Raw genomic sequence first — 72,089 nt, 5'->3', positions numbered from 1 at the left:
GGAGATTAGCCCTTTGTCAGATGGACAGATTGCAAAAATTTTCTCCCATTCTGTAGGTTGCCTGTTCACGCTGATGATAGTTGCTTTTGCTGTGGAGAAGCTCTTTAGTTTAATTAGATCCCATTTATCTATTTTGGATTTTGTTGCCATTGCTTTTAGTGTTTTAGCCATGAAGTCTTTGCCCATGCCTATGTCCTGAATGGTATTGCCTAGGTTTTCTTCTAGGGATTTTATGATTTTAGGTCTTATGTTTAAGTCTTTAATCCATCTTGAGTTAATTTTTGTATAAGTTGTAAGGAAGGGGTCCAGTTTCAGTTTTCTGCCTATGGTTAGCCAGTTTTCCCAACACAATTTATTAAATAAGGAATCCTTTCCTCATTGCTTGATTGTGTCAGGTCTGTCAAAGATCAGATGGTTGTAGATGTGTGGCATTATTTCTGAGGCCTCTGTTCTGTTCCATTAGTCTATATATCTGTTTTGGTATCAGTACCATGCTGTTTTCATTACTATAGCCTTGTAGTATAGTTTGAAGTCAGGTAGTGTGACGCCTCCAGCTTTGTTCTTTTTGCTTAGGATTGTCTTGGCTATACAGTGTCTTTTTTGGTTCCATATGAAATTTAAAGTAGTTTTTTTCTAATTCTGTGAATCCTAATACTGTGAAGTCAGTGGTAGCTTGATGAGGATAACATTGAATCTATAAATTCCTTTAGGCAATATGTCAATTTTCATGATATTTATTCTTCCTATTCCTGAGGATGGACTATTCTTCCATTTGTTTGTGTCCTCTCTTATTTCCTTGAGCAGTTGTTTGCAGTTCTCCTTGAAGAGGTCCTTCACATCTCTTATAAGTTGTATCCCTAGGTATTTTATTCTCTTTGTAGCAATTATGAATGAAAGTTCACTACACAGGGAGGGGAACATCACACACCAGGGCCTGTCGGGGGGTTGGGGGCTAGGGGAGGGATAGTATTAGGAGAAATACCTAATGTAGATGACGGGTTGATGGGTGCAGTAAACCACCATGGCACATGTACACCTATGTAACAAACCAGCATGTTCTGCACATGTATCCCGGAACTATATATATATATATATATATATATATATATATATATTTACACACACACATATATATACACACACACATATATATATGAATGAGATTGAACAAATCAAGGAAGAATGTAATTCATGAGCAATATATTTCCTACCTAAAGAACGATTTGATAAATATTTGGTTTCAGCTCCAATATGTAAACATCTTAGAAGTTATTACTCTTATTCTTACAATAAGAAAAAGCTGAACAAGCTAAAAATAAACAAATTTTCTTGGATCTATCAGAAAACTGAGGCCACAGGGCAAACCACCACCCCAAAATCCAGACCAATGGGTGAATCTTGAGAGTCACTGCTGAAATATGTTTATCTGAAGCAGTAGCTGCTGAAGCCAAAAACTGGTAGAAAAAAAATGATAAATTCGTAAATTGCTGGAGGCTGAGTATAGAGTACTATAAGAATGAGAAACAAACAACTAGTGACAGAAGTCTTGAAGGACACACTTTAATGGGATTTATCTCTAGAAAATCCATCAGGTTCTCATGATGAAGATGTGAGAAACAGCCCCTCCTGGCCCTGGCAGGAGGAGAGAGAGCATAGCCCTTTGAAACATGCACAGAGCATTATCCATAACAAAGGCCTCCTCTCCACAAGAAATACTTTACCAGAGCCTTATCCCACCTCATGGAAGGGTGTTATCCTACTCCAGCTCCCTCTAGTCCTCTTTACTCACTAGAAGGAGAAAAAAAGCTAAGAAATACCTGTGAAGTTTGCAGCCTAGGAACACAGAATTACGAAAAGACATATTAATTGCAAGATTGTTGACCAAAAGAATTCTATGAAATATATAAAGAAGTTTCTTCTGAGCCAGTATTAGTGACCATGGCCCAGGGAACAGCCTTATGAGAAAGTGTGTCCAAGGCAATTCAGTTACAGTTTGAGTTTATATATTTTAGGGAGACAGGAATCATAGGTAAAATCATAAATCACCATATGGAAGGTATACATTTGTTCAGCCTAAAGAGGTGGGGTATATTGAAGTGAGGAGGGGGAATGGGAGGAGCACTTACAGGTCAGTGTTAGGTCGTTCTTGCATAGCTGTAAAGAAAGACCTGAGACAGGGTAATATATAAAGAAAAGAGGTTTAATTGGTTCACAACTCTACAGGATATACAGAAAGCATGGTTCTGCCATCTGCTCAAATTCTGGGGAGGCCTGAAGGAGCTTTTACTCACGGTGGAAGATAAAGTGGGAGCAGGCATATCACATGGTGAGAATGGGAACAAGAAAGAGTGTCAGGAGAGGTGCCACATACACTTTGAAAAACAGATATACTGAGAACTCACCCACTATTGCAAGGACAGCACCAAGTCGTGAGGGATCTGCCCCCCAGTGACCCAAACACCTCCCACCAGGCCCCACTTCCAACACTGGGGATTACAATTCAGCATGTGATTTGGCAGGGATATATATTCAAACTATATTATTCTTCCCCTGGCTCTCCAAATTTTATGTCCTCTTCACATTGCAAAAACAATCATGCTTTCCCAATAGTCCCTGAAATTTATTCTTAATTCAATCCTGTGTTAACTCAAAATTCCAAAGTCTCATCTGAGACAAGGCAATTACTTTCCACCTATGAGTTTATAAAATCAAAAACAAGTTATGTACTTCCAAGATACAATGGGGGTATAGGCATTGGGTAAACATTCCTGTTCTAAAAGGAAGAAATCAGCCAAAAGAAAGGGGCTACAGGCCCCATGCAAGTTCAAAACCCATCAGGGAAGCTTGAAAATAATCTTTTATGACTCCGTGTCCCACATTCAGGGCACACTGTTGCAAGGGGTGGGCTCCCAACACCTTGGGCAGCTCCACCCGCTGTGGCTTTGCATGGTTCAACTCTCATGGCTTCTCTCCCAGGTTGGAGTTGAGTGCCTGTGACTTTTCCAGGCACAGCATGCAAGCTGCTGGTGTATCTACCATTCTGGGATACGGAGGATGGTAGCTCTCTTCTTATAGCTCCACTAGGCAGTGCCCCAGTGGGGAATCTGTTTGGGGCCTCCAACTCTCTTCTGCATTGTCCTAGTATAGGTTCTCTGTGAGGGCTCCACCCTGGCAGCAGACTTCTGCCTGGATGTCATGTATCCTCTGAAATCTAGGTGGAGGATGCCACGCCTCCTTTACTCGTGCACTCTGTGAACTTACAGGCTTAACCTACATGGATGCCAGTAAGGCTTATACCTTGTTCCCTCTAGAACAGCAGCCTGAGTTAGCTGGGCCCCTTTGAGCAGAGGCTGGAACCAGAGGTGCAGTGGCCATGATGTGAGGAGCAGCTTCCTAAGGTGTTGCAAGGCAGTGGTGCCCCTGGGTTGATCCTTAAAACATTCAGTCATCCTGGGCCTCTATTGCAAGGGGCTAGTGACCTCAGAGATCTCTGAAATGCCTTCAAGGCCTTTTATTCATTGTCTTGGACATTATCATTCGATTCCCTTTTAGTTATGCAAATCTTTTTAGCAAATGGTTGCTCCACAGCCTCCTTGAATTCCTCTCCCAAAAGAACTCTTTCTTTCTCTGTCACATGATAAGGCTGCACATTTTTCAAATGTTTATGCTCTACTTTCCTTTTAAATACAACTTCCAACTCCAAGTCATTTCTTTGCTCTTGCATCTTAGCATATGTTGTTAGAAGCAGCCAGTTTGCATCTTAAATGTGTTACTGCTTAGAAAGTTCTTCCTCCAGGCTGGGCACAGTGGCTCACGCCTGTAATCCCAGCACTTTGGGAGGCCAAGGCAGGTGGATTAAGAAATCAGGAGTTCAAGACCAGCCTGGCCAACATGTGAAACCCTGTTTTTATTAAAAATATAAAAAATTAGCTGGATGTGGTGGCAGGTGCCTGTAATCCCAGCTACTTAGGAGGCTGAGGTAGGAGAATTACTTGAACCCAGGAGGTAGAGGTTGCAGTGAGCCAAGGTCATGCCATTGCATTCCAGCCTGGAGAACAACAGCAAGACTCTCAAAAAAAAAAAAAAAAAGAAAAAAAGAAAAAAAGAAAAAGAAAGGTCATGTCTCTCAAGTTCAAACTTTCACACATCCATGGGACATGAACAGAATGTAGCCAACTTATTTGCTAGGGCATAACAGGGTGAACTTTGCTCCAGTTTCCAATAAGTCCTTAATTTCCATCTCAGACCTCATCAGCATGGATTTATTGTCCATATCACTATTAGCATTTTGGTCCCAACAATTTAACCAGTGTCTGAGAAGTTCCAAACTTTCCTTCTCTTCCTGTCTTCTTCTGAGCCCTCCAAATTCTTCCTTTCTCTATCTGTTACCCAGTTCCAAAGCTGCTTCCACATTTTCAGGTATCTTTACAGCAATACCCCCACTCCTTGGTACCAGTTTTCTGTGTCAGGCCATTCTTGCATTGCTATAAAGAAATACCTGAGACTGGGTAATTTATGAAGAAAATAATTCTGACTGGCTCACAACTCTGCAGGCTGTACAGAAAGCATGGCGCCAACATCTGCATAGCTTCTGAGAAGGCCTCAGGGAGGTTTGACTTATAGTGGAAGGCAAATCAGGAGCAGTCACATTACATAGCAGGAATGGAAATGACAGCATGGGGTAGGAGGTGTTACACATTTTTTTTTTTTTTTTTGCTGTTGTTGCTGTTGTTTTTTAATATATCTCCTGAGAATTCATTCTCTATTGTATACACAGCACTAAGTCATGAGGGATTTGCCCCCATGACCTAAATAATTCTTACCAGGTCCCATCTCCAACATTGGGGATGAAAATTCAGCATAAGATTTGTCAGGGACATTTATTTAAACTATATCAAGGTCACACGTGGATTTAAATATTTTCTGGTTGCTAATTGGTTGAAAGAGTTAAATTTTGTCTAAGGACTTGGAGTAGAAAGAAATGCTTGAGTAAGATAAGGGGGCTTGTGGAGACCGAGGTTGTTGCTATGTAGATGAAACCTAATAGGTAACAGTCTTCAGAGATAATAGATAGCAAATATCTCCTTTCGGACATTAAAAGGTATGAGACTCAATTTATCTCTCCTAGATCAGAGAAAGAACTGGCTGCATTAATGGAGATTCCCTACTGATGCAAATTTTCCCCATAAAAGATAACTTTGCAGGGCTGTTTCAAAATATGTCAAAAATATATTTTAGGATAAAATATTTTTATTTCCTTGAAGGTCTGCTATCTTTCATGTAATGCTATACATGAGTCAGGTTAGAATTTGGCATCTTATTGCCACAGAGTGTCTGTCAATCTTATGATCTCTATTTTAATGTTAATGCTGGTCATTGTGCCTAAACTCCCAAAGGGATGGGATTTAATGAGACACTTCTGACCTCCCTTCCCATCATAGCCAGGAATTTAGTTTTTCAGTTTTCTCTGGGATCCCCTAGGCCCAGAGAGGATCTCTTTAGTTGCTTGGGGTGGCTTAAGGTTTTATTTTTTGTTTTACAGATTATAGGACATTTCCCTTTTTATATCCCTCACCAGTACAGCAGTGGTTCTCCAGTATGGTAACAGTGGAATACAACTAAAAGAGCTGAACGGTGTACAGACTGTCTCCATGGAGGAGTACTTAGTAAAGTCCAAAGTAATGATGAGAAACAAAAATGCAAAACAAACAAACAACCCCCCCCCCAAAAAAAAAACTCTAGAGGAATTTAAAAGCCTATGTACCCAACTTTCTGTTACCTGATACATCGTGCCCAACTTTCAACAAAAAAATTACAAGGCATGCCTACAGGCAAGAAAGAGCACTATATGAAAAGATAAAACAAGCATCAGAACTCAGATATGAAGAAGATATTGGAATTATGAGATAATGAATTAAAAATAACTGTGATTAATATGTTAAAGACTCTAATAGAAAAAGCAGACAATATGAAAGACTTCATGGTTAATATAAACATAGAGATGGAAATTCTAAGAAATATCTAAAAGGAAAGACTAGAAACCATAATACTATAACAGACTTGAAGATTACTTTTGATGGGCTCAAGACATAAGGACATAAGGCAGGACAAGTGATAAGCGAATCAGTGGACTTGAAGATAAATCAATAGAAACTGCTCAAAACTGAAATTCAACGAAAAAAAATAGAATACACAAAAACAGAACAAACATCCAAGCATATGGAAAAATTTCAAAAGTGTAGCGTTTATATAATGGGAATATTATAAGGAAAGGAAAGAGAAAACAGGGCAGAAGGAGTATTTAAAGTAATAGTGGTTAAGAATTTTCCCAAATTTATGACAGACAACAAAATACTTTTTCAGGAAGCTCAGAGAATGCAAAGCAAGGTAAATAACAAAACAAACAAGGACTAGGCATATCATATTCAAACTGCAGATAACCAAAGACAAAAGAAGAATATTGAAAGAAACTAGAGAAGCACATTACCATAGAGAACTAAGAATAAGAACTATAATAAACTTCAAATCAAAAGCCATGCAAACAATAACAAAGTGAAGTGTCATAATTAAAAGAAAGAAAGAAAACAACCACCTAGAATCCAATATACAGTGACATCACCCTTCATATGTGAAGGAGAAATAAAGACTTTCTGAGACAAGCAAAAACTGGTGGAAGTCATTAACAGCAGACTTGCACTGTGAGAAATGTTAAAGGTAGTTCTTTAGGGAGAATAAAAATAAAACTTGAATCTACATGAAGAAAGGAAGAACATCAAATAAAGAATGTGTGAAGGTAAATAAAATCTTTCATTTTTCTGTTAATTGATCTGGAAGATAACTGATACATAATGACGAAGGGGTTAATTCTAAGAAGATAGAACAATCCTAAGTGTCTATATATCTAGTAACACGGAGAGAAACAATGTGAGGCAAAATTGATAGATGTGAAAGGAGAAACTGACAAACTGCCATAATATTTGGAGACTTTAACACCCCTTGTTCAGTAGTTAATAAATCAAGCAGGCAGAAAATCAATAAGGATATAAATGACCTGAAGAGCATTATCAATCAATATGATCTAATTGACATTTATAGAATATGTTCAACAACAACAAAAATCACGTTCTTTTGAAGTTCACATGGAACATTCATCAAGATAGTGTACATTCTGGGCCTTATAACACACCTCAACACAACCTCAAGTTTAAAAGAATATAAATTATACAACATGATTTTAGAGCACTCAGAATCAATATTGGAATTAAACTTGAAGTCAACAACAGAAAGATACCTGGAAAATTCCCAAATATTTTGTAATTACACAACACACTTCTAAATACTACAAGTCAAGGAAGTCACAAGTGAAATTTAAAAATATTTTAAGCTAAATGAAAATAAAAATACAACTTATCAAAATTTGCAGGATACAGAAAAAGCAGTGCCAATGCAGAGCTGGGAAGTTCTGCTGGTTTTAGGTGGGTTTACCCATGAGTCTGGGATTTGCCTGGAGGTAGGCTAATCTAGACTGGTTTTATCTAGGGGCTTAGCTCTGCTCTACAGGACTCTCTCCTTCCCCTGAGACCTGTGACTATCCTAGGCATTTGTTTTGCCAGGGCTGTCAAAGGTGCAAGAAAGCAAATCCATCCATGGCAGGTACTTCTCAAGCCTCTTGCTTGCATCATATCTGCCTACATCCCATTGGCCCAAGCAAGTCACATGGCCAAAACCAGAATCAAGAGTTAGGAAGTACCTTCCATACATGGATGCAAGTGGGGCTAAAAGGGTGAATATTTCAGAATAATAATCTATTACAATAATACTGCCAACTTCAAATGGTTATTGTAAGTATTGAATTAGGATATTAATTTATGTATTTATGTAAATTCAGCATAGTAGTTGACACATAGTAAAGGCACCATCATTTTTACCTATTTCTATTACTTTATTAGCCTCTGGAAATAAAACATGCATACTTCTTGTCCTCGTAGTGCTTATTAATAAAACAGATATTGCATATGTCAAGATAAGAAATGCCAGGTGTTGTGGGCAATATTTGGGAACACTCTTCAGAATGAAGACTGATCTTGCATACAAGTCTAACAGTACTGGCAATTCAAATTCAAGCCTAAGTAAAATTATAAATACTCCAAATTACAATCTTTACAAATGATAATAAAAAGTCAAATTTTAGTATTAAACTCTTGAATGCCATCAGTTTACTGTATTGCATTAGTCTTTAATCCAATCTTGGTCATTTTGGTCATTTTAAAAATAGTAAAAACCTTGTATGGTTTATAGTTTCCAAGTTAGTTTATAGTTTCAAAGTACAAAATGGCTAAACTTTACTGAACTCTTACCATGGGCCAGGCACAGTTTTAAATATTTGTGCCTATTTAAGACCCACAACATTTTAGGAGATAGTGATCCTATTATTTCTGCTATACAAGGGAAGAAAATCAGGCATAGAAACATTAAATGACTTGGCCAAAGTCACACAATTAGTAAACGGGGTAGTCAAGATTTGAACCCAGCTGGCTCCAAGCTCATGCCTTTAATTCCCATCCCCTTCAATGCTTTCCCATATATCATCCCATTTAACATCACTTTACTCATTCACTTAAAGAATATTAATAGAACACAATAATATTCCATGTACAGAGCCAGGCACTGGAGAATATGCAAAAAAATTCAAGACATAGGGGCTGGTTTGCCATCCAGAAAAGGAAAGAATTTTAAAAGTGTTCCTCAGGCCATTCTAGCATGGCCTAGAGAAATCCATCTTCCCTCCCCAAGTCTTTATTTAATCTACAAGAGAGAAGAGTCTTTTGGGAAACTCCATACACCAGAATTCTCCAGGTTATCAGTAGGATCCCAGGTACAACAGACCTCCATGAATGAGCTTGCTTTCTTATGCCTTTGATCTATATTTCCCTTGAAAAAAAAATTCTTGATTGTTTTCTTTCATATGATTTTAAAAACAAGGAGAAATCCCTTCTTCCTCAACAGCATTATATTCTGTTGTCATATGACAAAGAAACTGTGTCCCTACATCCTCAGTTTTCTATAGAACCAGACACTACAGCTTTTCAATTGGTTTACTAATCATTCTGGCCTTTTCTGTTCATCCTCTGGCTAGGAAACATTCTGAGTTGTTTGCCTTTCATGCACCCACTAGCCTCTCAGCCCCAACTAGTGATGCTTACTTCAAGCTAATACTGCCCAGCCATCCTCCCCTTTGGGTGACCCTCTTCCCTATCTGATAGACGATTTAGGTTAGGAAAAGATGTTATTTTTGGCTCTGCAGGCATCTGAGAGTGGAGGCCAATTGTCAACCTCAAATAGTCTACTTGTTTGGACTTCTCAGCCAGCTCCTCTAATTCTCATGCAAATAGATCCTCAAATCCTGGACCCAATGCTTCCTCACCAGAGCATGGGTTACTGTGAGATGAAGTGTCTGCATGTGTCTCTACTTTTGGAGTCTCGTGTAAGCTAAGGAGATGTGACTTTCATGGAGGAGGGGGTTTATAAAGTTTGCCTCTGATATGGCTTTAAACTAAGAGGCTTATTAACCCAACGTAGTTTGATGCTGTGTAGTCAAAAGTTAAAGCCAAACTGGGACCAAGCAGAAACTAAGCTAAAAGTGAGGTGAAGAGTGCTGAGAATCTGAAGAGTGAGACAATCTCCAAAGAAGGAGGAAGAGCCACATGGGGATTGGTGACTACAGAGCACTGAATTGATGGAGAACAGTGTGTAATGTTCAGACCATGATCATTGAGAAAACCTGGTGCTTGGGTAGTAGTTAGGAGGTCAACTCTAAGGCAGAAGTAGACCAGTTTTGGGATGTAAATGGAACACCAGAAAGGCCAGGGATTTGAAATCTAATAATCCTAGTTTCAAATCCCAGCTTCATCACTGCCTGATACTGAATGTGTTATTTAACTTTCAGGTTTTCATTAATAAATTGGAGATTATTATACCAAGTCCATGAATCGTTTGGAAGATTGAACGAAGATGTGTAATGTACCTAGCTTAATTTTTCACACATAATGAACGTTCAATAAATACAAATTTTCTCTTTCTTTGCTTCCTAGTCTTCTCCCCCTCCCCTAACTGCACCATAATCTTGATTCATCTCTATAAACTGGTTTTGTGTACCTGTCTTAAACTGAGTGATTTTAGGAAGTTCTGATAACCATTTTCAATTCTTTCTAATTAGTTTAAAATTGTGGAATGCTACCTTTGTGCTTGAAATATCACACATTTCTCTAGGAACAATCTGTTCCCATTCTGACAAACTGATAAAGTCTAATTTTCCTTTTGACTAAAGTGAAATGTTCTTTATCCAAAAAGACATGAAGAGTAAGGCAATAAATAAAGTAACTTGGCCTTGAGAAGGTAAAATTTATTCCCTTACCAAAACAAAAAAACAAAACAAAACAAAACAGTGACCACTCAAAACTTAGCATTACATTCTCAGCAAATTCTGAGCAAAACTTAACATTGAATTCATGATTAAAATACAAGCAAATTATTTAAACAAATTCACACAAGCCTGTAATATTAATTCAAAAATTAATGATGCTACATTTCAAAAATGTAAGAGAAATTGCATTATAAGAAACCCTAAGGGCCCAGACAAGTTTTACTGTACTTGCACTTAGAGTATTCCTTGAAATGAAAAAATCATATGGGAAATCTTTTTTTACAGTAATTTTAGAAGTAGTAGTTTTTGTCATACAGGATTTCACCTATAAGGTAAGGAAATTATAATGTACAGAGGTAACTGTCAAACTTTTTAAACCAATAATATGTTTCTTTAAAATAAATTTTATGCAGAAGACCTATATACATAATAAAAAATAGCAATAATGAGAGTGAGAACCTGGAATTTATCTTCTTCAGAAACACATATTCTCTCTCCAATGTCTGACCCCTACAGAGACTCTTAGTCCCCAGCTCCCTCAGAAAGCTCCTAAGGCTTCAGGATCCACAAGATAGTCCCTGTTCTAAAGCACCATCAATCTATTTTTTTTCAAATTGCTTATTGTAACCAATTAATGTGTCATTAAATAAATTTTAATAAACCTCAGCTATATTTTAGCTTTCAGATGAAATTTGATAAGATCACAGTGCTTCTCAACAATTTCTTTTTAAATATTTATTTCAGATATAAATGAATATATATTCCTGGGTATGCTGCATCATAATTTAAAAGGATTTTAGGTCTAGAAGACCACATACTACTTCATGAGGTTGAGAAAACTTCATGAAAATGGTAGCATTTTGGTAAGGCGATTTTTAAATGACAAACTTCCAACTTTAGTAAAATATAATGAAAGTGTATTTAGAAGAAAAGTTATAACTAAACACATGTATAGACCAATCAATGAAGAGTTAGAAGCAAGAATTTTGTTAGTAATAAAAAAGTAGCTGGATATTTTTAGCAGTTTATTTATTTATAACATTGTAAGTTCCGTGCTATTTTTGTATCTATCTAAAAAGTGCTTTAGTTTCAAACCTAAAATTGTTGAATAACTTGGCCTGTCTTTTACACTCTAAGTCCTTTATAAAGAAACATATGTGAAAATATTTCAAATGCTTTAAGTGCAAAAAGTGGGAATAGCAAATAACTTAGTAAATCCATGGAATTGGGTGATGTGTCTTCTCCTCATAACTCTGCAGATGTATTTGTCTTTTAGGTTCCAGTATCATTCCTTTATTAATTTTCAAAGTAATAAACATCCAAAAGAGATCAGTTTCTTTCTAGGTGGAGCACAAAGATATTGTCTTGGTTAGGCTCCTAATTTCTGAGTTACCAATAGAAGTCGCTTGGCTCCTTAAGCTGGACAGTGTTTTCTCAAAATGATTCATCTCATTTCTGAGCAGCTTTTCTTAACATGATTCAAGATGTTATGAAGTCTTCAACAAGCAGCATATTCTGAAGATTTCTTAAAGTATTTCTTCTGCTCAACTGGCTCCACCAAACCCATTATATGACATTGTGACTCGTGAATGATACTGATCAATGTTGAGAAGTAATCTTGTATGGACTGGTTAATGGGCAACTCTTCCTTACCATTGGCCCTAAATTTGAATCGTAGTTGTCTAACAAAACTGATCTGGGAGCTAGTTGAGATAGCATACACATCATTAATGTAACAGGAATCACAGTTGCAATAATTATTAATATTGTAGTGTTTGATTACTATCAGATATAGAATGACCTAGTTCCAATGTATTTTTCATCTCTTCCTATAACCTGTAAAACCAAAGAAAATGACTGAAGTGCATTTCAATAAATTTAAAGGGTTTCCTTTATCTTTTTTTGCCAAGTTTGAGGATGTGCCTGGGAAAAAGAAACACCAGCCAGAGTAGGATCTGTAGCCCATACTTTTTCCAAAGAGGATTTTTGAAGGCTTTGATATTTAAAGGGGAAAAAGTGGGCAGGAGGGGAAAGGGGAAAGAAAAAAGAGATGGAGGGTATGATCACATTGTTATAAGGGTTTGATTAGGCTCACTGAATCCACATGTTGCATGTAAAAAGAGGGGGGTGGAGGAAACAATTATATATTTATCTCGTGCTCAGTACACCTGCACTTTACATAAATCAACATCGACTAGAGGAAGAAGTCAAATATACATTTGGCTCAGGATGGGCAGGGTTGGTGGGGGGACAATTTCTGGTTTTCTCTTCTCCTGTAACCTGAAGATAAGCAGTTTGTATTTTAATACATAGTCAGGGTGAGGGAGGCCACCCGCAAAAACATGTGGCATTCTATATATATATAGATCATATATATATATGTATATCATATGTGTGTGTATGTATATATATATATATCAGTTAAGCAACAAGAGGAAAGTCTGTGTGTGTGTGTGTGTGTGTGTGTGTGTGATTCAGCTTCCACACTTAACTTTTCTCTTTTGGCACAGTGAATTTGGGGTCTGGAGATTTATTTTCCTTTTACAAATCTATCAAATGGAATTCAGCTTTGAATAAAAGAATTCATTCAACAACCATGTATTTACTGTCTACTATATGCAAAACAATACACTAGAGACAGCAGGGTATCCAAACACAAGGAAGGCATCATTGTGGCTTCAAGAATGTTCAAACCTGGCATTGAGGAGGACACAACTTTTAAATCAGCACTAAGAAGAGCAATAGCTAGTACTTATTGAGTAACTTATATGTGCCAGGCAATGTTCTAAAATTTTTTACTTTAGTACTTTCATTTTTGACAACTGTCTTATCATCTCATTTTATGTATGAGAAACTTGCTCAATATCACACAATTATTTAGTAGTGGAGTCTGTATTCAAAGGCAGACAGCTAAGAACCTTCACTTACTTCCAGTGTGTCATGCAGCCTTTCTGATATATGTAAAACATTATGGGGATTTTTAAAATCGTAAAAATACACACTCAACTGCAAAATCACGACTTCTTAAATGAGATGGTTTTGCAAATAAAAGTTGAACTATAATTGATATTTTAACATCTAAACATAGTGATGATGGTAACCAGTGTAGAATGAAAAAGGAAACAAAATCTGGAAGTCAACAGGTAGAGTGAAGAAAATGTTTTTGCTATGATGATTAGAAAGTCAATTAGAACCTGTCTTTCGAGATATTTAACAATGAAGAAAAGATGAAGCTGTTAAAGTTTGTGATAAAGTGGAGGATTTTGTGAGGGCTGGGAGTAGATGGGACTTAAGTGTGGCAGGAAAGAAAAGAAAGTAGTAGATAAGAGACTGGTAAAGATTTAAGGGAGAATAATAACCAGACAAGACTCAGAAGGAGGTAAGAAGCAAGTCAATAAAGAATACACGAAGAGGGGCAAGGAAGAAGGAGTCTTCTTTTTAAGAAATGGCATCGAAGAACAATGTGGTAAATGAGTTAATATAAGTCAGAGGATATAGAAAAAAGCTACTATATTTAAGAACATCTTAAGTTCTGATTTAAGAAGAAAAAGTACTCATAAAAGATATTTCTCAGCTTACTTTCCTTGCATGGTACTTAAATAATGCCTCCAAAATTACTGTTTATTTATTTATTTTTTTGAGATGGAGTTTCTCTCTTGTTATCGAGGCTGGAGTGCAATGGTGCCATCTTGGCTCACCGCAACCTCTGCCTCCCGGGTTCAAGCGATTCTTCTGCCTTAGCCTCCTGAGTAGCCAGGATTACAGGCATGTGCCACCACGCCCAGCTAATTCTGTATTTTTTTTTAGTGGAGATGTCAGCTTCTTCATGTTGGTCAGGCTAGTCTCGAACTCCCAACCTCAGGTGATCCACCTGCCTCGGCCTCCCAAAGTGCTGGGATCATGGTGTGAGCCACTGTGCCTGGCCTGTTTTTTATTTTTATATTTATTCTATGGCAAAAAATGATTAGTGAGGTCAATAGACATTTACCAATTAATTTATTTACCAAATGTTTATTGAGCACATATTGTGTGTCAGATACCATGTTAAGTACCAAGAATATAAAAAAAATAAATAAAATAGATTATCTCTTTCTTCTAGAGCTTTCCTTTTAATGGGAGAAGCAAAGAAACAGATATATGAAGAAGTAATAAGTTTTATGATAGAATAAATCCAAAATGTAATGCAAGGTTATCACTCAAGGAACCTAACATGGTCCAGGAAGACAGAAGTTAGGGAAGACTTCCGGAGGAAGTGGTATTTAAGTAGAGACTAATTTGAGAGTTGACCAGGACGAGAAATAAGCAAAAGTACCAATTAACTGGATCTCAAGTGTCATATAAAATATTTTGAATTCAAAAGTCACAAAAGTGGAAATGTTATATAACTCCAAGGCTTCAACCTTCAAATTTACCCTCTAACATAAAAAAAATTCCTACCTTGTTGTGGTACTATTGAGTTTGATTTAGTTTTTTCCTTCTAAATATATTTCATGGACCTGTGATTTTGGAGGGTCAGGGTTTCTCGGAGCTTCCAGAGACCTTGGTGCAGCAGATATGTTTACAAAGAGCAGAAAGTTTCATCTTTGAGTGCCACAATGTTCACAAGACTGGCGTTTCAGGTAACTATAAAGAGAAGGGTAGCTATAAATGAACAACCATTTGTTTTGGAGACCCACGGTACACGGGATATGTGTTTTCCAAGTCCAAAGACACACCTTGTCATATAGGTAGGACACAGATGGCCTCTAGAGAATTGGCTCAAACTTTACATAAAACTTAGGCATTCTGTTGGTGAGATTTGGAGTTTCATTTAACTTCATTTTTTCATATACTCTTAAGAATACAGTTGCACTGAGTCAGAAAGAACAGATCTGAAGTATTATTTCTTCTGGTATAAAGGTAGAAAGATAACTGGATTTTATATGTAAGTGTGCTTTGGAAGGTGTCTTTAGAGGAAGGAAAATTAATGGTATTCCAGGGAGTTTGTGGGGTTGACTGGTGAGATGACAAGGGTTTTGAGGGATTCTGAGGCTGGATTTATAGCCTGAGACATAGTCACTTGAAAGTAGAGTCTAGAAGCCTTAAGAATTATTTTCTTTCATTTCATCATTTTTCTGATATACCATTCTGAGGTCCAAATCAGTTCAAGTTCCATAGCACCATGTTAACACTGAGCACGTTGACTCATATTTGTTTATCAGTCTCAGCTTTTAGCCTTCACTGAAAATAAAAGTTTTTCCTCCAAAATTGAGGTGGATGGGAAAGGAATAAAAAGAGAGATCAATAAATTTAAATAAGGATTGAATGTAATATTAAGTACAGAATCTTAACAGAATAACCTTGTTCCTAATCTCATTATTGCAATGTGCAAGAATACTTTTCTTAAGTAGAAATAATGTTTATAAGAGGTATGTAGTATTAGAGAAAATTTTTTTGATGTTTCTTCCAAATTAAATAGAAAAATGAAAGTATGCATGTCATAGTAAGATTTACCATAAGCAGCTTTTCTATCCCATTCATCTGAGCATATCATAGGTTAGACAAAGGCCCACATGGAAGAATGATTTATCTCTACTACCTGAGTTTTACACTTACACTTTGATAACTTATGAGAGGCCCAGGCCGTAAATGTCCGCATTCTGAAGCTCACTGATACTCATCCTCACTTATGGATTATTTGGAATTAGAAGAAATACATGATTTCATACGTCTGTAATTTGACTTCTATCCTCTCTATGCTTCTGAACTTTCTCCTGAAAGGTAACTGGTGATCTCATTACTGCCACATCTTTTCCTCCATTCCTATTGTTTTGACGTCATTGTTCCACCTGCTATTTGTGCCTATGCTTCCTCTTGGGAACACCCACCTCCTTCTCCTTTGAGAATCCAGCGCTATCATGATTACACTCTTACATTTTTTAACTCTTTTCTGTCTCCTGGCACTAAACAAATATCTGATGTGTATTATTGTCAATGATTATATCTTATAGTTTTGTCTCACTCTTTTATTAAACATAATCTTATTTGAGTCCCATGAAGGACAGAAGCAACTATCTGCAAGGTATAGAGATGAGGCTAATATAGTTTCAATGTCATAAGGTCAAGGGACTCAGAAATGGTGAGAGACAGGATTGAAATCTAGGACTTCTGACTATTGATTTGGTGTCTTTTTGGCTTGACTGATTATTTCCTTTTCTGGTTTTTAGAATATTCGATTTATATACTTTTCTCCCATCTGAAAAATGAAACTTCCTTTATAAATGTGGTTTGGGTCATACGACAAGATTGGCTTCTTAATCCTCAGTAGGATCTGGATTTTCTAGCTCCTAAATCCTCATATTGTGTTCTGTGGAGTTCATGGTTCATATGTTTTAAGCAAAGGGAAGAACATAAAAAAAAAAAGGAAAAGAAAAAAAAGTCTAAGCAAAAATCTTAGGAGAGATCAAGTCAAGATTTTAGAAAACCAGAGAAACCTGTTTATAAGATGTATAACTTTTCCATATCCTGAGGACATTATCTGTGCTATCACTCTAGAATATTTTAGCCAATACCTTTGCACACTTGCCTAAGTTTGCCTAATGTTTAAAGGCACATACACGTCAAGAGATAATAAAGTTGTGGTTCTCTCTTCTTAATATGATACTAAGTAAGCTATGTGATTAGAGATCATGTAGTTCAAGCCTACATTTTAAAGATGAGAAGTGTCTGATCCAGAGCAGTTAAATAACCTACACAAGATCAGGTAACAATTTATTTTCAGAGTCAAGACTACAGCTTGAATCTAGAATGTATAGTTCAATATTCTTTCTCGTTCCATGTTTTAGTTAAGACTAAAGCTGTTTGCTTGTAAAGTTACATTGATTTGGGATTCTTTCTGGACAGAATGAATTAGAATCCCTGGAAAGGTAAGGCCCAGATATAATCATATATTTTTGAAGCTGACCAAATGATTTAGAAATGCATCCACAGGTGAGAACCAGAGCCCAGTAAATCTTATAATAAAATTTTAATAATTTACACAAATAATCCCTTACAGAGTAAGATGCCCTAGAAGATATAATCTTATTTAAGTGTAATTTTATTGGGGGCTATTTAACTTCAAATATATATTGCAAGTAATAAAGACTTTAATGGCTATTGTTTCATTGCATTCACTAGCAATGTTTTACATCTGTTGGTGGTAGTGATAAACAGAGAAAAACATATTAATCATGAAAAAATTCTTGGAGCTTTTGTGGCACTGCACTTAGTCTTCTACATATTTTACTTCCAGAGTCTGCATAAATTAGGTACTGCTTATTGAATCTTAGACATAGGAAGTAATTCAGGTGTCTTAAAGGAGATTGAAAGACAAGAAGATTTCAAGTTTAAATATCTATTATGTATGTTTTATCCTTTTTCTACATCTGAGAAGAACACTAACATCAGTATTTGTAAAAATCACATAAATCCACATATGATTATGAAATAATCATGTAAGTGATTGACAAGTAAAATGCAAAGTTCCTTGAATTAAATATATGCATTTAAATGGCTGTCTTGTGGTTGCATGAGACATAAAATATTGAATGAATGGCTTTATGAAAGTTAGCATTTTAACTGTTAAATGTTGCTTAAGGAGTAGGAAACATGCAATTATATGCAACTAGGTGTTAGCTAAACATAAAACATGAAAAAGCAGTCCTTTAAGTAGGTATAGCTGCATTCCTAATTCATCATCACTGTGTGTATAAATTACTGCTTTGTGGGTTTGCACAAGTGACTGAAGGGGAGGTTCTTCTATTATTAGGGCACAACTCATGGCAAGTATAATCAGCAGCTTCAGAATCATCTAGGTTCCTAAAATCAAGTACTATCTGGACTTTTAATATTTTGTGATTACTAAGTAATTTTCCAGAGAATTATGTTGATGAAATTCACGAATGGCATTTTTGCTGTGACATTTTTATAATAAAATGGTTTTCATAAACACAATGGACAATAAAAAAGTATAATTAGCAAATGCTTCAGTGATGGAAACTGAAAGATTGGAGAACATGATTTTCTTCTTGAAAAAAGACAACATATAAATTTCTTTTTCAGAAAAAAATAAAAACTATCTGCACAGGAATATGAATGTTCTTTGCAAGTAATCTGAGACTAAAAATCTCCAGAAACACAGATTTTAATTTAAAAAATGACGTTCATATGTATAACAAACTCTGAACTTTAGGTGCACTTAATGCTACAGGTTAAAGCCGTATAATATGATGGCAAAGAGTGTAGATGCTGTAGTCAGGCTTCCTGGTTTGAATCCCACCTCTGCGATTTATGAGCTAAAGAACCTTGGATGAATTTCTTAATCTTTTTTGCTTTAATCTATAAAAATGGAAATAAAAGAGTATTTCATAGGGCTATTTTGAGGAATAAATAAGCAGATATATTTATATTTTATTTTATTTTACTTTTTTGAAACAAGGTCTTACTCTGTTGTCCAGGCTACAGTGTAGTAGTGTAATCATGGTTCACTGTAGCCTTGACCTCCTGGGCTCAAGTGATCCTCCCACCTCAGCCTCCAAGTAGCTGGGACTACAAGCATGTGCTACCTTGCCTGGCTAATTTTTTTTTAATTTTCATTTTTTGTAGAGACAAAGTCTCACTATGTTTCCCAGGCTAGTATCAAACTCCTGAGCTCAAGTAATCCTCCTGCCTCAGCCTCCCAAGTTGCTGAGATTATAGTCATGAGCCACAGCAACTGGCCACCAAATATATTTTGAACCACTTACTGAGTATAAGTATCATGTAGAAATAATTGCTGCTATTATTCTTATTTGTCATATCTTATTTAGATTTAAGAACAAATATCCATTACTTTCATGTTCCTTTCCACCTATAGTTTTGAATCTCAATGAAACTACAAATAGAATAAATTGTATTTTAATGAATCCTCTCATCTAATCAGCTATTGGCTAATCAGTCATCCATTTCAGTCACTCAACACTCAATTGGTATATAAATTTTTAAAGGCATTGGAGTCATTTTTAATTTCAGAAAAACTCTCAAATTATCAAGCTAATCAATAACAAAATGTAATTTAGATTTCAGTAAACTTTAAAACTTTCTTAGTTCTTGTTTTCTTCTACGTCTAATTATAAATTGAAAGAAAAACAAGAGAACTTTTCTTTTTGAGTGCTTAAACCAATTCAATAATGGATTAGTCCAGAGGAAAAATACTTTTAAAAAAACTACGATAAAAGCTATTTAGACGGGCGGATCACGAGGTCAGGAGATCGAGACCATCCTGGCTAACACAGTGAAACCCCGTCTCTACTAAAAAAATACAAAAAACTAGCCGGCCAAGGTGGCGGCGCCTGTAGTCTCAGCTACTCGGGAGGCTGAGGCAGGAGAATGGCGTGAACCCGGGAGGCGGAGCTTGCAGTGAGCTGAGATCCGATCACTGCACTCCAGCCCGGGCGACGGAGCGAGACTCCGTCTCAAAAAAAAAAAAAAAGCTATTTAAGTAAAATAGAGTATTACTACATTCAATATATATTCCTTCCTTTTCTCTATTTTGTCTCTAATTGGACTGTTTTTGGGGTTCAGAATTGTACCTGTCTATGTATCTACGGATATCTCTATAAAAATGCTGTTACAGGCCAGGCATAGTGGCTCACGCCTGTGATCCCAGCCCCTTGGGATGCTGAGGCAGGTGGATCATTTGAGGTCAGGACTTTGAGACCAGCCTAACTTACATGGTGAAATCCTGCCTCTACTAAAAATACAAAATTAGCTGGCTGTCGGGGCGCATGCCTGTAATCCCAGCTACTCTGGAGGCTGAGGCAGGTGAATCACTTGAACCCAGGAGGCGGAGGTTGCAGTGAGCTGAGATCATGCCATTGCAGTCCAATCTGGGCAACAAGAACAAAACTCCGTCTCAAAAAAAAAAAAAAAAAAAAAAATCATAAAAGGCATAAATTTCTCATTTAAATGGAGCTTGCTAAAAATATCCCGTATGGTTAACATGCAATTAAATGTATACTGTCAATTAAAAAATTAGCATCTGCTAGAACAGAATTCATATTTAAAGTCTTTTTTATATTAAATATAACAATTTGATCTTGAACACGTTCCTAAATTTTTCAAGTTCTTAATTGCAAAAAGGCAACCCAATACCATTTTATCTCAGTGGTTTTTGCTAAGGACTAAAAACAACTTAAAACATTTTGTGTTATGTAAAAGCTATTTCACTAAAGTAGCTATGCTCATTTTTTAAGTTAGAAAAGCAGTAATTTCATAATAAACAAGTGCCAGTTATAGTCAGAAGAAACAATAATCTGAGGGAAAGAGGAAGAGATGGAAGAATTGTAACGTGTTCTATGTCCTTGTCTGTTGCTAAATGCTGGTTCTATGGGTAGGGCCCAGGGCTTCATCTGAGTGCAGTCTACAATAAGTTTAATACTGATAATCAGTTTAGGGTCTGTGTGTGTATGTTCCCAGTCTAGGATTTCCTAATTTTTCTCATGAGAGGACTCCCTTTTAATTTAAAAGGATTATTTTTTGCAAGACTCTTCTTCCCCATTTAATGGCGCTTTTATGTTTGTTATATATCAATTTAAAAACACATGCCACAAAGCCTTTATGAATTCAGTTTCAATTTAAAATGAACACACATTACTAATCACAATAGAGACTTAATGTATGTTTAAAATAGTATTTATATATATGTGTGTGTCTTTAGTCTATAGATAATTTGGTTTACCAACCCCTTGGAAAGGAATCCCAGTACGTCTCAAACTGGAAATTGCTGACGTTGCTGACGTATTAAAGTCACTTCCTGATTGGAAAATTCTATATGACCCGGTTAGTTTCTTCCCAAATCATTCTATCTTTAAATAAGCTCTGTGCCTTTAAGAAGAATTATGATTATACCTCATACTATGTATATATATTTAAATGAACAATTAATGAAAATTGTTCCCAATTATTTAAAAAAAAGAAGAAGAAGAATACTATTTTGCGGAGGCAGTGCAAATCCTCCGATGTGTCATGGTGGAGTCATTCTCAAAATCTAATGGCTAGAAAATTGAGTAAACATAGAACTAATAAAGAAAAGATTTCTTCATATCATATAATATCAGCCCACAGAAGAGCACATTGCTGTGGAAAATTTTGAGACAAGCACAAGGAATTTTTTTCACAGTGATGATATCTCATGCTTGCAGGCATTAGTTACAAAGTGAAAAAATTCCTCTTCACATATCAATACCATAGAGGTGACTGTTGTCAATTATTATCAGCATGACCCCATTCTCCCTATCACATCCCCACCATCTTTCTTTTCAGCATAAAACACAACACTATATTTAAAGAAACAAGACATTAATCAGGATTAAAAACTCTTCCTCTCACTCTTTGCAAGTACCTGACAGAAAATGCTCCCAGTTGACATTCCATTCATTTGAATTCTGCTTTCATTCCTCAAAACACTGGCACTATTTTTTCTTTCCAGATCCAATTTGTAGGACAAAAGCCATTATGTAACCATAAAAGTAACTTTTCCTCTTTCTAATTTATGAAACTTGTGATCCCTACCAATGCTCCATAAAACTATAACCCATTTCTAATATCATCTTCCTTGGTTCCATTTCATCTTTTCCAAAAAAAAAAAAAAAAAAAAGCTATTAAGTGAGAAGTCACTCAATGCCTCCTTTCTTGATAGATTTGGAAGCTAGGCTTAGGAACCCAGCCTACCTCTATCCTACTGTTCATTGATTCATTTAACTCACAAATATTGACCAACTACCAAGTACCACCATCCTAAGCATCAACGTTTGCATATAATGGTAGGTATTTTGAGTGAGCACTAACTCTGTACTCGGCACTGTACTAAGCACTTCCATTATTTTCCTATGCACTGGATACTATTATTATCCTTGTTTTACGTAGGAGAAAATTGAGACAGATTAAATAACTTGTCCAGGAATTCACATAGGCAGTTTATATCTTAACCGCTGATAACATGGTGAAGTACTTGTTTCTAACAAAAGCGTTCTGGACATTAAAGGGCCTTAGAGTAAGAGAGAAAAAAGCCAGAAAAAAAAAGGAATAGTAATAATAATTTTTTAAAAAGTAGAAATAAAAAGATAAGGAGTTAACATCCATTAGATTCCATTTTCTATTCAAATATGTATATTTACATGCAAATGAGTACTGCTGAATTGACTCACAGTTCTTAGGTCCTATAGAGGAGTGCAGTGAAAAGGAAGACAATTTACACAGTACAGAGCTGAACATAGGACTTACAAACAAAAAAGTTAAGTAATACAAAGTAGCTTCCCCAGGTGTAAAGTACCGGGTCTAGAATTCTACGAGGCTAGGGAGAAGATAAACCACAAAAGATAAGAGATCACAATGAAAAGAGATCCGTAAGCCTAAGAAGCCCAGGTCCTTGAGGAGAACCATGAATTTGAGCAGGATTTGACTAATTCCCTTAAAAAGTAGCCATTCCCTCAAAGTACAACTCCATCAACATAGGCAGGAAAGTGGGAGTGAGGAAGGCTTAAAGAGTTTTCCAGCCTGGCTGGGGTCAGGCAATTTGCCTGGGGAAATAGTGGGAGCTGAGGTTGAAAAGACTGATGGGCTTCACATTTGTGGCAGGCCTTGTCCAAAAAGCAATGGGAAGTCATTGAAAAGTTTTGTACAGGGGAGCGACAGGATTAAGGCACTATTTAGGAGGAAGTCATATCATAAGCAGTAGCCTGATAAATGGCAAATATGACAGAAGGAAAAAAATAACAGGAGTTTTCTTCACAATGACTAGACTTTGAGGTGATAAATGCCTGAGCCACATTAGAAACAGGGGTGTCAGAAGGAAGGCGCAGATGGGAAAGGCTTTTCTGGGCGGTGGCATTTAAATGCAAGGAGGGCGCCTGAATCACTGACCGACTTCAAGTACCGGAGTTTTCGTGACTGAGGTTAGTAAGTCACACACACAGCTCTCCAAAGGCATGTACGGGGAACGCCAGCCTTGGCTAAAGGACTGATTCAAGTTGTGTCCGTCACCCTGAGCAACCAAAACCACCCACTACAGGGCAGGTGACCCCACAAAGCAAACCAACCCATCTGGTCCACGCTCCCCACCTCCGGGAGGGAGATGGAAAAGTTTCGGGAGTAGTCCCCGACCAATCGGAAGGACATTTTTTCATTCCTCAACCACTACTCTCAGGTGCTCCAGGGAGGGAGGATGACTTCCGGATAGTCCTCCTGTCACTCCTCCCTCGGGCCAATTATGAAACTCCGGGCACTCTTGACCTCACCCCGTTAGGGCCCGGGAGGGGTTCCCTAGTATAAAGTTCGCAGCACTGGACAGTTGAGCTCACTTGCCTGATATTTCCAGTGTCAGAGGGACACGGCCAACGTGTGGCCCCTTCTAGGCTGTCAGCCGCGCTCCAGCCCCTGCAGCGAGCCGGTCTGCTCCTGCCCTGCCCGTGCGCTCCCCGCAGCCGCCCTCCGCCCAGCCCCAGCGCCCGCGCCTGTCGTCGATGCCCGCGGGGAGGAGGATGGAGATGCTCTCTGCCGGAAGGGTCCCTGCGCTGCTGCTCTGCCTGGGTAAGTTCTCCCCCTCTGGCTTCCGGCCGCCCCAAAGAGGAGACAAATAAGGAAGGCTCCCGTGCATTTGTCATTCGACAAGTACGGAGTTGTCTCCAGGTTCAAGTGTGCTCTATTTAAAATTATGTCTTGTTTTGTGAGTCTGTCTTTCCCTATGGTGGGATTGGGGGTGGGGACTGGGAATCGATGTTAAAATGCCTTTTATTGGTGAATTAGTTAATGGCATATATGTTATGCATGGATTGAAATACCTCCTTATTAAGCAAAATAAAAAGTTGTTGAAAAAAACTTTTTTTTTTCTTTTGAAAAGTTGCCAGTCCTAGAAATCTAAAGCCCTGGAAAGCACTGTTAACATTTCATGTCTTGCTCCTTTTTGTTGGAGAGTGGAGAATAGAAACTGGCGTAAGACTTTTTTTTTTTTTTTTTTTTTTTTTTGCGGGGCCGGTGGGGGCGGGGGAAAGCTTTTCCTCCTCTGTCTTGCACTCAGTTTTCTAAAACCTAGCCTGGTTTAGCTTTCCCGGAGGAGCTGGTGTGCGCCAGTGCCAGTTGGCTGAGCTCCAGACGCGAGAAATAAAACGCTGGTCGAGAGTACCTGGAACAGAAGGGCCCTGGGCAGGTCCTGGCGCTTCCCACCGCCCTTCGCCCCTACACCTGCTGCTTCGGTTTTCCCCTGCAGCCTCCCAAGCAGCCTCTGGAGCAAGCGCTCTGCACTTGCTGCTAATTGCACCCCGTAGCCTGTGATGGCTGAGGGTATTTTAATGCCAGTCTTCCTATTTGAGATGATTTAGTTCAAGGGGAAATATTTCCTAAATAGCCTTTCTATTAAAAAAAATTTACTTATTTCTAATTCCTTAAACTTCAGTTCAAGGAATTTGAGAGTTTGAAGTCGTATATGAATATCTTAATAAGAAAATAAAAGTTACCACCAGTCTCATATTCTCCCTGAAGTTGGAATGAGGCTAATTCCCCAGACACTCTGACTCTACCTGTGAAGGATGTGACTGTTAAATTATTATTTTGACACACTTTATCTCAGGGGTTGAGAGATGTAATGAAATGCATATTATGCATAGTTGAAACTTACAAGTCTAAGTCCAGGAACACAAGTGGAAACTAGATATGCGATTTCTGCCAAAACTGAGCTAAGAAAGACTTGCTAGAAGATTCTCAGTAAACAATGTGGCTTTGCTGTCTTTGTTTTGAAAATAATTAAATTAGAAAGGTGACAGTCTTCCTAGAGTTAGAAATTAACCTCGAGGTCAGAAGAACTTAGCACTTATTATTTTCCCCACATGTAAGGTTGCATCAGAACAACGCACATGTCTGTTCGGGGTGTTTTACTGAATATTGTAATTTGAGACAGCAAGAGCCTGTGAATAACCTGGTTACTACCTAGTGTGTGTGTTGTGTGTGTTTTTGTTGTCATGAAAGTGCTTACCTCCTTTATTGCATTACTTAATTATAGTTCATCTATTTCGTCAGCTGCCAAGCCCATTTCCAAATGAGTTAGGTCAGTTTCTGTTTTCCCAGTTTGTTTGGATATTTCTCTGCCACTAGGAAAGTTCCTGTTTCAAGTTCTGTGTTATATCTCTAAACTCTATTCAGTCATGCAGAGCCCATAGCCTTATTTTGGCAAGACCACATGTTATTTCTGAAATTGCCTTCTTTTCCCCAAACAAAAGATTTCTTAAAAATTCTTTTCCCAAATCCTGTCCTCCTCCCCCCAGAAAAAGAGACAGACATTTATTTTAAATTTTAGCATACATATTATAACTGCTTTATGTAGAATTTATATGTAGTTATGACTAGGGAATAAAATTCCAGCCGCCACCCTTAACACATGCAGATGTAAATTGCCACTCACAATCATTTGGTGGTTTTTACATTTTATATGTATTTGATATTGATGTTCTTGTTTTTTTTTGTTTGTTTGTTTGTTTTTTGTTTTTTTTTTGAGACGGAGTCTTGCTCTGTCACCCAGGCTGGAGTGCAGTGGCCGGATCTCAGCTCACTGCAAGCTCCGCCTCCCGGGTTCACGCCATTCTCCTGCCTCAGCCTCCCGAGTAGCTGGGACTACAGGCGCCCGCCACCGCGCCCGGCTAGTTTTTTGTATTTTTTAGTAGAGACGGGGTTTCACCGTGTTAACCAGGATGGTCTCGATCTCCTGACCTCGTGATCCACCCGTCTCGGCCTCCCAAAGTGCTGGGATTACAGGCTTGAGCCACTGCGCCCGGCCTGATGTTCTTGTTTTATAAATTGGGGAACTGTGACCCAAGTTCCCATGGAAAAGTAGTGACAAAGTGAGAGAGTTCACACTTGGGCTTGCCAGCATGTTTGGCCTACTGAACATTAAGTAAAATAGTTGAAATACTGGGTAACATTTTTCTAAATAATCTATAATTTTAGAGCAGAATTGTCTTTTTTAATCTTGTGATTTTTCTAAAGAGAGGAGGAGAAATTTTTATGTTGAATTCTGCAGTTATGTTCAGGGGCTTTCTATTTTACATCAAACATTTCTTTCATTGCCCACATGGGTTTTTGAATATGTTCCTGAATGACATCCCCAAGACAATTTAGTCCTGCTTCATCAATGAGAGAGAAGTAAGCAGAAGAAATATTCTTTTTTGAAAATATGAGAAGCATAAATCTCAATGAGACAATAGGCTTGTCTTTGATCATTTCTGTTGACCCTGAGAATTTATGAGTTACCTGAGTCTTGGCACAATCTGAGATGACAAATCTTGTTCGAAAACATGATGACAGGCCTTTCCTGTCTGGATTTTGACCAGGTACCCTCGCTACCTTCTTCATAGTCTTGCCATGTGAGCAGCTTGGGTAATTTTGGTGTCTGATTCAGCACTAGGACCCTAATCCAGGAGTTGAGGAAGAGAACTAACAGTTACTAAATGCCTACTGGGTGGCAGCCATGTTGTGTATTAGGTACTTTAAACACATCATTACCTTTACTTCTTAAAATAACTGCGTGAGGTAGATCTGATTAGCCCAGTGAACTCAAGTACTTTACAAAGACTCAGAGATAGTAAATGGCCAGGTCCCTCTGTGATAATGAGGAAAGAGCCAGTGAGACTCAGGGCTAGCAGGAGCATAATAAACATAGCAGATTCTAATGGAGAAATTCCAGAGCAGCCTGCGGCTGCTCCAGGGCTCAGACCCTCTCGTACGCACAGCACATGTACAAATGGGATTTCTGACTCTGTGCAAAATAAGGCAAATAAAACGTGACTATTCTCTTAAGCTGTGCTAAAATATGTTGAATTTTTACTTAATGCTCATAATTTTTAATCAACACAGTTCCTAAGATATGATTTTTATTATAAAGCAGTCATTGAAGTCAGTTGACTGGGGTCCTTATTTTTATATTTTCCAAGATTTACATTAAGTAAAGCAATAAAGAGGGTAACTTATGTCTGTTTTTATTCCTTGTATTCTTTGTATATTATTGTGAATTGAATATAGCATCGATAAGGGATCAACTTGGAATCTATAGCCCATTCCGGTTAACTGTGAGAACATAAATGTATTTTCTTGGTTTTAAAAAAATAACAATACTCATATAGTCACTTTGGAGAAACTGAATTTGAATGTTTTCTGTCTACTTTTGCAAAAGATTCTCCCATTTCCTGGTTAATGTTCACGTGAAAGATGCAAATGTCAAGTAAGAAATCCTCTTCAAAGAGAATGTAAATTAAGGCGGGGTTTCCTCATCTGTCAGTCTTTACTTTGAGTGTAGGCCTATACAAATCATCTAATTAATATGGCTGTGACTGCTACTGGGAACATTCCATTGGGAGACAATGAGAACGCTTCCCAATGGTGTAATAGAAAAGATCCTCAGGGAGGAGTAGTCTGACAGCCATTGCCTTGACATGGCAATTCTGGAACCTTTGGAAAAATGAAGTAATGCGACATACTCAGTGTCCTCTGGAGATGCAGTTTACGTAAGATCAGGTGTTTAGTTATAGGGCACATAAAGGTTGAGTGGCCTTCTAGGTTAAAGTAATGATTTAACTTACTAAGATACTATTTATATGATGATTTGATAATTGTCCAGAAAAAAATGGATTTTTAAATATATCTCATAAGATTCTTAATATACATGTTTATCCTACATCTCTTTTTAAAAAAATTTCAATAGCATTTGGAGTACAAGTGGTTTTATTTTACATGGGTGAATTATACAGTGGTGAATTCTGAGATTTTAGTGCACCTATCACCTGAGTCGTGTACATTGTACCTAATGTGTATTTTTTTTAATCCCTAGCCCACCTCCCACCCTTCCCCTTCTGAGTCTCTAAAGTCCATTATATCACTCTGTATGCCTTTGTGTACTCATTGTTTACCTCCTATGTATAAGTGAGAACATACGGTTTTTGGTTTTCCACTCCTGTGTTACTTCACTTGGAATAATGACCTCTAGCTCCATCCAATTTGCTGCAAAAGACATTATTTCATTCCTTTTAATGGCTGAGTAGTATTCCATAGATATATGGATGTATTCCATGGAGATATATGTAACATTCAGAAAGAAAAATGTTGAACCTTAATCTCTTAGGTTAAAAATCCTCTATTTTAAATTTGAGGCATGAAAGTGATTGATGTGTGCACACACACACGCATCTTTATGTATGTAAATTGTATAGTTTTAAATTAAGAGGCATAGTGTATAGTGTATAAAACACAGATTTCATGTGCCATTTTTTTTATTTCATACTTTCAGAAAGAGTGATTTATCTCTGAGCCTCAGTTTTCTCTTCCCAGAAAAAGGGTTATCTGCAATAACCTTGTACGTAGATTTATTGGATAAGATGATACATGAATTCATAGACAGCACTTTTATATTAATTCATAGAAAGCACTTTTAAAATTAATGCTGTCATCATCAAAATGGTTTCTTACAATAAAAAGCCTTAGTTCTTACAATAAAAAGCCTTAGTTCTTAGGATGCCTTTTTAGCCCAGAAAGTTATTATTGTTCCCGTTTTACAAATAAGGAAACAGAAGTTACACAGCATGTAAGGCTTTAGGTTTGAATATGCTGTACCCTTTACTATCGATGCCTTCAAGTCACTCTTTACTTTTGGTGAAAGTACTCATTCTTTAAGATTGGAAAAGGAGTCACTTCCTTAGGCACTTCTCTGATAAGCCCTGACCCTCCTCCATTGCCCCTTTCCCATTCCTTTTGTCCTATGATCCTGTCACACCACATGCCACACTATTAGTGTATAACTCTGTCCCTCCTTGATGGTGCTATAGTCATCTTTTATCATTTCTATTGTGATAGGCTTATAATAAACACAATAAATGTTTGTTAGATGGATAATTGCATTGATACTTTATTCGGAGTTATCACCACTATGTTATAGACTCAATTAGCTGTACTTTAAAAACGTTTCTGATGAAGTCTAATAAGTTTTCTTCCCTCTCTTTCACATTTTTATCTCTTTTTATAGTCTGTATTAACTGAAGATATTCAAGTGTGTGTGTGTGTGTCTGTGTGTGTGTGTGTGTGTGTGTGTGTGAGAGAGAGAGGGGGAGAGAGAGAGAGAGAGAGAGAGGGGTTACCGAGCCATGATATGACTGAATAAAGTGGCAGTGATTGACTCCCAGTGGCAGAAAGAGAAGCATTGTTTTAGAAATTAAAGAAACCTTAGAGAAATCTAATCCGAACTTCATTTCACCCTCTACTCCACCTCACTCCTTGTTCTCTCGTTTTCAGAGATAAGGAAACTCAGTTGCAGGGAAACAAAGTAAGTATGTGAGCTAGAACTGGATTCCATTTCTCATGAGACTAATGCAGGGTTTTTCAACCTTGTCTCAGTTGACATTAGGGACTAAATAATTCTTTGTTGCGGGGGCGCTGTCCTATGTATTGCAGGGTGTTTAGCAGCAACCCTGGTCTCTACCCACTAGATGTCAGTAGCATCCCCTAGTTGTGACAACCAACATAGTCTCCAGACATTACCATATGGTGGCAATGGTTCCCAGGAGCAATTTTGCCAACCAGGGATACAATTTTGCCAACCCTGGTTGGCAATTTTGCTCCCGGTTGAGAACCGACAACATAAAATGTACTTTTTTTTTTTTTTTATTGCTGTTACACATTGCCACCCATAATTCACAGTTTGGACAATTAGTGCTTGAGTTACCAAGACATAATTAATTTTAATGATAATCTGGATACAAATATAAAGCCCATTCTCAGGTTTAAAAAATCAGCTTGGCAATATTTATTGCTGATTTTAGCACCATTCACATCTAATAATGATGAGTCTTATTTACAATGGAATCATGAATACGTTCTCTGATTATTCCTTTGATAACCATCCTCTACCTCCTTTTACAGCTCTACTCTCTTAGCTCTCAGCACACTTAATTTTCTCTTTTCTCTAATTTCTTTTTCTCTTTTCTTGGCCACTTCTATCTGCTCTCTACTACCTGTTTCTCAAAGGTCTGTTATTTTCCATTCTATACTATTTTCCTTAGAACATTTAAATGACTTCCATTCCTTTAAAGGTAGTATCTCCTCATTTGACTTTCAAATAGACTTCTCCTAATCTCCAAATACATTCTTATTTCTTCCCAACAACACAGAAATATAAATAGGCAACACCTACAGATAAACATTAAATTCAAATGTGTTCACTCCCTTCGTGCCTTCATGTCCAAACGCCACCAAAAGTCTGCTGTCCTACCTATGTCTCCTCCTTTTTTAATGGTAGCATTCTCTGTTTTTCTTTTTTTTTTTTTCTGACAAGAAACTTGGCATCATCTATAAATTCTCTCCTTTCCTTACCACCCTTAGGGGTCCAACTCCTTTCAGTCTATTTAGGGCAAGAACAATGTCTTTTGTATCAATTTTCTTTCCAGTATTTTGTTCAATATCTTGCATGTAGACAATTCTCAATATGTATTTATTGAGTAAATATTATTTGACAAATGTAGTTACTAAAAGCAAGGATGGTAAGCTGCCCTCCTTTTTGATTACTGGATTGTAACTAAGCCCATCCCACCCGGCCATCATGCTATGGAGGCATACGTGGCTCTCACTGAAGTCAAGGTCACCAATGTCAACTCAAACTATATTTTCATAAACTATACGATCTGAAAGTAGAATTCCTCAGCAGCCTTCAGTGTGTGAGTTGTATTATGTCGGTTCTCTGAATAAAAAGTAATTAACTTCGAGTCTTTTGAAATCATCTTTAATGTATTCCCTTTCTCTTTTTTTGTGTGTGCTCACTGGTTAAAACTTTATCCTTGCAGATTCATGTTTGGCCATAGGCATCTACAGAGAAAACAATGTAGTCAATATGTTTCTCAAAATGCCATTAAATATCCAAGCTTCATGCTACAATGTGGCCATAATGAAAATAAGGCAAATTGCAGACACTTATAGTCCAAACTGTTGCTCCTTTAGAGATTTTTCTTTTGGAGTAATAATGTAAGAATAATTTAAATTGGATTTGTAGGAGTAGAAGCGAGAAGCCAGATGGAAGGGAGTCAAGGTAGAAAGGTTATAAAAAAGCTCTTCTTATGTAAGATTGTCTTGAGGAAAAAAATATGTTTCCAACAGAAAATTTGAAATAATACTCTATATATGAAGGTTTGGCTTTTAGGGGATGCAAGTCCCACCTTTAGAGATTTTAGTCACAAAATTCAAAACACTCAGATAATTTGAATTGACTTTTTTTTTTTTTTTGAAACAGAGTCTCACTCTGTTGCCAGGCTGGAGTGCAGTGGTGCGATCTCAGCTCACTGCAACCTCTGCTTCCCGGGTTCATGTCCTTCTCCTGCCTCAGCCTCCTGACTAGCTGGGACTACAGGCGCCCACCACCATGACTGGCTAACTTTTTTTTTTTTTTGTATTTTGGTTTCACCATGTTGGCCAGGGTGGTCTCGATCTCTTGACCTCGTGATCTACCAGCCTTGGCCTCCCAAAGTGCTGGGTTGTACTCTTTACACAAGGGTTGGTATGTATTCTCCTGCATTCTGGAAATACTTCCATTATGAACAAGATATACATCTTTAAATTCATATTTAGGGTAAAATAGATAATTCCCTTATATTTTGACTCACTGATTCTTTATTTGACTAGCTTTAAGTATAGTATTATATGATAATATGTAAGTGAAATATATTAGCATTTGAAGTATGATTTAGAAATGACTACCTAAATTGGAGAGTATAACTTAATGCTTATGACTAGAAACACATGGCATATTAATATTTTTGCTACTTGACAAGGAAGATTCTATGGCTATTTTTCAAAACTCAAAATTAAAATAATTACTTATTTTTAACCTGTTATATTAACCTTGGGTTTCATATGTTTTATCTCAAATTGCTATAAACAGTTTTTACACTTAGGTCTTAATGAAGTGTAGTTACAAAGCAAACATTAAAAATATATAGGAATAGAATTATTACTGGCAGAAGGCAAGGTTAGTTTTCTATAGATTTATATATATGTGTGTATATATGTGTATATATGTGTGTGTATATATATATACTCTCTGAAAACTAGAAGGTGCTGACAGTAAGTCTTTTCAGTATCTGATGTGATAATGAGTTTTAGAGTTATTTTGACCAAGGTGAAGCAAGAGCTTATCAAATAGTGGAATTTACTTTAAAACAAAAACACATCCAGAAACAGCGAAGGCATATTCACTCCTTAAAAGCACACAAGACCCAACAAGCCTGTTATGTTATAGACAAATTCTAAAATCACAGACTGCCATGGAAGATGGTAGAAAATGAACAGTCTGAGCAGGCTGGCATGTGATCACAGCAAAAGTGTGAACAAAGCGGATTTTGCTATGTGTTTGGGCTGGACAAATGCTACGACCTAGCACAAGTTTGCTTTTCTGGTCTAAATAGCCTAAAAGGTTAAACTGGGAAAATGAGATGCATTTCTTTTATTCTGTAACTTATCTGATTTTAATTTGGATCATTTTAATTTTCTTGATTGTTTTCCAGAAAAGTCATTTCACCCTAAGATTTGCAACTGATTTTGCTGACTTGGCTTTGATCATCCAGTCACCAAATCCTAGCCTCTTCTATACTGGCCTCCTTCTGGATGAGCCCTCAATGTGGTCCTTAGGAAGCAAGGTCAATCCAGGCACAGTGGCTCAAGCCTGTAATCTTAGCATTTTTAGAGGCCAACATGGGAGGATTGCTTGAGCCCAGGAGTTCAAGGCTTCAGTGAGCTGTGATGGCACCACTGCACTCCAGTCTGGGCAAATGAGCAACAGCCTCGAAAAACAAAGTAAATATAAATAAAAAGGAAGCAAGGTCAAAAGAAACCATATGCAATAGGAAGTGCATTTTCTACATCTGGCATTTTGTCTGACTGTTGGGCAACCACTTCGTAGTGCTCCAGGGCCCACGACATTTACTGCTATTGCCATTCCTGTGATGGCACTCAACCTCTCCCACGTGTGGCCCCCAATATTGTGTAAGGGTGTAGGCTTGGCCCTGACTCACAGGGAAGAGGCGATTTGTATCCTCTGAGTCACTGGCACCACTTCCTGCTGGCACATCTGAAATTTCACTGAAACATAACCTGAAAAATGAAGGTAGAGAGATATATAGGTGAGGTTCACATTCCTAAAACCCATTTGGAAATTTGATAGAAATAATGACCTCTGAATGCATTCCCATTTTTGTAGCTGTACTGTAAAAGAAGCGCCAACTGCCAATTTTGAGTTTACAGATCATCTGTGTTACATCACCTGGCAAGAAATTCCTCTGTATCTTAGTTACCAATGCCACCAGACCAGAAATGCCACCAGATCTGTTTTTTTGACACAGACACTATCTAAAATCTTTAGTATTATAGTGAATTATTTGCTTAGCAAGAATCTACTGTCAAGAATGAAAAAGCCAAATATAATATTTGAGGTCCAATCATACAGAAATTATGTTCAAACAACACTAAGGTCATGAAAAACCTGACATTAAGGAAATATATGCATATGACTTTAGCATTTATTCCCTCCCTGTATGACTCATTAAAATAATGACTAGCGATTCTTAAGGGTAACCGTATAGTGGATATAGCATTTCTCTGGAGATAGATTTTGTATTCATTGTATCACATTCACTCTTCTACCCTAGTTTGCAAGTGTTTGGGAGCAGAGGCCTATTGCAGGAACATTTGAGAACTACTGTTTTAAAGCAATAGTGCTGTGCAGATGGACATGACTTAGAATTAATTTTGCTGTTTTATTGGCCACATCCATCCATGATGGAATGGCATTTATACACTTTAATTTGAAAGGAACATTTAAAATTGTATACGATTCCACCTGTAAAATATCCTGCTGTAGGATTAATGCAGCAAGTCTCACAGAAACTATCCTGAGCAATGGACTGTGTCCAAGGGAGCGTCACAAGTAAGGAAAGCCCAGTTTTTGTGGAGGCACACCCTGAGCTGAACATTCTTTAATTAAGAAAGACAAATATTTCACCTGTGGCCTGAACAACTGGAACAAAGTTTCCAGCAGTGGAAAAACTAACAACTACTAAAAACCTTAAAAAAAGAAGACTAACAGCAACACTCCAAAGTAAGTTGGATTCTATAATAGTTGCAGGTTGCAATTGGAGGCAATTCCAAGCAGAAAACGATAGGCTTTAGTTTATGCAAAGGTTAGAGAAACTAGCTTCAAATGTGCATTTTTTTCTCCCTGGCTAGCAGTTTCCTAGAAGGAGAATTAGTAATGTCTCCTCCAAAACTTTCCTCAGTTGAAGAAATACGTAGGAACAGGAATGTTAAGGATGTAAGCACGTGCAACTAAAGCTCCAATTTGTATTGAGGAAACTGTGTTAGTTAAAGGATTTAATTCTTCGGTAGTGAAAGTATGGTGAAATTATTATTGGGATTTAAAATAAAATGGACTTGAATGAGAATCTAGCTTATCCTCGATAAAAAGCTTAGTGAAATACTTTTCAGCTTGGTTCAACTGATAATGAAATCTAAGCTTTAGCTATTTCTTTGTCATTCAATAAAAATATATTTTTGTGTGGTTCCATAAGAGCAATTGAAGCAGCGTGTATATTGTAGAAAAGCATGGAGTCCGGAGGGGATAATTCTGAATCTTTAAAAACAACAGAATTTTCAAATCATTGAAGAATAGGAAATTTGATGTCAAAAGATAAATTCGTAACTCTTCTCTTCGGTGGTCATAAGTGATCTTAGACAAGATATTTAATTTAAATACACTGAGGGTATTTGAGACTAATAACTACTTCACAGAATTAAGTGTGAAATTTGATATATGAAGTTACACATTATGATGCTGATGCCGATGTGTAATTTAGTTTTCAGAACCCAAAAATATACAATCGGCTTAACAGATACAAGCCTTCTCTAACTGAGAAAAAATAAAATTCCTGTATTACATGAATTAAATTTTTCTTTACAGTACCAAATTGCAGAGCTGTACAAACTTGTTATAAACCAGTAGAGGGCACTGTCCGCATACACTGCTAATACCAGGGGCTAGAAGTTGAGAGTCAAGAAACAAATATTTAGGGATATGTCAGCCATTTCAGGAAAAAAACAACAACAAAAAATTAGTTTATTTCACTGTATTCTTCCCCAAAATCTATAAGATAGGAAAACTTAGATAAATATTAAACTCTTTTTAATGTTTTCAAGATCACGTAGCTCAAGTTTTCCTCACAAGACTGCAGAAAAGTAAATTAACTTTTTCAAGATCACGTAGCTCAAGTTTTCCTCACAAGGCTGCCTTCCACCATACTTTGTGGTCTCTATGTTGGGTTAAATACTCTACTTCAATTACAGCTACCATAATTTATTCTCTGTGATGTCCATTATACTCTAGTATTATTGCCTAGTTCCAAATTCTATAAAGTGGCCCATTTAACAATATGTATCCTTGGGAAAAGTTACTTAAACTGTATATGCCTTAGTTTTCTCTAATGGGGATAATAATAGTATCTTCCTCGAATTGGCACTGAGAGGACTAAAGAGTATAATAGAGATAAGGTGAATACGACCATACCTTGTTGTATTAGTTTGTTTTCACAGTACTTTAAAGAACTTCCCTGAGACTGGGTAATTTATAAAGGAAAGAACTTTAATTGACTCACAGTTCTGTATGGCTGGGGAAGTCTCAGGAAACGTACAATCATGGCCGAAGGCGAAGGGGAAGCAAGCACCTTTTTCACAAGGCGGCAGGAGAGAGAGGGGAGACGGAGGAACTTCCAAACACTTTTAAAACCATCAGATCTCATGAGAACTCACTCACTATCATGAGAACAGCATGCAGGAAACCACCCCCATTGATTCAATCACCTCCCTCCCTACAGATCCCTCTCTCAACACATGGGGATTGAAATTGGAGATGAGATTTGGGTGGGGACACAGAGCCAAACCATATTACTGGTACATAGTACCTGTTCAAGAGATGGATGGTCCTCTGTCTGAACTGTGAAAGGAGTGGAAAGTCGAATATATTTTGTTGCCTTTATGAAGGCATTAATCATCATTTCATAACAGTTACCACTTACTTAGCTACTTCAACGAAACAGGTTGATTCAAACTCTTCCTGTGCTTACAGAAACTGGATTCTCAATGTGGTTCATCTGGCACGCCTATTTCTTCTCATATTAGATAGGATATATTCTGATTTTACCCAGATTACCTTTACCTAGCTGCCAATCAGTCAAGGGGAATTTTCAGGAGTAGGAAGTCATTCTATTTATCACGCACCCTAGGCCAATGAACACCTGAATATAAACGAAAATGTCCAGCGGACTAAACAAAATAACATGGGAGGTATTTTTTCTCAAAAGACCACCTTTAGGGTATAGAAAAAGCAAGCTTAACACACATGTCCATTATCCCCCACAGTAGGTATTATTCACTTCTTCAAACAAAATATGTCTAATTATTTTCAAATCTCAGTTCTGAAATTCGTTATTCCCCAAAGCAATTGCAAGCTGAAGCCATTAATTAATTTAGTGGAGCTTAATTGCTGCTGCTACTACTACTACTACCACATTAGTATTTACTATATGACAGTTACTCAGATAAATTGGAAAGGGTGTTTGAAATGCAAATACCTAAAGCTTAAACAGAAGCAGCTAAAAGCTCTTAAGTAAACATGTGTACAATTAACAGGGTTCTTCTTATGATGCTTCCTATACAATTCAGAAACTACTTGAGTCATTCTGATATCTATGTTCCAACATTTTATTTTTTCACTGAATACACATGATGAAACAGCTGATTCAAACTCTTCCTATGCTGACAGAAACTGGATTCTAGGGCTCAGTATGGTTCATTTGGTATGCCTGTTCCTCCTCATATTAGACAATATATATTCTGATTTTACTTAGCTTGCATTGTGTTAATTAAAATCTATATTCATGTGTAATGCAATGCAAAGAGTAACTTAGGTACATAAATCAATAAGAATGTTTCTTAGGTTGAGTTTCTTGTTACCATAAGTGGAAACTGATTTTTTATTTAGAACCTTTTTTTTTTTTTTTTTTTGTGATGGGGTCTAATTTGGAGCCCATGATGGAATAAAATAGTGGAAATTCTCCAACTGATGTGTGTCTTAGGAAATAAAACTTCAAAATCAAATCTTTGAAAATGTTGTTGTGAAATATTTAGAGCAGGTCAAATCTGTAACCATGAATGTAATGCCAAGGCTTTTATCCTTCCACAGACTAGCTGGGGGTGTTTGTATTTTCTGTTATATGCCTGTTTCCATGAATAATTTTGTTTTACGGTTTTGATGGACCAAATCCATGAAACAAAACTCTGTAAGTACTGCAGTTATGTAGAAATTTGATCAAGATTTCTTTCCTTAACACATTAATTATATATTTGATTTTTCTTCATAAATAGGTTTCCATCTTCTACAGGCAGTCCTCAGTACAACTGTGATTCCATCATGTATCCCAGGAGAGTCCAGTGATAACTGCACAGCTTTAGGTAAGCCCAAGTTTGTCAATGTGGCATCAAGAGACTACCCATTTTTAAACAGAAATATAAGCTCAAAGACCATACGTATGTGATAATAAAAAGAAAAGGGTAGGAATAGCTGCTATATTACTTTTTAAACCACCTTATAAACTAATGTTCTGAAAAAATTATATAAAGGAATAACTGGTAGGAGAGGGACCAGACAAATTATATACACAGATTGGACTGTGAAGAGATAGGGAACAACAAGAACAACAAATTGCATTCCCTTTGGTCGTCTCCTGGCTCTTTACTGCAAAACATTCTCAGAGACCACACTGACTGGATTCCGGGCAAAACAGCAAACCAGGAAAACTTCGTGCAGAGTAGGTTTTCTATCTCCCTTTCTATCCCTCTCTGTCTCTTTGTAAGAAGAACAAATGATGGTCGTTTCTTTCTAGGCACAGTGTTTATTCAGAAAACATTTATCGAGTACTTAGTATGCACCAAACACTGTGCTAAGGCTTAGAGATACAAAGATAAGTAATACAGTTTTTTCCCCACGAGGATTGTGGACTCCAGAAATAGTCCAAGGGGGATCAGCTTTATCTTCAGTCTTAGCTACAAAATCAAGATAACTGAGTTATTTTGAGGAAGCAGGATATTTTCCATAACAACTTTATCTTTTGTCCCTCACCATCAGGTCTCTGGAGGTTCAGTCAGCCTCCCCCCATCATCTTTTTTTTTTTTTCCTTCTTTGGTTATTTGGGCAAGAGTATTACAATCAAGTTGCTATTTTAAAAATGATTTTATAAGCATCTTTCACATTTTGGTATCTAAAATTTTCTAAAATGAGTTTCACACAGAGGCTCCTATTTTCATTGTTGTATTTGCCTGACAGGCCTTTCTCACTCAGGGTTTGTCTAGTTTGGATTCAGGCCTCATCAGTAGAGATATTGGGAGACTGGTTAATTCATTAATGGTAACCTCAACAACTTGAGAACATACACCAAAGCCAGCCTTACTGATGAAAAATCCACTATAGAATTAAGCTCCTTTGAATTAATTAATGGTATGAGCTTGCAACGGCTTTGGGGAGTAATAGATTTCAGAAATGTTTTGGGGCTTGAGAAAAATTAGACACATTTTGCTTGAAGAAGTGAATAACACCCACTTGGAGAATAATGACACGTGTGTGTTAAATTTGCCTTTTCTACCCTTAAAGGTTGTCTTCTGAGAATGAAATCCTAGCATGTTATCTTCTTTTGTTTAGTCTGTTGGACATTCTCCTTTGTATTCAAGTGTTTATTGATTGGTCTAGGGGGTGTGACAACTAGAGTGACTTCCTACTTCTCAAAATTCTCCTCGACTGATTGGCATCTGACCTGTTTTGTTGAAGCAGCTCGGTGGTTACTGTTATGAAAGAGCGAGAAATTCTTCCATACAGGCTAGAGAATATATTCAACTTTCCACTTCTTTTACAGTTCAGACAGAAGACAATCCACGTGTGGCTCAAGTGTCAATAACAAAGTGTAACTCTGACATGAATGGCTACTGTTTGCATGGACAGTGCATCTACCTGGTGGACATGAGTCAAAATTACTGCAGGTAATATGTCAGAAATAAACAAATACAGTTTGTAAAATTTTGTTTTATAGATTTAGGGGTACAAGTGCAGATTCGTTAGTGGATATATTCAGTAGTGGTGAAGTCTGAGTTTTTAGAGTACCCACCCCTCGAACAGTGTGCATGGAACCCATTAGGCAACTTTTCATCCTTTAACCCCCCCTAAAACTCTTCTACCTTTTGAAGTCTCCATAGTCTATTACTCCACTCTCTATGACCATGTGTACACATTATTTAGCCCCTACTTGAAAGTGAGAATATGTGATAAACAAATGCAGTTTTACTCTTTTTATTTCTATTTTTATACATTGAAATTACCCTATATTTCCATGGGATGTTAAATGCAGTATATATAATATTAGAAACTTTTCTGAGTTTTTACAAATTAGGTAATAAATAGTAGCTTTTAAATTGCACACATATGTCAGAGGTGCAGGGTGGGCTTCTGATGCCTCTCACACTTGCCAAGACGGTGTCTCTCTGCTTTGGGTCTTTTCCTTCAACTTCTGTATCAGGTATTGTTTTAAGAATTGATTCCAGGCCAGGCGCAGTGGCTCATCCCTGTAACCCCAGCACGTTGGGAGGCTGAGGCGGGCAGATCACTTGAGGTCAGGAGTTCCTGACCAGCCTGGCCAACAGGGTGAAACCCCGCCTCTACTAAAAATACAAAAACTAGCCAGGCGTGGTGGTGCATGCCTGTAATCCCAACTACTCAGGAGGCTGAGACAGGAGAAATGCTTGAACCTGGGAGGCAGAGGTTGCAGTGAGCCGAGAGATCACGCCACTGCAATCCAGCCTGGGCGACAGAGCGAGACTCCATCTCAAAACAAACAAACAAACAAACAAACAATTGATTCCACTGATTTAGACAAAAGGCATCTCAAATCTATACAACTTACAAAACACCACTGCAGACTGTCAGCCACCATGACAGCTGAACACAACCATCATTTAATACCACAATTTAGCCCAAGAGCTATGTGGAGCCCTTTTATCATTACTGATCTAACTCAATCTTTGAAATCCTCTTTACAACCTTAGCAAATTTTGTTGATTTCTTGAATTACAGTGTGATATTAGTCCTTATAAAACTAATTCAGAACCATGATTTCCTTTTTAAATAACTGATCTTTCTTTCTTCTGTATTTTCCTTAAGGTGTGAAGTGGGTTATACTGGTGTCCGATGTGAACATTTCTATTTAACCGTCCACCAACCTTTAAGCAAAGAATATGTGGCTTTGACCGTGATTCTTATTATTTTGTTTCTTATCATAGTTGTCGGTTCCACATATTATTTCTGCAGATGGTAAGTCAGCATGTTTTTTATACTCTGCTTTTATAAATTATTTTTACATAATGCAGACCTATAAACTGGGTAAAAATATGGATAAAGTATTAGAAAGATAAGATCAAACCTGTACAAATGACACTTACAAGAGTTGAGAAACTATTAAGTATTATGCCCAATACCTGAGAGATCAGATCAATTGTACCCCAAATCTCGGCATCATACGATATACCCTGTTAAGAAACCTGCACATGTACCCCTGAATCTGAAATAACTTGAAATTCTTTTTTAAAAAAAATGTTTTTGCTGCAGAACATCTGGATTGAACTTTATGATCAGCTCTGGTACTTATTACCTATGTGAGCTTACATAAGTCAAATTGAGAGTATCAATTCCTTTCTTTAGAAAATATGGACAGAAATTCTTATCCTACATTAGTTACAGGGTGGCTGCTTTTGGTGTGTAATATAATATTTCATGTGAAAGTAAATCATAGGAAAGGTGCTACTGTTGTAGTTAACCACCTGAATTTAATTCATCAAGTCACATTTTTTCTTTTATAAAAACAGCCTTGTAAATTAGTAACCTCAGAAGCTTGGGTTATCTTACCATTTAAGGCAGACTGGTGGAACTATTTCTAGAGAATTACAAAAAACGGTTGTTAAAAAAGAGTTTGTGTTAGTCCCCCCAAACAGTCGTACCCCATCCTCATGTGCATTATTGTCACGAGCCGAAGACAGAAAAAATAGAAAGTGAACATTAAAGTCTAGTTTGGCAGGATTTTTTCAGGGTTAGGAGCAAAGGATGGGGACAGCGTGGATTAATTAACAGCAGTTCCTTTTAAAATGTCTCCATGAAACATATTTTGAAACAGGTTCAAATTACTCAAGGTGGATTTAAGTTTTTATTTTTCTGTGAAAGTAGCGCACTTCCAATTTTGAAGGTCTGAAAGTGTGCTACTTTCATAATATTAAATTTATTTTGTCCGTATGTGATTTTAAGTATCCATCAAATAATAATGCCTTCATAATAAGTTGCCATGACAGAACTAAATACTATTAAAACTGAAATATGCCTGAAAATCTTTGACCACAATCCTTCCCTTTATAGATGGTGCACTGAGGCTTAGAGAGGTTCATTCACATATCCCAGCTCATATAGTTGACAAATGCCAGAGTTAAGAACAAATTCTTTTTAATTCATATTCTTCCAGTAAACATAGACATGATGTGGTTTCCTCAAAGCTACATGTCTCATTTCCAAAATAGGGACAAAATAAACTCAAAAATACTAGGAAAATAGCTTAATTAATAAATGAAAGAAGATTCTCAATTATGACAAATCTATGAATCCTAGCTATGAGACCTTGGGCACGTTATATATAACCCATTTGTATTTCACTTTCTTCATCTGTAAGATGAGGATGGTAACAGCAAATGTGAAGGTAAAATAAATAATGCATATATAACACTTAGAAAACTGTAGGTCACCAAACTAGTGCCTGATAAATATTATTTTTATTTTGATTAGTGATAGCATTATATCAATGTGATGGACAGAGTGTATTAATGTAGCATGATTTGTAAATATTCATTCCTTAGAAGAGAGGAAGGAAAAAGAAAGAAAGAGAGACAGAAAAAGAAAACCTAAAACTAAGACTTAAATGTGGCCACACTCCTCTTGGAATTTCACAATATTCATGATCACATTAAAGACTTGGAGAAACTCTTTAAGTGTGTTTTATCATGTCATTCCAAAATTGTTTGACTACAGCACACCACCTCTTCATCCCTCTTTTTTTTTTTTTTCTAACCTTGTTCAACCTAAATCTGTTCAACTTTGTCATTTTGGAAACACTATACTAATGTGCTTTTGCAGTCCATATATGACACACTTTTTCCTTTACTGTTAACTGCAGTGCTAACAGTTTCGTTTGTGAATATTTCCAGGTACAGGAATCGAAAAAGTAAAGAACCAAAGAAGGAATATGAGAGAGTTACCTCAGGGGATCCGGAGTTGCCGCAAGTCTGAATGGAGCTGTCAAACTTATGGATAACAAGTTTGACAGGGATATGGCAGGGATAACAGTGTGCCTGGTTAATATTCATATTCCCACTTTGTTAATAATATTTATGTTGGGTCAAGTGTTAGGTCAATAACACTGTATTTTAATATACTTGAAAAATATTTTTATTTTTGTTCTATTGTTGACAGACTATTTGCTAATGTATAATGTGCAGAAAATATTTAATATCAAAAGAAAATTGATATTTTTATAAAAGTAATTTCCTGAGCTAAATGCTTCATTGAAAGCTTCAAAGTTTATATGCCTGGTGCACAGTGCTTAGAAGTAAGCAATTCCCAGGTCATAGCTCAAGAATTGTTAGCAAATGACAGATTTCTGTAAGCCTATATATAGAGTCAAATGATTTAGTAAGTATTTTTTTTCCTACTCAAATCAATGATAATTGGTTTGACTGTACCAGGGTTTGATCTGTTAGTTGGCACCATGGTGTCACATATTAAAACGGTAATGCAATTGGAATTTGGGCAAAGCAAATATAGGTCCTGTGTTAAACACTACACATTTGAAACAAGCTAACTCTGGGGACTCTATGGTGTCTTCACTCAGGTCTCAGCTGTAACCGTTATATGAGGGGCAGTGGAGCGCTCCCTATGCCAGCTCATGACTCCTACATGTACTAGTCACCCGTCTACCAGATTCTGCCTATGTAAAATGAATTGAAAAACAATTTTCTGTAATATTTCATTTAAGTAGTGGGCATTTCATAGCTTCATGATATTCCTTTTTTTGTATATTACAACATTTATGTGAGGTAATTATTGCTCAATAGACAATTAGAAAAAAGTCCACACTTGAAACCTAAATTTGTGCTTCTTTTTAGGATATTTCTTTTTATAGGTACTTTGCTGAATTCTAACATTAAGTCACAGTCCAAAATTTGATGGACTATTATTTTAAAGTATATGAAGACAATAATTCTACATGTTGTCTTAAGACATGCTGTCTTTTATTCAAGAAAGTTTTAACTTTAAAACAGCTCAGTAAATGGCTTCTTCTAGAATGTAAAGTTATGTATTTAAAGTTGTATCTTGACATAGGAAATGGGAAAAAACTTAAAAATTGACATAGTGTATTTTTCCAAATGAAAATCTCAATTGAAAGCATTTAAAATGTAGAAACTTAAACACACCTTCCTGTGGAGGCTGAGGTGAAAACTAGGGGTCATTTTTCTGACATTTGTTTATTTTTTGGAAGAGACAAAGATTTCTTCTGCACTCTGAGCCCATAAATCTCAGTGAGTTAATAGGAGTATTTTTGGGCTATTGCATAAGGAGCCACTGCTGCCACCACCTTTGGATTTTATGGGAGGCTGCTTCATCGAATGCTAAACCTTTGAGTAGAGTCTCCCTGGATCACATACCAGGTCAGAGAGGATCTGTTCTTCCTCCACTTTTATCCTGGCATGTGCTAGGGCAATGAAGACATAATAAGCCATGGCTGACCTCTGGAGCACCAGATGCCAGGACTTGTCTCCATGTGTATCCATGCATTATATACCCTGGTGCAAGGGATCACATGACTAAAGTCATCTAAAGTCCTGGCCCTGCCCTTACTATTAGGAAAATAAACACAAAAACAAGTAAAGACATATATTCACATACATATTGTATATATATTCATATACAAATATGTATATATATATATGACCTTAATGGATCATAGAACTGCAGTCATTTGTTGCTCTATTAACCATTTATATAAAACTTAAAAACAAGAGAAAAGAAAAATCAATTGATCTAAAAAGTTATTTCTGTTTCCTGTTTAATATAGCTGAAGTCAAAGTATGTAAGAACACATTTTAAGTACTCTACTTACAGTTGGCCCTCTGTGGTTAGTTCCACATCTGTGGATTCAACCAACCAAGGATGGAAAATACTTTAAAAATAATACAACAAAAAGCCAAAACAGTATAACAACTATTTACTTTTTTTAAAAATTTTTATTTATTTATTATTATTATTTTTTTGAGATGGAGTCTTGCTCTGTCACCCAGGCTGGAGTGCAGTGGCACAATCTCGGCTCACTGCAACCTCCACCTCCTGGGTTCAAGCGATCCTCCTGCCTCAGCCTCATGAGTAGCTGGGTCTACAGGTGCACGCCACCACGCCCAGCTAATTTTTATATTCTTAGTAGAGACAGGGTTTCACCATATTGGCCAGGATGGTCTCAATCTCCTGACCTCGTGATCCACCTGCCACAGCCTCCCAAAGTGCTGGGATTACAGGCGTGAGCCACCGCACATAGCATTTACATTAGGTATTATAAGTAATGTAAAGATGATTTAAGTATACAGGAGGATGTGAATAGGTTATATGCAAACACTATGCCATTTTGTATAAGTGACTTGAACATCTGTGCCCGATTTTAGTATGTGCAGGAGGGCGATTTAGGAATCAGTCCCCTGTGGATACCAAGGTACAACTGTATTTATTAAACTTACTAGATGTGAAGACAGTCTGCCTATTTTCAGTGATCTTGGCTGTTTCAAAGAAAATCTATTGACTCTTCAATAAATCAGCTGCAATCCATTTATTTCGTTTACAAAAGATTTATTGTAAGCATCTCAGTCTTGGTTTGTCAGTTTATCTTAAGCATCTCAATTCATAAAAACAAGTCTTTTTCATATTTTTCATCTTTAAGAATGCTTAAAAAAGCTAATCCCTAAAATAGATCTTTGTAAATGCATATTAAATAATAAGGTATGACCCACATTACTTTCTATGGGTGAAAATAATACAAAAATAATTGTTTTAGTGAGGATGGTGCTGAGTAAACATAAAAACTGATTGCTCTCAGCTCATGGGTCCTGTACACAGTGGAAAAATTTTAGTTCACATTTAGTCTAACTCCCCCATTTTACAGATTTCTCACTATATATATTTCTAGAAGGGGCTATGCATATTCAGTGTATTGAGAACCAAAGCAACCACAAATGCATAAATGCACAATTCATGGTCTTCAACCAAGGCCACATAATAACCCAGTTAATCTACTCTTTAACCAGGAATATTAAGTTCTATAACTGGTACTCAAGGTTTAACCTTAAAATTGAGATTTCCTTAACCTTAACCTTAAAATTGACATTTTATTAAACATACATAATACAGTGTAACTCCACTGTTCTCCTAAATAATTTTTGCTCTAATCTCTCTGCCAAAAGTCAAAGTGGTGGGAGAATTGGTATACTGGTATGACTATGCCTTAAGTCAGATTTTTATTTATGAGCCTTTGAGACTAAATTCAATCACCACCAGGTATTAAATCAACTTTTATGCACTACGATTCTAGTGTCTGACTTTTCTGAAATTCAATAATGCAGTTTTTAAAAACCTGTATCTGACCCACTTTGTAATTTTTGCTCCAATATCTATTCTGTAAACTTTTGAAAACAAAGTTTTTAATTCGATGCTCAATATATTCTTTTAAAAAATTCTTGTTCATATGGGAGAAGAGGGAGTAACAACTTGTACAAACAGTATTTGTGGTGTGTATTTTAATGTTTTAAAGAAGAATAATTTTATTTAAATATCTGTTATTCAAACTTAAGATGTTAAATGTAATATAATGTATTTTCCTTTTATTTTGCACTCTGTAATTGCACTTTTTAAGTTTGAGAGCCATTTTGGTATACACTTTGTATTAAAGATGCTATGGAACATAAAGTTGTATTGCATGCAGTTTAAAGTAACTTATTTGACTATGAATGTTATCAGAGTACTGAATTGTATCAATTTGTTTGTGTTCAATATCAGCTTTGATAATTGTGTACCTTAAGATATTGAAGGAGAAAATAGATAATTTACAAAATATTATTAATTTTTATTTATTTTCTTGGGAACTGAAAACAATTGAAATAAATAAAAATGCATTGAACATCATGCATTCAAAATCTATGTTGACAATGCAGCTTCATTCTTTTTTTTTTTTCTTTTGCATTTTTTTCCCCACAATACATTAAAGGGTTTAAAAGCGGTGACAGGGATATAATGTGTGTAGATACAAAGACTCAATGGTGTTCATTTGAGAAAAAATTCTATAAATGTATCACATTTTATAGCCAGCATAGTGAAGAATTTCTTGAAATAGAAGGAGCCACATTAGTTATAAAATTCTAGGTGTTGGTATTTAAAAATCCTAGAAGTTAGGTTTTTTTTTTTTTGAGACAGAGTCTCACTCTATTGCCCAGGCTGGAGTGCAGTGGTGCGATCTTGGCTCACCACAACCTCTGCCTCCCAGGTTCAAGTGATTCTCCTGCCTCAGCCTCCGGAGTAGCTGGGATTACAGGCACGCGCCACCATGCCCTGCTAATTTTTGTATTTTTAGTACAGACATGGTTTCACTATGTTGGCCAGGCTGGTCTCGAACTCATGACCTTGTGATCCACCCACCTCCGCCTCCTAAAAGTGCTGGGATTACAGGCTTGAGCCACCATGCCCAGCCTGGAGTTAGTATTTTTTAAAATAATATTTTAAAGAGTATTTCAAAAGAGTATTTCTAAAAAGAATAGATATCCTATTGGGAAGTAGCATTTGAAAGGATACATCAGCTAGAATGGTGTCTCATGATTCTCTCAGCCTCTGTGAAGAGGTGTGACTCCCCTGAGCCGTCAGAGCAGACAAGCTTGATTCTTCCCACCCTCCATCACAGTGATGGATGGCTTCCTTGGTTTTCCTTCAGCAGTCTACAGAGTACTTGCTCCATTCCTTAGCTCCTTGGATCTTTCATTAGCTTGCGGCTGGGGAAGGGATCTATGGCTTTGACTGTTTGACAGGGAGTTAAGCAATTTGTTCTGGGTCACACCACTGGCAATAGGTGGAGTGTCATGAGAACTGAGGTCTTCTGACTCCTAATTCCACTAACGTTCTGGCCGTGTCAGAGGCAGAGGAAGATTATAAGGAGTTAGTCTCAGATTTAGTTTAGAGTTTTCTTGGGAGAAATAGAAATTCTTATAAAATAGAATCTTTGAATTGTCATAGAATCATTACACTGATTTAGTTCAAGGTCTGAGAATCCAGAAGATTAAGGAAGAGAACTCTTTGAAACACTTTTTTTCTCTTGGCTTCCAGGATATCACACTCACCTGCTTTTCTACCTGCTTCTCAGTCTTTTGCTAGATCTTCCTCAATATTTCCCAATCCTCTACCATGGACCTGTCAACAACAGAGTGCTCCAGAGCTCAATCTTGTAATTTTTCTCTCCGTACAACCACTCCCTACTTCATTTCATACAGTTTCATATCTTTAATTGCTGTCTATATACTGATTACTCCCAGTCTAGATATTTGCCATGAGTTCCAGATGTCTGTGTCCAATTACCTAACATCTCCACTTACATATTCACTAGACATTCAAAGGTGACACGTTCAATAACTAATATTCCCCTAAAAATGTTTCTTCAATAATGTTCCTATTTCAATTAAATTCAACTCCATCTTTCTTGTATCTCAGACCAAAAACCTGCTATCTCTTTCTGAGAGGTGCTAAATTACCCATCTTCAAGTGATTTCAGAGAGAAATACCCTAAACTTTTACAATGATGGCATAATTGGTCATTTTGAAGAGATTATGCAGAGGGGGGAAAAAGATTCCAAGAAACTGGAGTTACACAGAATATCAGAGTCTTCAAAAGGATAAAATTATAAGCACTGAATTTGACTCTGATCAATGCTAGAACATATTTTTCCCTAAACAGTCATAAAGCATGAAATATATGTGCTGTTCATTAAGTTCCAACATGAATTCATTAAGAAAAGACATAAAACATGGATCTCTTTTAAATACCCTGTCTGGTCACCCACTAATGTTAACTATCTATCATACAAAACCAAACACAGATACTCTGCTCAGTTTATCTAAATTTCAGAGAAATCCTTGGGAAAAGACTCCCATAATTTTCTTATTAGCTTGTAGTGCAATGTACCTATTAAGAAAATAAGCAAAACTTATGCTCATTTAATGCAGATAATGTAAGTGGATCCATTACATGCTAAATAAATGGAGACCATGTGACTAGGTGGCACAGAACAGATAAGGGATTGGTTATACTAGTGTATGATACAAAATATACATAAAAATAAAATCATATATTGTTGACCAATGATGATCTTTCCAATTAATCTATGAATCAATGATTTTCTATTATTCTCAGCACTGTCCCTTCTTCTGGGGATGGCAGGATGTGTTCCAAAGAAGTATGTGTCATGTTTCTGACCTTCAAGTTACTATCAGGAACAATTTGCATTCTTAAAAAATGATAAGGCCGGGCGCGGTGGCTCAAGCCTGTAATCCCAGCACTTTGGGAGGCCGAGACGGGCGGATCACGAGGTCAGGAGATCGAGACCATCCTGGCGAACACCGTGAAACCCCGTCTCTACTAAAAAATACAAAAAACTAGCCGGGCGAGGTGGCGGGCGCCTGTAGTCCCAGCTGCTCGGGAGGCTGAGGCAGGAGAATGGCGTAAACCCGGGAGGCGGAGCTTGCAGTGAGCTGAGATCCGGCCACTGCAGTCCAGCCTGGGCAACAGAGCAAGACTCCGTCTCAAAAAAAAAAAAAAAAAAAAAAAAATGATAAAAACAGTGCTTTTTTAATTAATCAATCAATATTTATCGAAAAGCTTCTCTGTGTCTAGTAATTTGCAAATGCTTGTGGAATATTCGAAAGAGTATAAAATATACTATCATTTACAAAATAAATAGAAGAGGGATTCAAAGTTATGAGAACATTTAAAGAACAGTGGAGGCTTTAACAGTTAGGGTTTCTTGATTTTTAGGGGAAAAAACGCAATTCTGGTGAAACTAAAAAATTTACAGGACAGTTATAAGAAAGTCAATAGAATTAGAGTAAAAGCTAAAAAACAGGACAGTTTTAGTGATTTAGGTAGCAGTGTGTTGCTTCTAGAAGGTGTGTACTCCAACCATTTTACTTCTTGGGAGCTCGTGGTCTAAGAAGACAGCATATGACTGTCTAGCTGAGTATATGAGTATACCCCTGGCCAAGGAAGGGCACTTTAGCTGAGAAAATAAAAAGTCTGTATCTAATAAGAAAAAAAATACCCCAAAGAAAAATAAAGTGCTATTACCAGAAGAATGAATAAATTCTGAAAAGACAAACAACAGAAGTCCACCATATGTAGTAGATAGTATCATACAAAATAATTTAGAGAAAGGTAACTTCAAGAGGGGGAGGTTTCATTGAAGAGGTAGGACTTTAATTGGACTTTGAAAAAATGACAGGATGACAGGACTTTGATATGAGCAAAGGAGAGATTGTAGGACATTTCAAATAGAATAATAATCAGCAAAAACACTAACAAAAAGCATAGCATGTTTACGATGTGTCAGGGAGACTCTCCTGACAGTAGCCGAGGATCTATATTTGGGAATAGTTACAAATTTAGTCTGAAGGCTCAGTAAAGATGTACCGAAAAGATAAGCTTTACATTTATGGACCACTGAGAATCATTTATAGTTTTTAATCAGAGGAATGACACCATAAATTGGTGTGGTAGGCAGAACAATACCCCTTACCTCAAAAGATGTCTGTGTTCTAATCCCCAGAACCTATGAAAATGCTACCTTTCATGGTAAAAGGGACATGACTGATGATTAAGGTTACAGATCTTGAGATGAGGAGGTGATCGTGGATTAACTGGGTAGGCCCAATCAAACACATGAGTTCTCAAAAGTACAGTCATTCCCAGTTGTCATCAGAGAGATGAGATGTGAAAAGGAAGGACTTGACTCACAGTTGCTGACAAAGGAAGAGGGTCCCAAGTCAAGAAACACTGGCGGCCTATGGAAGTTTGAAAAGACAAGAAAATAGACTCTCCCCTATATTATTCAGAACAGAATGTAGCCCTGCCAACACCTCAATTTTCACCCAGTGCCAACACCTTCCTTTAGCCCAGAGAGGCATCTATTAGACTTCTGAACTGTAAGATAATAAATTCTGTTGTTTTAAGTCACTGAAATCATAGCAGTTTGTTGACATTAAAAGAAATCTAATATGCTTAATTTTTTGGAAAGACTGAAATGAGATTATTTGAGAACACTACTTGAGAGAAAGAGGCAGGAGGCAGAGAGACCTACTAATGGAGTGTTGTAATGACCTAGATGTAAACTGAAGAAAGTTGGTACTAGGATTATGTCTGGGAAAACAGAGTAGGAGGAGCATTTTAGATATGTCACAGAGGGAAAATCAGGTGTTTACTAATTGAATATGAGAAATGAGAAAAAGCAAAGTTGGAGAGAATTGAGCTTAGGAAAGAAGAAAAATGGTTTCAATATGATGACTCTAAGATAACAGCAGGGCATATAGCAAAAATAGCATATTTGAGGTATCTGACAACACTTCAAAATTATTTACTGTTTTACAATTTACAAAATACTTTCACATCTATTAACTCTTTGTTTCGATGCACACTTTGAGATAGAAGGTAAGATTCATAATTATTACCTGAAAAAGAATATGGTCTCCAGAGAAGTTGTGATTTGCACCAGATCACAAAGCAAGTGAAGTGACAGAACTCATACACTATCGTGGTGCATCCTCTAAGCCCCAGGTCAAATTCCTCCCCCTCTTAGAGGAAGCCCCCAATGCAGAAGTTGGGTATGTGGTCTGGACTAAAGCTATGATGATGAGAACCCCCATCACGGAAACCATGGCTGAAGCCAAAGAATCACTTCAAGTTGAACACTCCAAAGGTATGAGGGTAGAGGAAAAATGCCAAGAAAACCAGTGACTGAGTCTCAGGAAAGTGATAAAAGAAACTTTATCTAAGGAATGGGTAAAAGAAAAGAAGACTTTACAGACAAAAGAAATAATTAAATATTTAATTTCTTCATTCAATCACTCAAATACTTATTGAGGGCTTACTATGTGTCTTACTGTTCTACATCTTGAAAATAAGTGATAAACAAGACAAACAAAACCTGAAATTTATATTCTAGCAGGAAAAGAAAGAAAATAAATACTAATAACAACAACAGTTGCAAATGTGTGTAGGGCTTACTATTCGTTGTTAAGCTTTTCAAATACAACAACTTATGAAATTCTTCTAACCACTTCATGAGGAATGTCACTATTCATATAAAATGCATTTTTCAGATGAGGAAATTGAGACACAGGGTAACATGTCCAAGGTTTCACGGTTAGTGATAAAATAAGGTAGTAAAACATAATATGCTACAATTTCATGGTGTCTTTAGCTAGGGTGATCAAGGAGACATGCCTATAGTTTGTGGAGGCAAACTATCCTTGGCTTGGAGCAATAAGTGCAAGGACTCTAATGTTCAGAAGACAGTAAGACCAGCCTGGTCCAGGGCATACTCAATGGACAGTTGCAAGATAAGTCAGAGAGGGAGTCAAGGGTAGAAACTTTAGGGGTGATAAGATTTGGTAAGGTCTTTACCTTTTCTTAAAAATGCAATACGAAACTATCAGAGGGCTGGAGGTAGGGTGGTGAAATAATTCAAAAAGACCAGTCTATCTGCCCTGCCGAAAATAGACTAAAAAGGACAAGACTGAAAGATAAGGTGGGGGAGTACTTTAATAACCCACTTAAATTAAAACATGGTTAGGGGAAAGATAGCAGTAGTGGAAGTAATGAGAAAGTATTGAATTGGGAGTATAGGTAGACTATACTTAAATCAACAGGACTTGCTGATGGTTATAACCAGGACATCTAGGAGAACATAATAGCATGAAACTCAGAAGAAATAAAAACAAAATCCAAGATTTGTAGTGATAGTTAATACTGTCTAATAAAAAAAAGAATCTAGAAAAAAACGGGAAAGAAGAAAAATGCCCCTGGTTTTGACCTCCAAATGTCATGAAGGTTGAAAGAGAGTGCTTTTAGTGAGTGATGAAAGTGGAGGCAGAATTGCATTAGATTAAGGGAGTTGGTGGCGGCTGTTGGTAGAGAGTACTTATTTAGAATATTGGCCATGAAAGAAAATGGAAATGACAAGTCCTCAATTGTTCAGTCGTTGATTATACAGTTTTACAATTAGCAGGCCTTGTGCTTTTTTCTTGGGCCCTTTCTGTGTTCATTGCAATATTTAGTAAAGGAGAGTTGACATCAGGGAGGAGGTTAAGATTATCAGTTAAAACGGAAGTTGGGAATACCAGTGGTTTTCGCTTCTTCCAGTCACCTCTGTCACTCAGACCACAGATAGCTGAGAGTTGGCTCTCACTCTGAGTTTCAGGAAAGGGACCAATGTGTGTGAGTCATGTGCTTACATTAGATGCAGTCTTGATTACAGTGGGAGAATCTGGCTGTGGGAATATGAATATGTCCCTTATCAGTGGGTAGGGCCTTTTTATAGATGGGTGGGGCTATGGAACAAAAGTCTGAGTTGAAGAACATGCACATTAGCTATATTGAAAATTTATTCTCCTGCAATGCACATGATGTCTCCTGGACCTGTCGATAAAGTTGTATAATTTAGAAATCATGAGTAGGAGGTTTTGGGCTTATGGATATAAATCTTAGCTGACATTTTAGGGTTAACAATTTGTTATCCTTAATATGAGAATCTGCACTGTGGTATTCCTTAGGTTGAGGGTAATCTCCAGTAGTTAGTATGTGTTTGTTTTCTAGTCCTTTGTTATTCTTTGGTACTTAATAGAAGAATTAAATGTTTATTATTAATACACTAATAGCAATTCATCATTCCTCCTTAGCACCAATCTAGGTTGTAAAAAGGCTTAAAACAAAGCCTATAACAGAAAGATTTTCTGAATCTAGGCCCATCCTGTAAAATTTAGGTCTTAAAGTACATGTAAGGAATTAACCTTGGAAATTAAATTATAAAATAAGTAATTAAATTATTTTGAAAGTTTTTACATAGAGAAAATGCGAATTTAGCATATAATACAAAGAACTATGCCTCTTCCATGGATTCTAATCAATCCTATTACATTTTCTTGTGAGAATGTGCAGCACTTGGTTTCAGGCTTGGGATACTTTCCCAGGAAACAAATCTGCAAGGTCATGGCCCTTTAAAACAGTCATGCATCAGTTTACAACTATGGAAAAGAGATTTCCTGGGTATACATTCCACCAAAGGATAAGTTTAGGGATCAGGTCTCAATGTCATTCAGCAACCTCAGTAGCAGGATCTTGTATCACTGGAAGCCAGTTATAGCATGTAATAAAGGTGTGGGTGTTTATGTATGTGCACACATTTAATCAGAAGCTCATACTTTCCCTTAAATTTATGGCTACTTATACCTCTTTAAGTCATACTCTAGATGACAGAAAATTATTTGTTTTAATTGCAAAATAATAAGTTTGTTTAAGCAAATTTTCAAAGTGGTGTCAAGTAAAAGTAAGTTTACCTTTTTTCCCTTACATGTTAAAATTAGCACTATTAACATTTTCATTTACAGTTTTGCAATTTTTTATGAGTGTGACTGTGGGTACATATACACAGTAATGGAGCCATTCTATGGGTACCGTTGTGTATCTTGTCTTTATCACTTAACGATGACATTTTCCATGCCATTAAATGTATTATATATACATACTATATATGTTCATATATATATTTTTTTGAGATGGAGTCTCACTCTGTCACCCCAGCTGGAGTGCAGTGACATGATCTTGGCTCACTGCAACCTCCACCCCTCAAGTTCAAGCAATTCTCCTGCCTCAGCCTCCTGAGTAGCTGGGATTACAGGCACCCACCACTACACCCAGCTAACTTTTTGTATTTTTAGTAGAGATAAGGTTTCATCATGTTGGCTACGCTGGTCTCAAACTCCTAACCTATGATTTGCCCGCCTCGGCCTCCCAAAGTGCGGACATTACAGGTGTGAGCTACTGCACCCAGCCATGACTGCATAATCTTAAAACAACACTCTATTATTAGATGTTTGAGTTGTTTTCAGTTTTCCACAGTTGCATATAAGTTTTGATGAATACCCACGTAACAAAATTGTGCCTCTTTTTTATTACTTCCTTAGAATAAATCCCTAAAGTGAAATTACTAAACCAAAGCTAAAAATAAGCAAATATTGTGTTTGATACAACTCCTACCAATTAGTTTTTAAGTTGTAAGTAACAAAATTATATATAAATCTACACAGGATATATATATATATATACTCAGGATACCTTGGCAAATGATTCAGTCATAAGTTATCCTATGAGCTTTTCGCCCTACTTGCTTCATCATTCCTTCTCCCTCTCTGAACAATTTGAGAAAAGTTACAGATATTGCAAAGCTCTGCCTCTGAATACTTCAGTGATTATTTCCTAAGAATAAGGATATTCTCTTATAAAATCATAGTCAAGTTGTCAAAATCAGGAAATTAAGCATTGAATACTTTTATCTGACATTGATTTCATATTAATTCAAATTTAAATTGTCCTAATAATGTTTTTTATGATTCTTATTTTTTTTCATTCAGAATTCAATCCAAGATCACAGGTTGCATTCTGTTGTCAGTCTCTTCAATTTCCTTTTACATTGAACAGCTCCTCAGCATTTCTTTGGATTTCTTGATCTAGACATTTGTAAAGATTACAACTCTTTTCCAAATTATCCCACATTTTGTGTTTCTCTGATGTTGGTTCATGATTAAATTCAGATTATATATCTTTGGAGGGAATATACTGGAAGTAATAGTGTGTCCCCCAGAATACTTTATATTGTGAACCCCATGATATCCTTTTATCCTAATGTTTGTGATATTAAGATTGATCATTGTGTTAAGATGATATTCATTAGATTTCTCCACTATAAATTTACTTTTTCCCTTTAAAATTAATAACTAATTTGTGGGGAGATATTTTTGGACTATGTAAATATACTGTTTCTCATTTAAATTTCACCCACTAGTTTTTGTATTGATGTTTTTCCTATTTGATCATTTCTTCTACATTTGTTATTTGGGGTTCTATTGTAAGGAAGAGCTTTTCCTAAAGCTTTATTTATTTTTATCACTATGAACTATGAATCTTTGTTCTATCATTATTTATAAATTAAATAAAAGAGACTTTTCATGCCAGTTCAGGAGAGGGACTTAGCACCTTGAGCATGTTACTTAACCTCTCTGTGCCACCATTTCCTCATTTCTATAGCAACTCTGCTTACAGGGCTACTATAATCTAAATCAATACACATAAAATGCTAACAGTAGCATTTGGCAGATACTGAATGTTCAGTAAGTACCATCTGTTATTACTACTTCGAAAGAAGTTCCTCACACCTAGTGGTTTACTTGGGAGAAATAAAAAATTTAAATAATTTGTTCAAATCACTTCTAGTTACTCCTAAATTACATCTGGGGTAACTGCATTTCTCCTTATGTAATTACACCAGTTTGCTTTTACACTTTTGGTTTCATTTCTGGTAAGTATTCAGGAACACATTCTTAGTGTTTTGTCAGAAGTGTTCCTGGGCAATAGAAACTAGGGAAACACACAGCTTCCTGCATCTTCCATGGAAGGTGGAAGGTAGAATCATGAGAAGGTGGTATTATAGCAGAAGCATTTCCTTTCAGTGGAACATTTGGTCTCCTTGGCATCTGTATAGTTGCGGAAGACACGAAGCATTTTCAGGTCTTTCTGCAGCTTGCTGTCATCCAGTGCCCGTAAAGAAGACTCAGAGCCACCTCTGAGGGGCTGCTGTTTCTGTTTTAGAGGCTGTAGTGCAGGAGTGAGAAAGAGGTAGCACAGTGGTTTATGCAGGTCTGAAAAAAACGCACAGAAACCAGAGCTGGAGGGACTTGATAATCAGGGATGTGAACAAAGATTTACCAATGAAGATATTAATTAAAATGCTATTTTTAAGAGCACATACTTAGGCACCACATAAAAGGTCAGTGAATAGGGAATAATACATTTCTAGTTAGAACGTAAGTTGGTACTTTTTAAAAAAAATTTGTTTTTCAAAATGTAGCAAGAATCTTAAGCTGGTATTACACTTTGAGAAATCCATTCTGAAAAAATATTCTGAAATTCATGTAAAGAAGCTGAACAATTATGTCCATCATAATATTATTTGTAACGGCAAGAGTTGGGAACATCTTATACATCTATAAAACGAATCCATAAAATGAAAATCATGTTTATGAAAACGTTTTAATACCATTGGGAAATGCTCACCACTTAATGGTAAGTGAGAAAATCAAAATATAAAACTGTTTTAGTTGGGTCTTCTGGGAAGCAAACAATTTTGGGCAGGATAATGCCTGTGACAGATAAAGGGGGCAATAAAAAAGGAGAACAGTCTTCACAAGACAGTGTAGGTCTGACACCTGTAGAAGGAGAGAGGGAAGAAAGAGGATGGGGTAAGAGGAGACTCTGGCTGTAGTTCAATCCTAACAAAATCTCGGCCAACGGGAGCCTGGCACAGAGAGTGCTAATGATGGTGCATTGGGCAGAAAGGGATGGGCCCTAATACCGGGGCTGTGCTCAGTCACGTGCTAGAGCTTCCCATGAGAACGCAGAGAAGCCAGAGAACACCGCAAGCAGGGCTCCTCAAACACTATGGCAGATTTTAAAGTGCCTGCTGGCTGAAGACTGTTCGCTAACTCACTCCTCACAGTTGATTGGCACATTCTTTCTGGATGGGAGATCTGATTGGTGACCCTTCACGCTGCTGCAAAAACTATTCAGTGTGATCCTGGCTTTGAGAAAGAAAGAAAAAGATAAATGAGAGAATGAGAATGAATAAAATGAAGTTAATATTTATTACCTCTGTATAATCTGTGTGAATATGAATTTTGAAAAAGTCATTTATGTATTTTACAAATTTTCTTTTCCTTTCTTCCTTCCTTCCTTTCTTTCTCCTTCTTCTTCTTCTTTTTTTTTTTTCTTGCTCTGTTGCCCAGGCTGGAGTGCAGTGGTACAATCATAGCTCACTGCAGCTTTGACCTCCTGGGCTCAAGCGATCCTTGGCCCCCTAAGTAACTGGAACTACAGGCACCTGCCGCCACATCGAGCTAATTTTTATTTAATTTTCTTTTATTGAGACGGAGTCTCACTCTGTCATCCAGGCTGGAGTGCAGTGACATGATCTCAGCTCACTGCGACCTCCACCTCCTGGGTTCAGGCGATTCTCCTGTTTCAGCCTCCCAAGTAGCTGAGATTACAGGTGCCTGCCACCACACCCAGCTAATTTTTATATTTTTAGTAGAGACACGGTTGCACCATGTTAGCTAGGCTGATCTTGACTCTTGACCTCAAGCGATTCCCTTGCCTTGGCCTCCGAGATTGCTGCGATTACAGGCATGAGCCACTGTGCCTAGCCTGCTAATTTTTAAATTTATTTGTAGAGACTGGGGTCTAGCTATGTCACCCAGCCTGGTCTCAAATTCCTGGCCTCAAGGATCCTCCCACCTCAGCCTCCCAAACCGCTAGGGTTACAGGTATGAGCCACCACACCTGGCCATTATTTTACAGATTTCTACAATAATCAAGTATTGTGTTTACAACAAGAAAATTGACAAAAAAGAACTCACATGAAAATGAGTTTGAAAAGGAATAAAATATGTTCCCACTCCCATCTTAAATTAAATAATCATTTTAAAAACTTGTGTAGATTCCTACTATGCAGCCATAAAAAAGGATGAGTTTGTGTCCTTTGTAGGGACATGGATGCAGCTGGAAACCATCATTCTTAGCAAACTATCACAAGAACAGAAAACCAAACACCGCATGTTCTCAGTCATAGGTGGGAACTGAACAATGAGATCACTTGCACTCGGGAAGGGAGACATCACACACCGGGGCCTATCATGGGAAGGGGGAGGGGGGAGGGATTGTATTGGGAGTTATACCTGATGTAAATGACGAGCTGGTGGGTGCTGACGAGTTGATGGGTGCAGCACACCAACATGGCACAAGTATACATATGTAACAAACATGCACGTTATGCACATGTACCCTAGAACTTAAAGTATAATAAATAAATAAATAAATAAATAAATAAATAAATAAAACTTGTGTAGATTCCTATGTCATAGAGATACCCAGTTACTTTTGCTGTTAGAAGGTCAATACACAATTCTTCAGTGACTTGCAGAGAAATATGTTTTCAGTAATGTTTCCCTGTGAACTCAAGAGGATTTTCCAGCACTGTTTCCAGAATGAGCTCGAAAGTTGATATTTTAAAACCAAAATTTAAGAATATAAAGTTAACATTTATTACAGCCAAATAGCAAGTCCTAAGTTTCCTTTTCACAATTAGTGAAAGAACAATATGTTACCATCTTCTTGTACCTGTCTGCAAAATCGCTTTGAGAATGTTTGTTTCTATCTTAAAAGTAAATATAGAATTTGGAAAATATAAATAGAAGAAAAAATTTTCCTAAAGTTTCATGCCTAAGACAATGATTATCTGTGTTTCTGGTATTATTTTCTGTACATAGATTTTATATATACAATTTTATATTTTGTTTTTGCATTTAACACAAGACTTTCATATAAATTTAGTAGCTACATAATATTTCATTATATATGGACCATGGTTTAATTCCGCATTCCTCTGTTTCTGGACATTTATTTTCCAATTTTTGCATCTTTAAATTTTTGTGAAAAATTGAAGGCTATGACAATAACACTTAAAAACAGAAACAATTCTATTTTTGTAACTCTACCTTCACTTCACGAACTGTGAGTGCAACACAGGTGTTTGCCTGTTTTAAAAAGTGTTAAAAATAATTACATCAATAACCAAGGAAAAATAATCCAAAAGCTGCTTTATTTATGAACATGTTAAGTTCTGAAAGAATGTTCCAAAATTCTTTCTTCTTTTGTTGAATTCAGTTTATAGGTATTTTACTACACTGAAATGAGTTAATCCTTCAAACCATTAAAAATTTGCTATATTTGTCTCTTTCTGGTAATATATATCCTACAAAGCATTTTTTTTTAAACAAACCACTATCATCTCCACTGACAGTTGGCAGCGGCCATAACATCCTCCTTCATTATCTTTGTCAGGATTATATAGAGCTGCTAGGGCAGCATGGGTTATGTTCCACATAACTGCTCTCTTTGATGTTGCTTAGAAGCCAACAGTTCCCAGACCTATGAGCCATATGTGAATTGCCAGAAAAGTTTCCACAGCCATACTTTCAATCTTTGTTTAACCTTTAAGTTTCTCAACTTGTTATTTTCTATTGCTAGACTTTACTTGAATTAATATAACTAACAGGCATTCAGCATTGATATATATTCTCTAATCATAATCTGAAGTTCTTCCACTTTTGTCTGTAATGTTTTCTGTTTTTAACTACTGTGAATAGCATATAAACAGTAGTCTTAACCTATTGATAAGTATCTTACTGTACAACGATCTATGTTTCTGAAACACCTCAAAACTACACAAAACAGCCAATAAAACACTCCACCCAAAGGCAGAAGTGGCCCCTCACAATCTCTTATGCCACCTTTTAATGGTGAGCAGAGCCGATCTACAGTTGCATTGTACTTCTCTTTTGCATCTGTAAAGTGTATATAAGTTTACAAGTTGAAAGTTCTTGAGTAGTGACGCTTCTATAATAGAAAATAATTATGTAGGTATCACTATTTGTACATTTACCAGATTCTGTTTATATTCTATTTATATGAAAAAACTGGCTTATGCTGAAATCGTTTTCATTCCAGATCTCTGCTACTAAACCATAAATGTTCTTCCCAATATTAACATCAATCTTTGGATTAAGACAAATGATTCCTTTTAAAAGGCCAATGTAACAGAGGAGGTATAACCCATTAATCTATTAGCACCTTCAACTACATCAGCACACATTCATCAGTCATATTAATGGAAAAAGGTGTCCCACCAGGAGAGGGATTTTAATGTGAAGAGAATGAAGGAAAAATGGAAAGTTATTGAAGATGATAATCCTGGTTAAGAAGCAAGAGTGTGAGCAGTGAGAATCGAAGGGACAGAAGGAAGTCTTTAAAGGCCAGGGGGAAGCAATACATGAAGAAAGGGATGCTGCACAGATACATGGAAGACATCAAGACACATCCTTTGGCTTTTTACCAGGGTTTTCAAATATAAGAAAATTATGTAATTTTCTTATATTATGTATAAGAACTCATGTAATGAAGTTTATAAAGTTTGCCATATCATTTTTGTCTGTCTACATTTCATCTTTTCTCTTACTGGTAATAATGCTGCTGGGACTGTATACATATAAATATAACATATTTATATATATATAAACAATATAAGCAGGGACTAGCTTTGTGTTTGCTTGCTTTTTAAGTCAATACTCAAGATATGTTGGTTAACAAAGGCAAATGTTCACATGGTAAACTAAATTCGTTAATACCTCATTCAACGGGTCAGGAGTAAAGTAATTCAGTACCTCAGGTCCTCTAATAACATCATCATTTTGTTATACAATTGATGAAAAAGATAATTCCCGGCAGAGGCCACTGTCTGTGTGGAGTGTGCATGTTCTCCCCAGGTCTCCGTGGGTATTATCTGAGTACTCCAGTTTCCTCCTAGCTCCCAAACTAGAGCGTAGTAGGTGAATTGGGTGTCTACATTGTCCCAGTCTGAGTGTGTATGAGTATGTGTGGGTGTGAGTGTGTGAGTGTGCCCTGCATGGAATGACCAAGGTGGGTTCCTGCCTTGCCCCGGAGCTGCTGAGAGAGGCTCCGGCCACCTGCTAGCCTGAACTGAAATAAGTGGGTTGGAAAATGAATGAACACAAAGTATTGTCAAAGAAAAATTTGTAAAGCAGGGGGCAATCCTACAAATATACAACAATAAACATTGCGGTAAGGAAGTAGAAGCACTCAGAGGGCCTGCCACGTTGGTGGTTGTTTTTGAACCATGTGGTGGTAGGAGATGCTCCGGACAATTTTCTCTTTGCAAATAAGTATTGCTTAATTTAACTCTCCACCACTATGGCCTCTGTCACTCACTGATTCACCACAAATTTAGTAAATAATTATCTTACTTGCTTTTATTATTCTTTATTTTAAATGTGTGTATAGCTCACATTTATTTCAATATTTAATATTAGAAGTGCTTTGTTTCATACTTAGAAGTATGGTGATGTTTTCATGACCAGAAATATGCCATAGGAACTTAACTGTTGTTTCTATCCATTAACCAATGGTAATATTGCTTTCATTAAAAATCATTTTGCCTAAAGTCACAGTTTTCAATAACTCATCAACCACATTGAGGACTTACTGTTTATAGCATTTGTAAAATTGATCAGCATAAACTACTAATAAGAATATTAACACTTTAATGGGCAGAAGATTAATTCACTTAATTTTCTGAAGTGAAATTTACTTAACCACAACTTTGTTGAATAATCACACATTTGCTCTGTCAATGCCCACCATTGAAAGTCCAGAAACACACATGCAGTCAAAAAAAAAAAAAAAAAAAAAAACCCAAGTAAATCAACTGTGCTGCTGTGGTAACAAGAAAGAACCACGGGGCATTTTTGGTAAGACAGAGTAGCAAAGGGCTCATTATAGAGTTTGGTTCTGTGCTGGAAGATTTGCGGGAGATTAAGGAAGTCAAACTTTGTTCTGGATTGAGTACTGTCAGAAGGCATGGGAAGTTCAATAATTAGTATTTTAAAAATTTTTATTTAAGAGGCATTAGGAAGGATTAGGGATGCAGTTGTCATCAGTAAAGAAACAACAGCCACTCATGTTTGCTGGGAGAGGAGGTATTTGGTTATTTTAGTGATTGTGTTGCATCCCTGTCTCTGTGCTTGCAATTATTGGGCAGTGGTTTTGTTTTTAAGTTCTACTGTGGTGGTGAAGTGGCTGTGTCTGGCCCTTCTTGGTATTCTGTGAGTATAGTTTTATTCAGTAGGGAATACCATGGTCTAGCTGTCAGTTTCAAGAGCTGTTTTATTTTGTTTTTTCTTTCTCAGATCATTTATTTCCACATTCAACAAATATAAGTTTCAGGATGCATCTGGTATTATGTGACATTCAAGGAATAGATTGGAAAACAAGACAGCCAGGTGCAGCTCAGTTAGCATAAAATGATCAAGAGTATGACTTTGTACTTCAAGTGCCCAGATTTAACTCCTGGCTTTATCACTTACTGTCTCCCTGTGTCAGTTATTAAATAACACTAATTTTCAGTTACCCATCTGTAAATTGAAATAATAATAGTAGCTCCCTTAGGAAATTGTTACTGATATTAAATAGGTGTTAATTATAATCATCATCATCACTAGGGAAGACAGCTATTAGATAAATCATAAAGCCATCAAATGTTACAAAAGAGACACAGACTGATATGGTGGTATACATATCAGAGGGACCTAAACAGCTCTAGAGGAATCAGGGGAATGTTCCCCAAAAGGAATGTTTAAAGCCCTGAGTACAGGCCGGGCGCGGTGGCTCACACCTGTAGTACCAGCACTTTGGGAGGCAGAGGCTGGCAGATCACGAGATCAGGAGTTCGAGACCAGCCTGGCCAAAATGGTGAAATCCCGTCTCTATCAAAAATATTAAAAAATTAGCTGAGCGTGGTGGCGGGCGCCTGCAATCCCAGCTACGTGGGAGGCTGAGACAGGAGAATTGCTTGAACCCGGGAGGCAGAGGTTGCAATGAACTGAGATCGTCCCACTGCACTCCAACCTGGGCGACAAGAGCAAAACTCCTTCTGAAAAACAAACAAAAAAACCCGAGTACATTTTAGATTTTAGTTAAGTGGAGGCAGTGACTAAAGGGGTTTTCTACCCAGGTAAAAGAGGGAATCTGAGCAAACACCCTGAGATGTAAAAACACAGGTCACATTTGAAGTCCTGGAGGAAATCCTGTGAGATGAGCCTAGATTGAAAGGAGCAGACAGGCCGGGCGTGGGGCTCACGCCTGTAATCCCAGCTCTTTGGGAGACCGAGGCGGGCGGATCACGTGAGGTCGGGAGTTGGAGACCAGCCTGCTGACCAACAAGTAGAAACCCCGTCTCTACTGAAAATACAAAGTTAGCCTGGCGTGGTGGCGCATGCCTGTCATCCCAGCTACTCGGGAGGCTGGGCTGAGGCAGGAAAATCGCTTGAACCCGGGAGGCGGAGGTTGCGGTGAACTGAGATCGCACCATTGCACTCCAGCCTGGGCAACAAGAGCGAAACTCCTACTCATTAAAAAAAAATAAAAAAGAAAAAAAGAAAAGCGGAGCAAGGAGCAGATAGTGGGAGATTAGACTGGTGAAGTGAGCAGAGTCAAATTAAGCAGGACCTTAAGGTCATATTAGAGATTCTGAACTACTTCCAAAAAAGAGCAGCAAGACACCAATAACAACAGCGTCCTCCCTCACCCCGCACCCTTTCCAGGAGCCGTTCTCCATAGCCACACTAACGGGCTTGACTTTTCATCCTTTAGTCCCCTCTCTGGCTCCCAGACATGCTCCCGATGAAGATGAAAGGGTCTGGATTGTTAGTCCTGTCGAGTAGCAAGGGCCTGATTTGTGCTCAGTGCTGGTGGGGGCGGGGGCGGGAGATTTATTTAAAAAGAAGAGGAAAGAAAAAAAGAGATCTCTATAGGCAAGTTAGCTTTGCAACGTTTCAGATAATAGAATATATGCCACATGTTTCTTTTATCCCTTTATCCAGGTATGTTTGACATTACATTTTAGATTTGGATTTAAGAGTCTAGTATTCCATGGATTTTCTTTCACCTGATGATTAGAGATTTTTAATTTTTTTCACTGCCTTCAATACATTCAGCTTCCAAGTAATCTAATTAATTGATGTGGGATTATTAGTGTGCAGATGAATAGACTAAAATATAGATGTAGATTTTTTCAAATTACATATTTACATCTATAAAAATCAACTCACAATGAAAAGTGTTAAAAGCATAAAATTACTTATAAATAATTCTTGTTTGTGACTCCTTAAAATTAGTCTAATTATCTCCTCTAACTTCAAGGATTGTGATGAGAATTACATGCAATAACATGTCTAATGGATATTCACTACGTGTGTATATTACCTTCCCTTCTGCCAAAAGGACTGTTCTTAGGAGAAGCTGAGACTAACCACATGGAGCTGACCCATTGAGTCTGTATCTTTGGTTTTCCTCAGTTTGATTTGGAATTTGTCAGTGGTGGGATACCAATGGAGTTGATATTTATGGCTACAATTAGCGTATATGCAAGAAGGTTAAGCAAAAGCACCAGTAAGTGCAAAGCTGTTTTGGATTCCATTTCTCTTTGAACTGTGTCCAAAAAAGAGCAATCACACACCAATGCATTCTCCAGTGCAAATCTATGCTGTTATGAGTCCAAAATAACTGGTCAGACTTTGTCTAGGTGGAGCTGAACTGAAAAAAAAAAATCTAACAAAATAAACTGCCCTGGGCTACCATTCCTGTGATTTATTTGAATGAAAACACAAAATTATCTACTGCATAAGGAAATTATTATATTAAGTGATCTAAATAAGATGAATTCAATGTCTGGAGAGGAGATGAGTATTTTTTTCTTCAAAACACCAGAATTCCTGCTGACATCACTTAGAATCATTAGTCTTCCTGTAATTATTTCACCTTTTCTTTAACCTTGTGTTCACTCTTCCATTTGTCTATATTTTTGTCTTAACTGGACAAAAATCACACAAACTCTTTCAAAGTTGTAAAACCAACATATTATTATGTAGATTTTTATCAGCTTGAAATTCAAGTTGGTAATTTTGCCTTTAAGTGGGAGGTATCTGAATTTTTGAATAAAATTCAGTTTTGCAATATTTTACTTTCACAAACAGCGATAAAATGCATCAGAAAGATCCATTGATATCAATAGTTCTGAGAAATGCATACTCTAAGAAGTTTCCAAATGGTATAACAGATTATCCAACAGAAGTATTCATGAACAAGGCAGAATTGAAATAACACAATGTCTTGTTTTACCTATGTGACATGTACATGAGGTAAATAAATTTTCTTCACATATGGTGGTTTGTACAGGTGGGGACATTGTTTTGAAATGATCACACATACTTGCACGCTAGTCATGCCTGGACCTTTTTCACTGAAGAGGAGTGACTAAGTGACCACAACAGCTCACGAGGCCAAGAATTCCAGAAGTCTTCTTGTCTGCCCAGGTGCAATCTGTCATTGGTTCAGGGATAGAAATCCTTTCTGATCATCTTCATAACCCCCTACAACTCGGAAAAGTTAGTTGAACACAATAGTCTCTTAAATTGGATATTAGTTATCCCAAGATGGCCAGCAAACAATAACCAGTGGCAAAAACACATGACTGATTTTGCCATATATTCCTCACAAATATAACTTTATATAATCCTTTAACCCTGTGGGTATCAGTCCCGTCTACACATTACTATCAAATTTAGACTTCAAAAATATCTATGCCCAGGCCCTACTCCAGACAAATTAATCAGAACTTCTGAGTGAGATTTGGTGTTTAAGATCTCCTCGTGATGTTTATATGCAGATATGGCTGGGAACAATGGCCTCAACCAATGGAATCACTCAGTGAACCTTATAAAGTAGAAATACTTGGGTTCCATCCCCAAGGATTCAGACTTAATGGTGTGGCATGTGGCCTGAACGTGAAGAGTTTGAAAAACTCCACAGATGATTCTGATATGCAGCAAGGCCAAGATGATGACCTTATAGATTTTCTTCCTCCTCTCTTTACAGATCTGTAGATATCTAGGAAGAAGAAGGCTCTTAAAGCAGTGGCTCCAGTATGGGGTCCCTTGAGAAGCAACAGAGCAATTTATAACTATAATAATTCTTCATATTTATTTCATATTCAGTATATTTCATTGCATTTTCCAAGGCATCACATCATATTGAATAATCAGTATGGAAATATTTTATTTATTATTATTATTTACTTTTATTTTTTTTCAGAAACAGGGCCTTGCTCTGTCTCCAGGCTAGAGTGCAGTGGCACCATCATAGCTCACTGCAACCTTGAACTCCTGTGCTCAAACTATCCCCCCACCTCAGCCTTCTGAGTAGCTAGGACTATAGGCACAAGCCTCCATGTCTGGCTAATTTTTTTTTTTTTTTTTTTTAGAGGTAACATCTCACTGTGTTGCTCAGGCTGGTCTCGAATTCCTGGGCTCAACAATCCTTCCCCCTCGGCCTCCCAAAGTGCTGGGATTACGGGCATAAACCATGGCACCCAGCCTGGAAATATTTTTTAAGTAATCTAAAAAAATGCAAAACTGATACCTCTCTAGTGTTGCCTATTATCTTCTTGTATCTACTAGAGTTTAACTCATACATAACTTTTCTAATAAACTACAAGATGTTTAAGGTTAATTTCTATATCATATTATCTTTATGTACTGTACAAGTGTTCCATAAATGTTTTAACCTGATAAATGTTCAGTTTCTCTTGAATAAAAGATTGAATAATTCTGTTTGCTCCAATGAATACGATTAAGCATCTCCTCTGGGCTATCTGATGCAGGCCCTCTAAATACAATGGACTTTAAAGCTCCTAGCCCCTGTTTATAAGGAGCTTATACTACAGGAAACGTATGAAATACTGAGGTCTCAACTTCCAGGACGACTCCATATCTCACATCTGTACTGACTTGCCATAGCAGAGTTCCTGGACTGGCATGAACCAAAAAGCACGGGAGACATATGCCTTTCCCTTGACTAACAGACAATCAAGAATCAGCCTGTCTTGGATTGTTGCAATCTTTCTATCATTTTAAATCAACAACTTCCTATTACTTTGAGCTTTCTCACACAAGAGACTTAAGCACCACAACCAAAGGAATGCATTAGCAATGCTTAGAACAAAAACCTGAAGTCTTAGCAGATGATGCAAATGCCTCAGGATGTCATGTAATCTATATTCAATCTCTCCATAGGAAAGATTGTACCTGAGTCTTTTATTTCTACTGGTGATTTACACCTGCAATATTTAAGATGAAGATACGTTCCAGGGAGATGTCTCAGCATGCGTGAGTTTAAAAACCAATTAAAATAAAACTGTATGTGTGCATGTATAATGATCACCCATCAACAACTCTAAGAAGAATGCGGGTGGCTTTCCCTTAGGTTAGGTAAAATTGAAAAAGTGACTAAGGAAACCCTCAAAAAACCTGCTGTTAATCCAAGCTCTTGCACTCCCCCAGCATGCTCCAGTGTCAGAGCTCATTTATCATCCTTTTAAGCAAAGATCTAATGAGGGCTGCACTCCCTTTGCAAGAAAAACAGGGCATCATCAGAGAGACTGATGGAAACTATAACCTGATTTGAAAAGCAGCCTCATTGGCCTTTATGATTTCAAGACTGCCCTAGGGAAGGAGGGGAAAAAGTGAAGAAAAATCATACATCCCCCTAATCTTACTCCAAGTCATATCCTGATTCACTGGCACCTTGTCTGTAGGGTAGACCAGGTAAGGCTTGACCAAAAATAAATGTGCTTATAGCTATTAAATTCTACTTTGGATTTTACAGTTTAATATCATTGGATTTTGTGATCCAAACATCTTTTAGTTTCATGGGCAGGCCGAATGGGAAAATGGCAGTGATACTGTTAAAAAAAAAAAAAAAAACTCTGCACTTTGACTGGGCATGGTGGCTCGTGCCTGTAATCCCAGCACTTTGGGAGGCCATAGCAGGCAGATCATGAGGTCAAGAGATCAAGACCATCCTGGCTGACATGATGAAACCCCATCTCTACTAAAAATACAAAAAAAAAAAAAAAATAGCTGGGTGTGGTGGCACGCACCTGTGGTCCCAGTTATTCAGGAGGCTAAGGCAGGAGAATTACTTGAACCCGGGAGGTGCAGGTTGCAGTGAGCCGAGATCGTGCCATTGCACTCCAGCCTGGGCGACAGAGCAAGACTCTGTCTCAAAAAACCAAACCAAACAAAACCAAAAAAAAAACAACGAAAAGGGAGCTTCGCACGAAGACATGGTAATAGTCAATGTAAACGCCCCATTAAAGAATTAACATTATGCTGGGATGTAGGGAAGGTTATTTTGAGTTTTGAGTCCAAATATAAAAGTGATTTATATGGATGAAAAATGTTAGTCTGCTTTTAAGTTCAACTTCAATAGAATTATTTATTATAGTAGCCATAATTATTTTTAAAAGCGCCTTGAAAAAATTTCAGGTGGTAATCATTTAACCAAGTTACTAAGGTGAGAATCTCAAAGTCTAATCTAAAATTAGTGAGTTTTTTGTTAATATTTCTTACTATGTTTCTACAAATGTTCATCTTAGGGTTATTGTGTTTCAAAAACAATAGACATCACCCAATACCTTATTACCCTTTTGAAATGAGGTAATAAAAAGACCTAATTACTGGGGAGGAAAAAACTAAACCCTACATATTCAAGCAGCCTATCTATATTAGATGTCAGTTTCCTTTTCTAAGGCAAAATAGCATGATGATCCAGTAACTACTTTTAAAGATTGTAAACTCACTAACAGGATATAATCATCTTGGCATGAAGATTGTGTAGAGGAGAATTTGGTTACTACTAAATAGTTAAGATGAAAATATCAGCTGATATAAAGGCAAGATAAATTTTATTGAAAGCACATTTCTGCATTGCAAATATTAACATTTGAAGCAAGAAATAGTTACGTCAGTTTTATATTACCCAGCATTTTATTAATCACAATTCTCTACTAATTGACACTTCTGAAAATTTCCAGTACAAGGGTAGTTATTAATCATTATTACAACCCTACGATATTGAAGCATTGCAAAACATTATTTTAAAGCTAAGTATATTGTATACTCTAGTACTACTTGAAAATAAACCATACTTATGTAATTCATGTTTAGCATATCTTAATTAACCATAACACTATTCCCTAAGAATTCCAGATATAAGGCTTCTTATAAAATATATCTGTTTGAAGAATTTCCCCTTAAGTAACATTAGTCGAAAAAGAATTTTTTTGTCATTGAGGCCAATTAGAAAAGTAAGTTGCATGGAAGAAAAATTATTAAGTATTGGTCTCAGACTTCAAGTGGCAATGAATTTGACATCATTAGTTTCACTTATCCGTCAATTTCCAGGTATTAGATAGTTTCTCATTAAGGTTAGTCCTTTTTGATTTGTCTGTGAATTTTGCATTTGGAGAATAACATTTTATGGCACCGTTACGGAATTGAAGCACAGATGTGCAATGGGGGAAGTGCTTACAAACTGTAAGAATTGTAAGACCTCACTCACTAAAGGCATTAAAATGGCATTTTTTTTCAAAGTATAGTCCTTGAGCCACTTGCATCAATAATCACCTGGGGTGTTTCTTGCACATGTGAATTCCTGGGCTCCATTCTAGATCAAATGAGTCAAAATCTTGTCACAGGAATAGGTGTTTTTATTAAGTGTCTCAGTTGATTCTTAACTCAGGCTAAAGACTAAAAATATTTGCCTTAAATGACATTTTTCATAATTTTTAAGATGAAAGTGCTATAAAAACTGCAACTACTAAAATATAGACTCTTTCTGCCTAACATGACTGTCTCTGATGGAGCTATATCAATAATACACCTTATAGTGCTTCTAAGAAACTTTTCCAAAGTTACATGGTGATGATGATGGTAATGGTGGTAGTGATACTGATGACGATGGTGATGATGACAGTGGTAGTGGTGATAATGGTGATTATAATGGTGGTGAGGGTAGTGATGATGATAAGAATAAGAATGGTGATGCTGATGATGATGGAATCATATTAATTTTGACCAGGCTGACTTCTTTTCTTTCCTTCCCTTTGCCTTACCTTGCCCTGCCTTGCCCTGCCTTGCCCTGTCCTGCCCTGCCTTGCCTTGCCTTGCCTTGATGCCATCTTGGCTCACTGCAACCTCTGCCTCCTGGCTTCAAGTGATCCTCCTGCCTCAGCCTACTGAGTAGCTGGTATTTATAGGTACCTGCCACCACACATGGCTAATTTTTGTTTTTTTTGTTTTTTTTTTTAAGTAGAGGTGGGGTTTCACCATGTTGGCTGGGCTGGTATCAAACTCCTGGCCTCAAGTGGTCTGCCTGATTCAGCCTCACAAAGTGCTAGGATTACAGGAATGAGCCACTGTGCCGGCCTCACTGACTCTTGAAAAAATTAAGCACTAGACTCATTTCAGAGCCTTTGCACTTATGTTCGCACTGCCTAGATTTTAAATGGCTTACTCTTCATTTCCATTCAAAAATCACCTTATCTGAGAGATCTTCCCTAACCATCCCCAAATTGTATCATCTTCTTTTACTCACTAGTGCCCTCATTTGGATTTGGATTTGTTTTTCTTCATAGGTATATCTTATATATTTATTTACTTGTTTAATTTTTCCCCACTAAAATGTACGATCAATTAGAATAATGTATTCATGTGTTTTGTTCACTGCCTTATTCCCAGTGCCTAGTACAGTAACTGGCACATGAGAATGCTTTATAAATACTTGTTGAAAGTGAATAAGCCAACATACACAATTATTACTTAATTTCCTAGCAAGCACATGTATTAAAATGATATGAAAAGGATCTGATATGTGAGCTTGTAGAACCCCAGTTTGCCCATGCTCCAGCAATGTTGCCTCCAGAATGAAGGTGCTGAAGGTAAATTTGTATTTTAATATTTTAAGACATTCCCTAATAAACTGATCTCTCTGCTTCCACTATTGTCGCATAAGAATTCTTCCCCCATACAGAAGTCAGGGTGATAAAATTACACCATTCATCTTTTTAAAACCCTTTGATGGCAGCCCATTGCATCTGGGATAAAAGGCACCCAGAGTTTTGCATGGTCTAGATTCACCTGAACTCCCACCACTTTGATCTTTGTCTGATCAGTTCCTCCAATATTGTCAACTCTTTGCCATCCTAAAAGCTACATCTATATTGATCTGTACCTGGACTACTCCCTTGCCCCTTTCCTTGGCAAACTCCTACTCCTTCTTCGTATCTTAGCTGAAATACCACTTTTTCTCAGGAGCCTTTCTTGACCGTGATATTTAAACAAGTTCTCCTTGAAATATTTATCGATAGCATTTTTATTTTCTTCCATAATGCTTATTAAAATCCATATAGTTTTGATGATATAATTATTATTTTAAAAATCTTATCTCTATTAAGCTCTAAGTTCCATTTCACAGGATGTTTGTGTGTTTTTTTATTCTCTAGTAATTAGCACAATGTAGTACGGATTCTTAATCAAGAC

At 36.9% G+C, this 72,089-nt stretch overlaps 1 protein-coding gene across 1 annotated transcript; it reads left to right on the top strand.

Annotated features, from left to right (window-relative positions):
- Nucleotides 1-23,777: 23,777 nt before the first annotated feature.
- EREG (epiregulin) lies at nt 23,778-46,855 on the top strand. Its single transcript, XM_005555063.4, has 5 exons — nt 23,778-24,010; nt 37,910-37,996; nt 39,451-39,574; nt 40,749-40,898; nt 42,830-46,855. The coding sequence occupies exons 1-5, from the start codon at nt 23,944-23,946 to the stop codon at nt 42,909-42,911; spliced, it is 510 nt and encodes a 169-aa protein (XP_005555120.1). The 5' UTR covers nt 23,778-23,943; the 3' UTR covers nt 42,912-46,855.
- The last annotated feature ends 25,234 nt before the right edge of the window (nt 46,856-72,089 follow it).

The sequence above is a fragment of the Macaca fascicularis genome, chromosome 5, assembly GCF_037993035.2.
Source record: "Macaca fascicularis isolate 582-1 chromosome 5, T2T-MFA8v1.1".
Classification (NCBI taxonomy): domain Eukaryota; kingdom Metazoa; phylum Chordata; class Mammalia; order Primates; family Cercopithecidae; genus Macaca; species Macaca fascicularis.
This window is presented reverse-complemented; position numbering and strand designations above follow the sequence as displayed.

Coding starts and splice junctions, on each gene's coding strand:
- EREG (XM_005555063.4), top strand. CDS start 23,944: ATGCCCGCGGGGAGGAGGATGGAGATGCTCTCTGCCGGAAGGGTCCCT. Junction 24,011..37,909: donor TGCGCTGCTGCTCTGCCTGG/GTAAGTTCTCCC, acceptor CTTCATAAATAG/GTTTCCATCTTCTACAGGCA. Junction 37,997..39,450: donor TGATAACTGCACAGCTTTAG/GTAAGCCCAAGT, acceptor CTTCTTTTACAG/TTCAGACAGAAGACAATCCA.